This window comes from Podarcis gaigeae (genome assembly GCF_964106915.1).
Source record: "Podarcis gaigeae genome assembly, chromosome: 2".
Lineage (NCBI taxonomy): Eukaryota > Metazoa > Chordata > Lepidosauria > Squamata > Lacertidae > Podarcis > Podarcis gaigeae.
This window is the reverse complement of record NC_139679.1, coordinates 80,823,210-80,895,298: the sequence shown is the minus strand read 5'-3', so window position 1 is coordinate 80,895,298 and position 72,089 is coordinate 80,823,210. Positions and strand designations below refer to the sequence as shown.

Genomic DNA, 72,089 nt, shown 5'->3' with positions numbered 1-72,089 from the left:
GCATAAAATAGAAGTGCAACCTGATGCCTGGAAGTCTTAGGTGGCACAATAATTACATTACAATTACTCAGTGTAAGCCTAATTACCTTGTTGATTGTAGTGAAACACTGTAATGGTATGATGGCTAAACACTATAATGACTTGTAAGTTAAACTGCATAGTAATTGCTGTGCTGACTTTGAGAGTGGCATTAAGAGTGGTAATAGGAGGCCTAGAGAGTAAAGGCAGTCCTATCTGTGAGCATATCCAAGAGGTTGCAGCTGGTAGAGAATATTTTGTCTGGACTGTTTTGTTTAGTAAAGTGGAAGGAGGTGTGGACCTTATAAAACAAGAGCATGAACACTGCTTTAAATTGCTCCCCATGGCATCTTGCACAATCAGGACATAAATCATGTGTTCGAACTCAATATGCATTGGGTCATCTTCTCCATGCCATCACTGATCTTTCTTTGCAATCCTGTAAATAGCATGAGGACAATCCATGAATGGAAACAGATGCCATTTTCATTTTATTTATTACATTTATATACCACCTTCTCTCTCCCAAGAACCTCAAGGGAGGTGTACATTGTTCTCCTCCTCTCCATTTCATCCTGACAACAACCTATAAGGTAAGTTAAGCTGAGAGATGGCAACTGGCCCAAGTGTAAGCCAGTGAGCTTCATAACTGAGTGGGGATTTAAAACCTGGCCTCCCCAATCATAGTTCAACACTCTACTATACCACACTGGTGTAACTTCCATGCAATAGACGTGTGGCCTTAGAGTGCCTTAAAAGGAACAGAATAATGACTTCCTCTTCCTACAATCTGATCTACTTAAGTAAGTCCTGAATTCCATAGGCAAATGCTGAATTATACAGGAAGGAATATTTAATATTGTTCTCCACAGATGTTGTCTGTCCTATTAAATGCTCAGTTCAGTAACCTTGAATTAGATCCTTCTAACAGTATTGCTCTAACTAAAAGCTAGTTTCCATATCTAAAGGTTGCCATATTTCAAAAAGTGAAAAACCAGACACAAGCTTTTTTTTTTTTTTTTTGGCAAGTTTGTTGATTTTAAAAATCAAAACAAAATAAAGAAATTCCTTCCAGTAGCACCTTAGAGACCAACTAAGTTTGTTATTGGTATGAGCTTTCATGTGCATGCACACTTCTTCAGATACACTTCAGACACACTTCTTCAACACGGCTACCTACTTGTAACTAAGAAATTGAAGTTATTGAGCTATTTTTAGGAGGTTTGCCAAACAATCAATACTTCAGATTTGGGTTGCCATATGCCCGGGTTTTCCTGGAGATTTTAGCCAATTTTCGGAAATTCTGCCCAGAAGCTATTTTCGACAGATGAATCCCAGATATATCTGGGAGATTCCAGATGTATGGCAGCGCTAAGAAAGACAATGTGTTTCAAGACACTGTGACTTTACCACAATACTGGCAGGAGGGAGGATGTGTTCACAAGAACATTTCACCATGTGGATATTCAGGGTGGGATAATCCCTTGGTGGTGAGTTTTTCAGCCCAAAGCTGGTCATGTGAAAATGTCTGTTAATCACAGTTGCTTCTGACTTCCAGCATGAGTAAATTTCTAAACATGAAACATGCCTCTTAGGTAGCTGTAGAATGAATTATTTCAGGACTATCTCACCTGATTCAAAGCTGTTACACTAGATAACTAGGTGGGTCACCCTTTTCTTCTACCCTAAGTATGTGCAATGTAATAAATTAACCACAGAGGAACATGATTCCCATAATGATGGGGAGGAGCACCAAGCATAATCAAGTGTTTTTTTAAATGTACGTTCCGATATAAGAAACAGGTAGGGTCTGGTCTAAGAATAACAAACAGCACAATGGACAGACTGAGAGGGTGGCCCAGGTGGAACTGCATAGAGTCAAGCACTGCTGTTGGACTCTAAGATGCCAAGAAGTCAGCTTCTAGTGCTGAGGTTGCCCCACGTTGGTTCCAGTTCTTGGAGCATAAAGAGGAACCCGCCATAAGCTCCACTGAGAGGAAGAACTGCAAAAGTGAGCAGGTGAGGAAGGCGGCAGGATGGGAAAGAGGCAAAGGTGAGAACAGCTCAGACCCCAGATTGCTCCAGATGGCGATGGGGCAACCCTGGCAGAAGAGGGGAGCTGCTCCTTTGAGGAATCATTTCACAGAGTTGGAGGCACTTTCCTCTGTTGGTCATCATGTGGATAAGGGATGCCCTGTGTAAGAGACAGGGTGCATACAGTGGAAGAGCTGATTGGGCTCCCTTGGGTCCTTTTGTGATGGTCACCCAGGTGGGAGGTGGGTGAGCATATGGTGGTGGAGATGCCCTAGTTCAGGGGTGGCCAACTCCCAAGAGACTGCGATCTACTCACAGAGTTAAAAACTGGCAGTGATCAAAGAAGTTGTTGAGCTTTTTTTAGGGGAGCCACAGTTGTTGTTCAGCTTCTTTGGGGGGAGCCAATGATCTACCAGTGATCTACCTGTTGAACATGCCTGCCCTAGTTAGATGATTAACTTCAGCAGATTGACTCATTTGCTGTCCTGCTATTAATTGGCTGAAACAGTGCTCAGAATTAAATATATTTTACAGAGACTGCATGCCAGAAACAGAGCCTATTCTTTTTAAAACTTCAGCACCATAACTACTGAGCATGGCCACCGACCTGCCAAAAGAATCTGTCTAAAGAATATTGTGACCAGACTGTAACGTTTGCAGTTAAAATGAGAAACCTGAGTCTTCTTTTAATTGACTCCATTAACAACATGATTCCAGCAGAGCTTAAGTGTTATTTAGAATGTCCTCCCCAGTCAATGACCACGATTATAACAATGATGTTATCGTTGAACTTAACGTGTTTTATTTGGACTCTGTCTTACATTTAAGGTTGTTAATGTTGACATGGGAATAGGGGCTCAGTAAAGCAATTCACAAAGGATTCAATCTGTTTAGCAGGCCAGCCTCACATATGGATTTAATTTAACAGGAAGTATCTACAAAACATGGGCAGAAGATACTCGAGTTATTATTGTTACAATTTAGGAAGGCATCTATCTTACTTGAATCCAGCATGAGCCTATGTATGCGGTGAACTTTAGGATTACAGCTGAGGTGAGATAAGACGCAGTCATTCTGGGGGAAAATGGCAGAATCTATTTTGTTATTTAATAACTTAGGCTTATACACGGGGTGCAAAATTTAAGTGAGCTGGAGAACAAAGTTGTCCCCCTAAAGGTGTCCAGGGACACCAATCATAATTTTGGGGGGGAGAAATATTACTTTTCGGTTTTATAGACATCAGTTCTACAGACTTTGGTTACTGGTACCAATCACCAGATACAAGTGTTTCCCATTCTAGAGCTTATCCCAGGTAGGGGAAACAGTTGGCTTTAAAATATGATTTATTGGTTATTTTGATCGATTCTTTCATTTCTATACCGCTTAATATATTTAAAATACAGTGGTACCTCGGGTTATATACGCTTCAGGTTACATATGCTTTAGGTTACAAACTCTGCTAACCCAGAAATAGTGCTTCAGGTTAAGAACTTTGCTTCAGGATAAGAACAGAAATCAGGCTCCGGCAGCACAGCAGCAGCAGGAGGCCCCATTTGCTAAAGTGGTCTTCAGGTTAAGAACAGTTTCAGGTTAAGAACGGACCTCCAGAATGAATTAAGTACTTAATCCGAGGTACCACTGTATCTCTTAAGTGGTATACAGATAAGAAAAGCAACAATGGACAAAAATATTACAAAAATACAATTACATATAAAAATGCTACATTAATACAAATATATAAAAATCAATGTCATTTTTTCCCCTTCTAGCACACCTTCTATAGAACTGGTTTTATTTTGCTGAAGACTTTTTTCATAATGTTTTTATTATGAAGAAAAACTTGTTTAAATGATATAACAAAGTGTGTGGGTGTGGGTATACAGTGAAATGTATGTAAATAATAGGACAATGTTAATCCAATCAGATGCTTAGGTTGGGATTATATGCATATTTACTTGAGAGTAAATAAGCTCCAGTTAAGTCAATCTAAAACAGTACGTTAGGGACGCGGGTGGCGCTGTGGGTAAAACCTCAGCACCTAGGACTTGCCGATCGCATGGTCGGCGGTTCGAATCCCCGTGGCGGGGTGAGCTCCCGTCGTTCGGTCCCAGCGCCTGCCAACCTAGCAGTTCGAAAGCACCCCGGGCGCAAGTAGATAAATGGGGACCGCTTACCAGCGGGAAGGTAAACGGCGTTCTGTGTGCTGTGCTGGCTCGCCAGATGCAGCTTGTCACCCTGGCCACGTGATCCGGATGTGTCTGCGGACAGCGCTGGCTCCCGGCCTCTAGAGTGAGATGAGCGCACAACCCTAGAGTCTGTCAAGACTGGCCCGTACGGGCAGGGGTACCTTTGCCTTTACCTTTAAAACAGTACGTTCCCTGCCTCTGATCCACAAATTAAAGGCTGCTAAGAATCCACCTTTTATTTGTAGCCACATCCCTTAATCAGTTAATTAATGCATCTAGAAAAACCCCTTACTTTAATTTGCCTGCCAGCAAGTTAACTTTTTAGCTCCCTCTGCTGGATCTCTGTATATTCAGAGCTCACTTTTCATTGTACGGAGCTCTCTGAAGCCTTAGCAACAAATTTAGAAAGAATTTCGGAGCCTGAATAGCAAATAGCAAGCAACACTTTTATATAGGAAGGAGGGGTGCCTTAATTAATTGAGTTTTCAGCAAAAACGTAGATGCCGGAGTCCAAGATTTCAAACAATGTAAAATTATTATTTCCAGCGCAGTCCTATCTGTATCTGCTTGGTAGTAAATAATGCCCACTCCAACAGGGCTTGCTCTTCTGTGTATTGGATTGCAGCCTCAGAGTTCCTGTGCCCGGGCGGCATGACATTTGATAATCACAAAGAGCATGATTCTGATTTTGTTCAGCACAAGATACTGTATACAGGGCTACAAAGGGAATGTGAATTTCACATGTCAGCTTGCAAAAGTGCTCACAATGTGACAGTACTTTTTCAGAAGAAGTGGTTATTCTAGGATTCATGGTAAGAGAAAAGGTCTTCAAAAGAAGCCCAGAGAAACTGCTGTATATAAACACAGGATGGAAAAGGTTATTCTGTTGTTGCCAACTGTCTTAATACACTAGCCTAAATGATTAATGTTGATAATTCCTCTCCAGCGGACTCATTAAATCTGGACTTATTTTTATTACAGGCCTTTGACATTTCCTACTTTCTTAATATCAGAGGTAATGACAGTGGTGTGATTATATACTTATTCCTTTCCACCTTCAAGCAGTTTTCTTTGGCAACAGTTACCTTTTTCTCTCTTTTTCCCCCCTTACTGAAAACTTGCACACGGGGACTCATTCTTTCCTGAAAACTGTTAAAGCTCCATTAGCAAAACTAAATGGCAGTTGTTTTTTAGATGAATGCACAACAGCCCCCTTACTTCACACAACCTTCAGGGATAAAAGATTAAAATAGTAAAGGCACCATAAGAAAGACATTTACATAGAGGTATAATTTATAACGAGGGTTGTTGTTTTTTATCTACTTAAAAAAAGGGAAGGGGGAAAAACCCTGTCAAAAAATGTCCAAGCTAAACAAAGGAGAAATTACAGAATGGATCTGGAGCTCAGCCTTGAAGAATAAGGTTTCAGTCTAATTGAGATCATACGCCGCATGTGCAGTTTTGGCACATAAGCCATATTAATCAGAAACTCTTTAATCGTGGATAATTTCTCCTGTGTGTGCCAGATTGGGCATTCTGCTGCCGGGCCAGCTTTAGAGTCTATTTAAGAGAGCACCTTTGACTTCATAAACACCCGCTTACAAAATTGGGGTCAACTTCCTTCTAGGAAGGCATGCTGGGCTGGCTTTGCAGAAACTTTCCCTAATGATTAAATTGCATCTCAGATGGAAATCTACAAACTGCAGATTCCATTGGAGTGACTCTTCCTCATGATTGCAATTTGCTTTGAAAGTAGTCCTTGGGCTTCGAGCGCCCAGAGATGGAGCAGTGATCGGAAGATGATCCCACACTGCTGCCGTGTCAATTTTACAGTGATTGAACTGAGCATCGTTCAAACTACTGTTGTTACATTTCTGCAGAAAGAAAGAAAAAACCCTGCCGACTAGGGATAAATCAGACACAAGATGTGTTTTGTCTGCTGAAGTTTCTTTCAGGTTTTATGAGACTGTAGTGACATACCAGAGAAGTTATGTCTCAGAATCACAGTTAGAAGGGACCATGAAGATCATCTAGTCCAATGTCCTGCAGGAATCATTTGCCCAATGTAGGGCCCCTGAGATTAAGTCTCAAGCTCTACCAAGTGAGCTATCCCACCCGTTTAGGCAGGTCTCTGTACCCTGTCTTGTCATTTACAAATCCATAAATGAATTTTAGTGAGAGAGGGAAAAAGTGAATTAGAGGGCAGGAAAATGTGGAGAAGTGGAAGGATTCAAAAAAAGTCTGTGCTTTGCTAAGACCACTTTTTCTGTGCTTGATTTTTAAATTTTATTTTCTTGCTTGTCTCCCAGTTTGCTAAACAGATGTTTGCCTGTTCTGGGGTCTTTCAGACAAGCCTTTTTGCCTTGTGCCTGTTCAAGTTTGAAGTAGTTTGTGGCCATTTTTCTCTGAACTACTCCTTTGGGGATGCAACTTTAGCTCATGAACAATTTTCAACAAACTGAGCTTTTGCAGTATGTTTGTGTGTGATAGTTTTTGTTTTGTATCTTTACCTATTCAGAATCAGGATTTCATTTTATTTGTTTTACTTTTCCATTTTCCTCTGGATTCTTCTGGATCCTAATCTTTGGATCCTAAAATTCACCTCTCAGCTTTCAAATGAGCCCAGAAACCCCTGTACCTTTGAATTTCTCTTTGGATATGTAGCTTTATATTTTTCTCTTTTCTTAATATTTAGGATAGGCTGCTATATAATTGTAATGTAGCAAAGCCTTTAATTAGTCTGGGCTGGTGGAAGTTCTGGGAGGCAAATTGAAGTAGAAATAATTGCTAACTTCATATGCCATAAGTTTTGCTTGTAATAATTGTATTTAATGCGTCAATATTTTCTTCTAGAGTTAAATTTTATATGCTAGTTAATTTTTCCATATAATCAGTTATTTTGTACCTTGCATATTTCCCCTTTCTCAAGATTCATTTATGCTAATATTTTTTATTAAACTGAAATGCATTCACTGGTTTTCTGCTAATATATTTGCAATAAATATTGTAATCTAAGTTCAGCCTCTGGGCATATCTGGTCACAGCCATTTGACCCACTTTTCATGTTTTTCTATGGAATCACAGGCCATATTTTTTCTTCCATTTGCTAAAAAGAATGAAGAGGAGGAGGATGTTTCTCATGTCAGATACTAAGGCCAACCGCAGTTTTCCAGAATATGATTCAAACAGAATGAAATTTTGGAGGAATCTTCTGTGGGCAGAAGAGAATATGATACATTTTGGCTTGCTAAATGATAGGGGGTTCAGAAATGCATTTTTTTTAGCTACTTTGCATCATAAGGCATGGTTCAGTTTTAACTCCAGTCAATGGATGGACTCTCACTAGATTAGAATCCAGTAGCACATGCATGGCTCTGATATATATTTATAAGGCAGTCAGAGCATTTTAAAACTGTGTGAAAGGTTTTGCATAGCTACTATCTTTTTTGGTGAACAAAGTAAGAATGAGACTGAAGCCTGTCTCTTTCATCTGTAGGTTTTGTTTCTTGGTCACAGTAGAGGGTGACACAATGGGAACTGACATGTTAATAGGTGCCTTTTAAACTCCAAATGGCTTTGGGCCTGTACACCTGAAGAAATCTACCTGTATACTACAATCTTAGGAGACCTCTTCCAGGTGGCCCTGCCACCTAAGGAAAGGTGAATAGTAATGGGGGGAAAGCCCCATTTCCCCAAAGAAAAGCAGTTATGACCCCAACACTGAGGTGTGTGTGTGTGTGTGTATTTAATACCAGATAAATCCCCTTTTATTATCCCAGACATTTTCATTCTTAATTCATTACATGCCTTTATATGCTGTGTCCTGGTTTTGTTGTGGTTTTTTCATGAATTTTATTTTGTAATTTTATTTGCAAGATGCCCTAGAAATAGTTCTATCAAAGTTAATCATATACTTCTTTACAACTAAAAATACAACAAAATTGCCTCCGAGGGTTGCCACTTCTTTTTTCAGCTGGCTTCACTCCTGCGCCTTGAACGCTGGGCCAACACATAGAAATTTACCATCCATTTATCTCCATGCCAGGAAAACATTTCACCTGCTAAATTTATGTTCTCAGGCTGCCGTTGAAACACAGGAATGAGGCCAGTAAAATAACAGCAGGAACCCTTTCTCTACTACATGTGCATCATGGATTACAATAGGTGATTCATATTACATTAAACTGAATCCCCGCACATTATTTTTAAAAAAAATCGGGATCAGGATCAAGTTCAAAGTATGGACAGAATTCAAAGGCATGGGCTTGTCTGGATTTTTTCATACTATCTAGCTCCTCTTGCCTAGCCTGTGTTTTCTCCCATCCAAGAGGGCACCATACAGAGCCCTTGAAATAGATGTGGTTAGGCTTGTCTTCAAAAATAACAATTTAGTTTAATGACGATTCCCTACATTGTAAGCCAACTGTACTGAAAAGCCAAAAACTTTTTTATTTATTTATTTCAAAAGCTGGGTATGTTTGCAAAATTTCAACCAGATATCATATCACTTATGAAATGCAGCCCACTTTAAAGGAAGAAAGCAGTTAAAAGCACCACAAGTATTGTGCCGGCCGCACAGATGATACATGTTATAATCAAATGTAAAGGAAATGACTACTTCATCACACATAACAATTTTCACTCTGGTATATAAGTTGCATCAGAGGTTGGGTTTGCTATTTGGTTTCATGTTTATTCCACCGCCTGCTTAAAGACTGTATTTAGGGGAACACTATTAAATTTAAACCTACATAGCCAGTGTGGCAGAGTGGTTAGAAGAGTGTTGGACTAGGACCCAGGGAGAGCCAGGTTCAAATCATCACTTAGTCATGAAGCTCCCTGGGTGTCCCCCGGACCAAACACTATCTCTTACCAGAACTACCTCACAGAGTTCTGAAAGATAAAGAGTGGCTGGGGGCAAACCATGAGTTATGTTCAATGTAGTACCATGTAACACTTTGCACAAAGAAACGACTTCTACTTGTGCAAGAGGGCTTTCCCCCATCTCCTTCCTCAAGAGTGCCATATATCTGTGCCGTTTTCAACTCAGGGGTCCTCCTAGCAGAACGCTATGCAAGGACACCGTCCACTGCTGCAGTGGGTTCTCCCACCCCCCATCCCCCCACTTTACTCCCATGCTCACCCCCAAATTGGCTTGAAGAACGTCCAAATCAGTGTACAGAAGGAGGAGAGGGGAGATCATCTCATCAGGCAAGCAGAAATGACTGCAATGACAGGGTAATCTCCTCAGCGGTATGTTGAATTGCTCCTTTTCTTCTGGGGGGAGTTTTGGGGATGGCGTGGGGCACATATGGGGGGAGGAGAGGGTGGAGAGTGCCATTGCACAAGCCAAAGTTGTTTCGCTTGTGCAGTTTTTTTAGCTAAATACAGCCCAGTTTATGTTCCTTAGATGTTCTTGGAGGAAAGGTGAGGCATACAATAATTCGAATTAAAAAATACATATGAACAGCAATCCATGATAGAATTAAACACACCTAAACCCATTGAAATCAATAGTTAAATGTCTCTAAGTATGTGATGGATTATGGCACTGATTATATAGCTATCTGTAGAATTCACAACAAATGGTTCCTTGACAGCTGCTATATAGCTTACATCCCCAATCCAAAGCATATGTAGAAAGTAAGTCCCATGGAAATTTGCGGGGGTGAGGCATTGACATCTTAATATAATGGAGTAAAAAGTACCAATACAGATTTAGGTGGGAATGCCATTTTTCAATGTTTCCCTAGATGTAAAAAGCTCTCTACCAGAAGAAATCTAGCAGAGCAGAAAAAGGTCCTGCAAGTTTTCTACCTGATGCAAACATTTACATGGTGAAGCAATAAGAAGAAATATATTTACAGGTCTCCTATCTTATTTCTATAAATCAATGTGGACTGGTGTATCAGGCAATACCAGGCCAGATTCTTGAACTGGATAGAGGAGTGTTAATATCCAGATATATTTAGGTGATCCTACTCTGGGATATTCTGTATAGGAAAACTCATCATGTTGGTGTAATCTGAGTGCCTGAGTGAAAAGGAAGAATAAAAACTACAGGCTGAGGCAAAGAGAAAGAGACACTGAAAGAAATGCAGAGAGAACATCAGGTGAGTTTGGGGGAGGGAGTTCTATAAGCAACAAGCACGAGGGGGTGCTTCCCTCACTGATGCAGGACAGTGATTCAGGATGATTGTTGAAGTATTTAAAACATAAATACTTTAAGCTGCATCTCTAGCTATGCTCAACCTGCATATCTGTAAATAAACTCAAATGTTGTTAGTGCAGGAGAAAAATAGGTATAAAATAAAATTCCTGGATACCAAGATCCAAGTTTTGAGGAAGTACCAGTATAAAAATCACAAAACATGCAGTAAAGTAAAACATGGAAATTTAGGCTGTTAGACCATTAAAATATGTGCCCTTTAAAGTGAGTTCCAAAGCTTCCTCTTCACACATTTGATGAGTTCCTTTACTTAGGAACTCTCAAAAGGTCAGATCCATGTGCTTTTCCATGCAGCAAAGGTTGCACAGGCAGTAAAACTTGGCTTAGTTACAAAGTGGTTCCTAAATTATTGGTATAGGAACAAATCATTTAAATTATTGGTATAAGGTAAAGGGACCCCTGACCAGTCGTGACCGACTCTGGGGTTGCACGCTCATCTCGCTTTATTGGCCGAGGAAGCCGGCGTACAGCTTCTGGGTCATGTGGCCAGCATCACTAAGCCACTTCTGGAGAACCAGAGCAGCACACGGAAACGCCGTTTACCTTCCCGCCAGAGCGGTACCTATTTATCTACTTGCACTTTGACGTGCTTTCAAACTGGTAGGTTGGCAGGAGCAGGGACCAGGCAACGGGAGCTCACCCCGTCATGGGGATTCGAACCGCTGACCTTCTGATCAGCAAGTCCTAGGCTCTGTGGTTTAACCCACAGCGCCACCCACGTATAGTATCCAATAAAAGCCATGTAGACCTTCTCACACATTGAACTCTCCAGCTGGCTGAAAGAAGAACAAAGGCTTGATTACCTAGTCCCTCCCAAGGTGAGCTAAGACTGGCAGGGCAGCTTACTCTATGGTATTAGCCCCTACATGCATTGATAAGACTTAAGCATGTTGATTATCCCACAAATATGACAAAAGATCAGTAATTCCCCAGTGACATCTTTCATCACAGTAGGTGTTGCACCTCTGAAATGTTTCACTGATCACACTAAAGACTGTAACAATATTTCCCACCTGCCATCTGAAATAACACCTTCCATTCTGCCATCTCACTCTGCTGTATAGATATAGCCTTCGTTCCAATCAAATAGGATTGGCAGGAAACTTTAAATTTGGCTCATTCACTGACCACTTATACATGTCCTGGTTTTAACAGAATTACTTCTTCATAAGTGATGGTATTTTCCATAATGCTAATTGCATTTACATGAGAGTAAGCTACTAATTCAGTAGAAATTAGTGTCAAATAAGGATGAAAAGGACAATATTAAACCTTACCTTTTCTTGGTCAGTCAAAGCTTCTGGTTTGTTTGTTGTTGTTTTTAACCTACATTTCTATTCCCCTTTAGTATCTCAAAAAGGAACCTTTCTCGGAGTTTCAGTACTATGCAAACCTATTTAACAAATTATCAAATCATCAGTTGTAAAGCAGATTATTAGCCAACTAAACAAATTTCCATTGGTTAACAGCCTTAATCTAAAGTCAACAAACTTGATCCCAAGTCATGTGTTATGCTAGACTTTAACTAGGATACCAGTTGCTCAGCACCCTCTGGGAATATGCCCAATAATATCACTGACATATTAATGGGCTTGTACAACCTAAGGGCTAGTCATACATTAAAAAACAATTACAGTTTTAACATACTTTTGAATACAGGAGAAATAATGTCTCAGTAGATCAAGGTATGGCAGACTTAAGAGAACTTGACTGTATTTAACTTGGAGCAATTTGCAACTTTACCGAGTGGATGCTTATTATGAAAAATAATTATGTTGCACTCCCTTTTCCAGTGACATCAAACAACCACAGCTATGCAGTGTCCCAACATCCAATGCACACTGTAGCCCTTATTGCCAGGGGAAATATTGTTCATAGTAACAGAGACCAACAGAATTCCTTCATCTCATCACCATGGCTTTCTGGCACAGGAACAAGCAGCAGAGATCCTGTGACTGATGCAAATTATTTGCTCGTTAGGCAGTTGTAGTTTAAACGTAAAGTTCACATCCTCTGAGCACAATCATTTTATGCAGGTTAAGGGAGCTAACAAAAAGTTTGATTCCTTAAGGCATTTCCTGCATAAAAGGGGAAATAGAATATGAGAGAGAGAGGAGCTTCAAATTTGGTATCATTGAAAAGGCAAATTATTTGAAAGAGCAGGGCAAGGGAAGTTAAGCTATATTTTTATTCTACAAACATCCTTGGGAAAACATCAGGCTTTTCAACATACAGTATTGATTTTGGAGGCCATTCAACAATGTGTGTGTGTGTGTGTGTAGTATAATATAATATAATAACAAAACATTTCCTCTTCAGTTTTTCTTAGCAATTGTATATTTTAGGTGGCAAAAAAAAAAAAATCTGCTATACATGACATTTAGAGAGAGAACCATTTAGTGTGTATTTTCATGATTAAGGTACTATTATAGAATAAAACTGCTGCTGGAGAGGTGGTAGGTGTTAATGCAGGGCTTAAGCCAGGAGGCCAAGGATCAGCCATAGAGCACTTCCAGGCTGTTGCTATTTTGAGGTAGAATTCAGTCACATTCTGGCAAATTCAAGCTGCACAATTAAAAGTGTTTTGTCACTCTTGCACAACAAACCCCCTCCCACCTCCCAAACTGGACTTTTTGCAATATGCAAAGTGATGCAAAGAAGGTAAATGCAAGCAAGCTCAGTTGAACTCAGTGGGACTTACTTTTAATGAGACATATTTCTAACTAGATCCCTTGTAAGCATGCAAACAACCTATAATCCTCCAGGTTTGAAATGTCCTGTGATATGAGGCAGCCAATGCAGTGCTGCTAAAGAGTTTAAATACTCTTAAACTTCCTGACTGCTTTGGTCTAATCTAAAATCAGAATTCCAACTAAACACCAGGAAGAACTTTCTGACAGCAAGAGCTGCTCAACAGTGGAACAGACTCCCCCAGAAGGTGGTGGACTCTCCTTCACAGGAGGTTTTTAAGCAGAAGCTGGATGGCCATCTGCCTTGGACGCTTTAGCTAAGATTCCTGTGTTGCAGGGGGTTGGACTAGATGACCCTTGGTGTCCCTTCCAACTCCACAATTCTATGATTCTAAGTATTCCTATTTGCTTTCTTGCAACCAAAATAAATTATCCTAACCTCTACAATTATCCTAACATGCTGTAGGGGTGAAATAATAGACAGAGGTGAGCTTAGGCAGACAACACTGAATATTTCTTGAAGAAAACAGAAGTTCAGATCTCTTTCATCTCATAATAAATTAACATATATTACTATAATAATATGATTGTTATCTCTGAAGATTGGCGTTCACAATTTCATAACATTCAATGGCTAATTCAAGTAACTGACCCAAGTAAAGACGTGTACTAAAACATTCTGTAAATCCCTTTATTTCATTTAAATAACATTTTTGAAAAAGATATTTCTGGTTTTTGTACAGGCCACAAGTCTCATTTCTCCACATCAGCGAGGAACAATAACCTCAGCATTTTCTAAAATTGAGACTTTTTTACTCTCAACACATGCCACTGGATTCTGTATGAGATATGCTAAGTATAATTTTTGTATTTTGAATTCTGGGTTTAAAGTAGAATGTGAATTGAAATGTTACAAAACTGCCAAGTTTTCTCTCTTCCAGGAAGAGTAATGAAAAATAAATATTCCTTTTCACTTTCTACAACATATGAATAAAGAGTATGTATTCATTATATTTCTGGATGTTTCTCAAGACTGTTTCAGATATCAGATCATATGACACTATAAAGTGTCTTCTACCTCTGCCTACAATCATAAACAAGAAACAAGCTTGCACATGAACAAGGTCCATGCCATGCTTGCCAAATGGGACTAGATTGCTCTGAAACTGATCCAAAAATGTCAGACTTTTCCTATAGTCTACATATCTATCAAGAAATACCATTAATGAAAAATAGTTACTGTCCAATAAACAAATTTTCTGTAAGAGCATAACACTGAATGTTTCAGAGGTGGGGAAGCCTCTTCTAGTTTGGTTACATTAGATGTAAAGCATTCATCTGTAAGGGGGCAGTCAGGGGGGAAGATGGCTTCTCTCTCATGGTTGCCAAATACATTCTCGGTTGTATATGCACTGATAGTTTGCTTCATGCAACCTTTTGGTAGTCATAGAAGAGCCTAACTGAAGCTAATTGGATAGAAACAATTATCTGTGAATGCCCCAAAATCCAACTATCCAACTATTCTGGACAACAATCATACAAGAAATATACAAAATAACTAAGCAAGTATTAGACGTCACCCCAGAACTGGCCCTACTAAACATCTTCCAAGATAATGATGCCCACTCACATCATAAAGAGCTCATAACCCACCTACTCTCAGCAGCCAGAAATATCATAACCAGACACTGGAGAGACCTGTCAGGAGTAAGCATGTATATTTCTTGGTATCAAATAGTATGGGAAACAGCCTTACTAGAAAAACTAACCAGTAACTGAAACTGACAAGGGGACAAATAGAAGAAGACACCTTCACCTCAGTATGGCTCCCCTTTATCACGTACACAGCCCAAGAAGACAACAACAAGAATCCACCAACAGCATCCAAATCAATATGGCTAACCTGATACAAAAACACCCACCTACCTGACTCACACATAAAAGCAAAGTTCACCACAGCCAATCACAAAGAAACAACCACACCCTAGGCCAACCCCAACCTCTCTCACCACCAAAGCAACACAAGTGAATAGTAAAGAGAACCCGCACAAGCGACGCTGACACAAAATCCCACACATACACTAAGTAAAATAGAAACATCGCCACTTGACCCTACCCCCACTCACCATGCCCCCCTCCACCTCTTCCCCCCTTTTCTTCCTAATGTAACACTAATGTCTCAACACATGAAACTGATCTGTAGAAAATGTAACTTGAAAAAAGAGACATTGCACATACTTTCGTAAAGCAATAAATCTTTAATAAAAAATATGTTCTTTAAAAAAGAAACAATTATCTCAGATTCTTCTGGCTCTTGAAATCCAGTCTTTCATTTTCCCAGACAGTTGCTGTTCTCACAATAGCTTTGGCCCAGGTCAAGCAGCTGGTCTCTTTCCACATCTAGCATCCCCATCAAGTCTACTGGGTACCAGTCACTACAGGGTGGGCCTATTTTTACAGTGTAGGACAGGGGTCAGCAAACTTTTTCAGCAGGGGGGCGGTCCACTGTCCCTCAGACCTTGTGGGGGGCCGGACTATATTTTTTTGGGGGGTAGTGCAAGAGCACCACGAGCCCCAGTGGCTGCTTACCAGTGTCTTGCGAGCAGCAGGGGCTAGCGGCGGGATGATGAGCGGCGCACGAAAGAGCTTCAGAGAGGGGCTGCTTTAAATGGCAGCCACTCAAATGCTGCTGCTGCTGCTGCTGCTGGGACCAACAAAGCCCAGCCCCCTACCTCCTCTAGGCAGGGCAGGGAGAAGCCAGGAGGAGGGAGGGAGAGAGGAGGAGGTGGCGGTGCCGTGTGAGGGAGAGAGAGGGAGAGGGAAAGAACGCACACGCTGGTGACCCATGCAGCAATTCCCGGACTGTCCGTGGGCTGGATCCAGAAGGCAATTGGGCCTGATCCAGCCCACGGACCTTAGCTTGCCGACCCATAGTGTAGGACGTGAGGATGAGGGACAGTAATTGGCTCAAAAGGTGCCAGTATGTTTATGTAAAAACAAGGATGTGGTGCCAGGTCCAAGAAGGGCTAGAGATTGCTTTACAATGAACCAGTTCTTGTTCACAATACTTTGGCTAGAGACACATTCTGAGATGCATCGAAAGATGTCAGGACTAGACTGTAAACCCCAAGCCCTGATCTTGGTTTGGCTGGAAGATTTGAACTACAAACAAACTCCACACAAAAGCTAAATCAAAGCAGTCTGGGACAGTTTGGTTTCTGATTTCAAACCCTTACGTTCTCAAGTCCTTGGATCTGGAAGTTTTGGTGTGTGGTTTGGGCCTTTCCCCCATAAATTACCTCCTCTTGGCAATGCTAGCTTTTGCTTACCGAGTTCACAGTGATATATCAAAAGAGCATTTACTCATTGTCTTTTTTAAAATAGGAAGCTTACAGAGATTAAAATACTTTTGGAAATCAAATGGAAGCTGCAGTTCTGATCAAGAGTGGGTTACAAATAAACACGTATATTATATGACCAAGCTATATGGTTCCCTAAAAGATAATATTGAAAAGAGAAATATTGGAAAGAGAACAGTAGCATTTATGCCATTTCAAAGCAGCCCCAAATATCTGATAGACTGACTCCTTCCCTACAGACTCCTTTCAGTATTATAAATAAAGAATTACTTTTTAAATTATTGTGTGTTTGTTTGGTTGGTTGGTTTGTCAAGCTGAAGCCATTACAAAAGATAAAATACATAAAGCAGAATAAAAAGAGAATAAAATGCATTACACAATTATTAAAATCAGACATACTGGCCGATAAGAGTTTGTTCCCCTGAAGAATTTAACTTATCAATCCCACAAACATTTCTGCTCGAGTCCCTGCAAATAGGCACAATTTGGCTTGGTCAAATTCTTACAACCCTAATTCTTACGTTATTATGTGATATTCATCTTGAGAGCAGAGAGCTTCTTGTAAAATAGAAATAGAAAGGAAGGATAGAGATGCTCCAAATTAGTGATGGGAAATCTGTGGCACTCCAGTTATTTCTGGGCTCCAACTCCCACCAGCCCCACCCAGTATAACCATTGGCCATGAATGATTGAAGTTAGAGTCTACCAACATCCAGATGACCATAGGTTCACCATTCCTGTTCAAAATAAATATATTTCATAAGCATGAGATATTTCATGCACAGTATGTAAAAGAGAGTATGCTGCTGAACCTTAAAGAAAGATGTAGAAGACAATACTGTATTTGGGACATGTATGGCTGGTAAAACTCCTTCTTCATAACTATGAAAAGTAGTGAAGCAGAGACCCTTCTTGGCCATTCCTCCTTCTAGTGTAGTACTTCTATATTCTACATTTCCACAAGATCAGGATGTCAGATGATTGTAAATGGCAAATCCATGTAGCGGTTATGTAAGGAGCAATGCTTCCAGAAATCCAACAGAAAACAATTGCCCTAAGCAAGGAGCATTCTGTTATCTTGGCTATATTCTTCCATGTCTAGTATTTTACACACAAATTGCAAAGTCTTAAACTAGAAAAAAAATATTTTTCCTACCTATTGCAAATTAGTACTTAATTTGGCTCTTATGGGATACTTCAAGATGTTTTATTACCACAATTGTTAATTGCTCCGGCTAGAGAACAACATTCTCTTTCCAGTGCATCCTAATTTCCAATTGCCCCGAGAACCTTGAGTAAGTGCCATATTTCTCCTCGTTTCCACAAAGTCTAATCATTACTGTGCATACAAAGCTGGGATTGTTTGGTAGGCCAGCTTATTTCATTTCACTTTGCCAGAGCCAAGCTAAACACCAGTTTTATTCACACAAAGTTGAAATAGTGGCACCAATGAATGAGGAAGAAAAATAGTTTCACTCACTTGGTTTTACACTTTGCATGAGGTTTACATATTCGCAGCTCTCTGTGTGCTTTGCCGCAATTTTGCTTTCAATTCGACAGTCTGGGTTGCATTTGAAATGAAAAATGTCAACCTTCTAAAGAAAATGTCTGAGTTTGAGCAACAGGAGAACAGGTTTTAAAATCATTTGGTTAATGTGTTTGAGAAACGCAGCACCCTTGTGGGTTCCTCTGAACGCAGAGCTGCTCTGAAAACCTGCTAGGATGCCCCAGGTCATATAGAGTACAGATAGAAAGTGGAAAGTCACTAAGTTGAATTCACTGGCACTTAATACTTTTTCCTAGACTTGCTCCTGCAGCTGAAACAGCAGATGAGACAAAGGGAACAGCTGAGAGAAATGAAACCATAACCAGCAGCCATCCAATGGCCATGGAGAGGTTTTATTTATTCATTGCATTTATATACCACACCTCCAAGGAGCTCCTGGTAGTGTAAATGGTTCTCTGCCTCCACATTTAATCCCCACAACAGCCCCCTGAGGTAGGTTAGACTGAGAGGCAGTGACTGGCCCAAGGTCACCAGGTGAGCTTCATGACCAAGTGGGGACTGAACTGTGCTCTCCCAGGTCCTAGTTTAACACTCTAACCATTACACCACACTGACAGAAGAGCCACAGGCAGAAGAATGGTCATCACCTGACTCTCCATAGCCACTACCAAGTATGAGTGACACCCACTTAAGGTATGGAAGAAAATTCAAACCCAAAGAGTGGAAGGACTATATCACACAGAAGAAGCAATAAATTAGCCTGGTTCCTGCCTCTCCACTGGAAACATCCAGGGATATTTTCATTTAATACTTACTGGTGGAGATAATAAAATATACACGACCCCTTTAAGGGAAACAGCTGTGACCCAGGAGAGGTGTGGTCTGACTGGAATAAGTTATTACTACTCTCTGCAGGGCTCCCAGACCTCATCAAAAATAGTGTTTTGTTCTACCATTCACTCAGCTGGTAGTGAGTTTCTATGTGGACGGCAGATGATCATACAGTAACTAACACAGTCAGCCTGGGTTTCCTGGGTTTCCTGATGGTAGTGTGAGCAGGACCTGCCCACTCATGAGGCAAAGAGAGGTGACTGCCTCAGGTGGCAGAATCTACAGGGGAAGCAGATCCAACCTCCAAGGAATGCAGCTGCAGTGCACTCCTTGGAGGCTGGATCTTCCACTTCCTCAGCCCCCCACTATACTAGCTGCCTTACCAGCACCCTCTCAGTGAATAGGGGGCATTGCTGGTCTCCTATTTGATATTGATCTTTAGTCCCTCCTGCCTTGCTCCTGATGCAGATCTTCGCTCCCCTCTTCGCTGGTAGAGGCAGGGCACCATTTTGTGGTTCACCTCAGGTGCTAAAATGTATTGGGCCAGCCCTGCATGTGAAAAACTAAAAATGGAGGGGTTCCTCTTCAGTTTCTCTCTGGGTGATGAAGTTAAACAGAGCAACTAGTCCCTGGAACTCCACTTACCTCTCCCAAACTGAAGGATTTGGAACAATACCAGTCCAACCTGAAGCATAGCCAATATGGCGCACAGAGAAGAACCTTGACAAGGGCCAGTTCTTCAGAAAGTATTGCTGCACCATTCAGAAATTTATGTGATCCTCTGTCCCACCATAGTACCACTGGAAACTGATGGCTTCACCCTTCTTGACTGTTCAACAGTATTACCTACTCTGGCATCCCTATTTTTCTGGTGCTGGGCTTCTCAAGTAAGTGGCTCCTGTCTTTTTCTTCCATGTTTTCTTAAATATTCTCCACGTTTATAAGGTGTAGTTGTTGTTTTTTTAAAAAATGAAATCTAAACCTCAGGATTCCAGCAAGAGTCTTCATAAGAAAAACACTTTGGGGATTATGTGCGGCTTATTTCTTCCCACCACTCATGCAATCTAAACACCAATTAATAACTCTGCTTTCCAGGTTCATTTATTTAATAGTTTATAGGGAAAGGCAGAAATATTATATAGTGAATTTTACCCCAGAGATCTCCATGCTTACAAGACTCGCCTCCTTATGCAGCTGCATAGTATTTTGCCTCAGAATGGGACCATAGGTGCATGATCCTGGGGGCTATGGCACTTTGTCCCATCCCCCCGGTGCTTTTTTTGAGGGAGGCATGCCCTCTCAATGTTCAGAGGGCATTTGGCTTTGCCCCCAGCTCCTTGTGACATTGCATTTGCAACATCAGGACATCACATCAGGCCCTCTCAATCATCTTGAGAAGTTGGCACCTCTGAATGGGACTCTTACAGAATTGGCATCTTCTTGCCAGGCTGATGAGACCTAAAGCTACCAGCCTTAACTGGAACCTCTCCCTGACCAAATACAGTTTTTACAACAAGATTTGACCCTTTTTATATCTTATATAATTATATTTATTGTCCTGCTTTGTCCTTGACCATATTCAACACTTAACCATATTTTCTGGAGGTCAACTGACTGGGTCTCAAGAGGGTCCTGTGAGTTCCTTGACCACTTGCTTCACCATATGTTCCACCTATAGGATCACTATCTGTATGACTGCATTACCAGTACTTGGAAAATTCAGTTTTAAAAGAAAGTAACTCCAGTTTCGGTTCACCCACACCAAAAAGGAATTATTTCCCATTCTAGTTCACCTGTTCCAGAAAGGAATTAGTTCCTATTCAAGTTCTTCCCATCAAAAAAGGAACTAATTGCATTCCAATTCAATTCACAATTCATTCACCTGGTCCTCAGCATGTTGTTTTTTTTCAGCTTTCAGAATTTTACAATCTGCTCTGCTGAAGTATAAAATATATTTAAGAAGAAAGAAAGCATCAAAACAAAACACACAGCGTAATGTGGACAATAGTTTTATTTATTTTTCACAACAAGTATGATCTTTAAGCTTAAACAGCATCAATTTTCAGATGGGTAAAAATTGTAAATGCAGTGGCCACAATCAAACACAGAGTTAAGTTCAATTAAACTTCTTTGTATATATGTAAATTGTTAAATAAAAATGGAATGGAATTTTTAAAAATCAAGTTCCACCGCAAAAGGAGTTTAGTTCACATGCTGTTCACCTGGAAATTATAAGAACTACTTGCAGGTGTAATTCATACATTTATAATTAATCCAAGGAATTAGTTAATCTGAGTTAGTTCATTCTAATCACTGTGCATTACACATAGTGGGGAGTAGGTTGAATTCCATTCCCAATCAAAGTCAGCTCATAAATGAAAATGATTGCCATATTTACAAATACTACTAAAATGCAGCAAAACAGATTTCCTTTGGACTCCTTGAAATAAAATGCAACTCATTTCCACTGACATATAGACATTTGTATTGCCACTGAACCATTTCTGTAGCTGGAGGGATATTTATTTATCAAGCATGTCAGAAATGATATTTAAAGGAAAGATTTGTTTCCATAAATAGTGATCATCTTGATGTTTTAATAGCCCCATGAAACATTCTTTAAATTGGAGTATGGAGAAACTGTGGAAAGATGGTTGTGATTTGTATCATTTCAAAAAGCAAATCATTCTTCAGCAAATAACGGTTTCTTATAAGTGCCAACCCATCGTCTGAAATGGATGAAAGAGATTTATTTGAATTAATATGTTTTCATTCAGGCCCTGGAAGAACAAGGCTCATATGCATAAATGTTTCAATGGATGCTTCTTCAGCAAAATGCTGAAACCACATGTTTCCCTTTAAATTGTGTGACCCAAATTCAGTGTGTAACGTTGCTCACCACCTGGGAGAACAAATTTTTATTTGACGCCTACAGTGGCATACTACAAACTCTTGCAGAGGCCTATTCTTGCTTTTTCCACAGGGTCAAGTTATTTCATACTCCAGACAGGAAGGTGAACTCTAGAACTGGATGAAGAGGGTATATGATACCTTTGTGATCCATTTACTTCTCATGAACTATGTTGCTGGTACAAGTGGTCTTGGTTTATCAGGTCTAGCTTACCATGCTTATACCCAGTATTTGCAGTGCTTATTGGGTCTCCTTTTTTATTTTGGTAAGTTTTCGAAGGATCCCTCCCTCAAATCAATATGAGTAGCTCGCAGAAAGTACTATTTGGTTCAATTCATTCCTTGGACAGTCCCTTCTCCCCACTACTGCTCTTTGTTATGATAATATTGACATGACCCACCAGTGCCAGATTTACGTATAAGCTAAATAAGCTATAGCTTAGGGCCCTCTCTCTTGGGGCCCCCAAAACATTTAAAAGGATTTTAAAAAATCTGCATGTACTGTACATTTCCAAAATATAAAATAAAACATAAAAAATAAAACCTACATACAGCAACAGTGTTTTGTGCTGTGTAGGCTCCTATTTGTTATGTGCAAATGGCTTTAGATACCTATCAGGTCCATAAATTACCATATAGCATATATTCAACAAACAAAAAATAACCAGTGACAATTTGTTGCTGACAAAGGACAGCTGGACATATAAAGGGCCCCATTACCTTCAGTAGTTTAGGGCCTCATCAAACCTAAATCCGGTCCAGGATTAAATTTGACGAAATGGCATTCTGTGTGAGTTTACTATTTTCTGACTTACTTATTTATACCTCACTTAAGCACTCAAGCAGCTTACAAAAATTAAGACAAAATAAATATATATAAAAGCAGCTGCCTAAAAACTCATCAAACAATTGCAATAGCATTCACATTGTCTTATATTTAAAGTATTTATCAAATGCTGGGGTCAGGCTTGGGGCGGGAAGGTATCTAAAAAATGCTGCCTCCAACTCACCTTTTCCCGCCACTTCTTGTTTTGCCATTGCAGCCATCTTCCTGCCAGCCATTATGCAGCTCCTCTCAGTGGCTGCCAGCCATTTTGTTTTCGGCTATAAGTTCCTTCAGAATTGTTATGTGAGGCAGTGGTCGGGGGAAGGCGTGTAGCCGCCATGAGAGAATTGCTGCTGTCAATAGATCTGGTCAAATTTCATCTCCACCCCTCCACCCCAAAATTGTTAACCATTTTTACCATCTGTGAATGGGAAAACGAAATTGGTGGGTACATTTCAGCTCAGCCTTAGCATGAGTGAACACAGCAGACTTTTCCTGGTGCTTAAAGCACAGTAATGATAGTATCAGGCAACTTTTCCTGAGGAGAAAATTCCACAGCAGAGACTCCATCACTAAAACATCCCTTTCACTGATTGCTACCACCACCTGTTCCCATCACAAACCCATCATCAGTCTAGTATTCTTTCCTCGAAGAAAAAGGGGCTATCCTAGAACTTCCTAGCATTTAGGGAAATAAGAAACACAAAATAAAGGATTTGATGTTCATGAAACATTCAGTCTGAAAGATCAGTAGCAATTTTTCCCGCTCCATACTAAAACATTTCAAAATCAGACATCCAGGCAGAAAGAGGGTCAGCCTCTGCCTTCATCTGAAATAGCAACTTAAACAAATATCAGGCACACAGGAAGCAGAGGAGGGCAGCCCAGAACAGCTGACCCAGCCTCCCAGTTGCACTTTTGCCACAAGAAAAGGTTAAAAACCATACCCACTTGGCTGTTATACAAATAACTTTGTTTCAACACAGTATGTAGGTGAATAAAAGGGACTGTGTATGCATGGGGAAAATAAATGTGATGTTAATTATTAATTTTGACAAGTCTATATTTCTTCATAATTTTTTTTTCAGGGCTAAAGTTTCAGGAGGGAGGAGGAGGAGAAAGCTTGAAGCTGAATGAGTCCCACTTGTGGCTTGGACTCTCACTGCTCAGCATACAATAAAATGGGTTGTGTTATGAAAATAGGTTGTGACAGACCATGGTGAAACCATGGTGAGTGTGGTCTCGTTTGTGTAATAAAGGGGTTTGCAAATGTGGTATTAAAACGGGGAATCTATAAATGCAAAGTAAGCTAGGGAGGATATTATCTAAAGGTTTCTGTATGTTAACTAGCTTCAAAGGCACCAAGACATTTTCAGCTGCTACACCAGTTGTGGTAAAAGTGTGACAGAATGTCATGAGGTTTGCCATTCAAGATGAAACCCATGGTTTATTTTTGACAACCACAAACCTTTTTGTCAAAACCAGCATGAAACACACACAAATGCTGCTTCATTCTGTGGCTCCTTCCCTTGGGGAAGAGCATTTGAGGACCCAACTCGATGCCTAGATCTCTCATCTCTTTAAACGTTGGCAAACAGCAGCTGAAGGAGGGCCCAATCTGGACCAGGACTGTGCCACTGAGGAATTTACTCTTTCCACGTGCACCATTTTTTGAATGAGAAACATCCCCCTGATATTTGGCCTTATTAGGAGGAAAGGGTGTTATACAAAATGGTAGGCAGAGGATGTGATGGGGAACACGTTCTGCAGCAATTCCTTCCCCCCCCCCATGCTTTCAGGGTCAGAGTAGGGACCTGGAAGGCCACTTGGCCTGAGCTTCACTCTCAGAGGAGTTCTCAAATTTAGGCACTTGTTGATTTAGGGGCATGTGATAAGTTTCACAACTTGTTCCTATGTCCATCAGACCAAAATGTGACACACATCTTAGAGCTGCACATTCAAGCAAATAAGATCATTAGGAAAGGGGTGGGAAATATATTTCCCAGTATCTAATTCTCATATCTATGGTGCTTGGAATACTGTGTGCAGTTCTGGTTCCTCATCTCAAAAATAATGGGAGCAACTCACTTTCTATCCACATTCTCCACTCATCACTCATATTTGTCTGACCACAGAAAGCAAAACACCTTTAAAGCTTTTGCAACCTATTAGTTTATCATCAAAACACACTCTTTCTGGTATCCCAACTATGGGAAGCTTTAAAGCAGGCAGCACTTGTAAATAGATTAGTAGATACAAAGAACAAGGTAAGTTTTGCACAAATTCTCTTGAATGGACTGATACATAGCTACTGAAGTATCCATGAAGTTGGCCCTTGTTTATCCAGTGGTGTGTCATCCTAATTTCTTCTATAGTAGCTGAAAAGCATTGTATATCCTTGGGAGATTCAGACAGTCTGAACTAAAAGCTTACAGACTCATTAGAAACATTTTAAACTGAACCAAGAAATGTTTGAAGTCATTTTGTGGCCAATATCTTCTTATGATAGTTAGATCTGTGGGTTTTTCAACTTAATCCCTCAAATCCCTGCTACCCCAGAAGTCATCTTCCATATATGCGCCAGCTTTTCTATGCCCTACCACAGCTTCCCACAAATCCCAGTTATCTTTTATAGAAAGGAATTTGTTGTGAGTGTTTGCGTGTGCATTCTATTAAGGGCAACTGCCAATTAAAAAAAATAAATTGTAGTTAGCGAGAATCCCTAGCAATTATTAATTAGAATTTGATTTCTCTCTCCCCACACACACATTTTTGATCATAGTAATAACACAGTCCCAGTCCCATCTGTGAAAAATATATTATAAATGAACTAAACGCATGTTCATCTTTGCTGAACAATGCAACATTCTTCTGATGTTTTCAATCATGCTTCAAACATGGTGTGGGGGTGGGGAAAGCTGCTCACTCCATAAAATAAGCATGATTTTCTCTTTAAATATATTACATAAAGAAAGAGAAAAATGAAATCACAGGGGCCTGTGTGGTATGCATTAAGTGACTCATATTCAATTGAATTACATCCCACACATGAGGAAAAATGGTCTCCACTTGTACATATGAGCCACAGCTCACAATATTGCAAATACTGCTTCAGATGGTAGATAAATGTGTTATCCATTACCATGACATATAGTGCTGTTGCCATAGCATCATATGGGCTGCGACTCTCTCCTTACACTGTGGTGGCTTTTAGGTCTTTATGACATTGTGTATTTTATTGTTTGTTAAAATTGTTGCGTTTTAGTGCCTTTTGCATCTTTTAAATTTGTGTGACTCCCCTTGGGACTATTTTTGTGTATGTTGTGTGCTGAATTAAATTAAAGAAATAATAAAATGCAATAATATCACCTCTACTCCCTGTCTGGCATCCTGGTGGCTTGTGCTCTTTTGCTTCACTGCTTCAATTCCACTTCTCAGTTTATTGTTTTGGTTCCTCAGTTGCTGGAAACTTTGTCTGAGAAACGCCCTCAGAATAGTGGAATTAAGTAAGGAAGAACCGAGATAGAACCCTTCCACTTCTCTGGTTGGTGCTTGGCCACTCTTCAGAATTCCCAGCTCCCTCTCCAGGTTCTAAATCAGTACCCATTTACAGGTGGGCTGCAGATGGCATAGCAGTTAAGTGCGGCTCCTTGTGTATACCTTATACAGGTGTTTCATTTTGTTCTGCAGTTGTGCAGCCGGAAATCCAATACTGGAAAGAGCATCTCATTCTCTTTGAAAGCGAGGAGAAGGTTTGCTGATTCTCTTCTCGTTTATCTCTTTCTCTCCCCTCTTCAGTTCTACTTGCAGCCTGCTCTGTAGGAAAAGCTTGGTCTTTATTAAAAATGGGCAAGGTGCACAAGACATAAAATCCAAATTAAAATAGGAAGAATGGACAACTGTGGAAGTTCCACATCCTTTCTTAAATGTGGCCAACCTCTCTGGAATTCGCACAAGAGTGATGATATCCAGTGATTTGTCTCCAGGGAAAGTAGGAAAGCTAGGTGGTGGTTAGAAGAGTCTCATCCAGGTTCCTCCTCTAGCCAAAGGGATAACGCAAAAGAACAATCGGCTGCAGTTCAAGTGAGATGGCAAAAGACAGGCAGCTGAGTTTACCCCCTCTAAGCATCTTAGGGTGCCAACTGTGTCCAAAAAGCTGGTGTGGGAGCCCTGGACTTTGGCATGTTTGGCGAGTTTGCGTGTGTGAGCTGTGTCACCACCTATGTATATTTATAAATAAATGCAAGTCTTACCAAATGCTAATCAAATTCTGGTGGTCTCCTTCTGAAGGAAACCAAACCAGACTGCACCCCTGGATCTTTTCATCATGGGGAAAAACAGGGAGTGAGCCAACATAACAAGACTTACTCCTTGCTATGCAAAGATGTGAATGACACAAAGAAGTACCAAGACGTCACAGTCCAACAAAGACATCTCTGTCTTTACACTGCACCTAGTTCTTTTGCTACCCATGCATGGCTGCTCCAAATAGATGATAGAGATAGATGATAGATGATAGATAGATATAGATAGATAGATGACAGATAGATAGATAGATAGATAGATAGATAGATAGATAGATTAGATAGATGATAGATAGATAGATGATAGATAGATAGATAGATAGATAGATAGATAGATAGATAGATGATAGATAGATAGATAGATGATAGATAGATAGATAGATAGATAGATAGATAGATGATAGATAGATAGATAGATAGATGATAGATGATAGAGCAAACTGATGTGCATGTGAAGCAAATTTGACCCATTCACTGATCAATATAATGTTGTTGTTGTTTAGTCGTGTCCAACTCTTCATGACCCCATGGACCAGAGCATGCCAGGCACTCTTGTCTTCATGTATATTTATAAATAAATGCAAGTATTACCAAATATAATAGTGGGCCACAAATACAGCGCTGTGCCATTCGCATTTCCATTCCACCTGTCTTCCAAAGGCTCCTGGGGATCATCAACACACTTGCACAGTGTAAGAACATTACCAATTGTCTTGCAGGATCAGGCCAAGATCTGCCTTCTCCGGTAATCTGTTTTTATTCACTCAACCAGCCAGCAGGTTGCAGTTGTGACTGGTGCCCATGGAGCCAGAGAGAGCAGAAGGCAGGGGGCCTAAACAGAAACCAGAGCCAACGGATTTGCCTCCCTCCCTCCTTGCTGAGTTCTTAAGAGCGACATGGAGACTGAGAAGGAGGAAGCTGACAGGCAGCACCATCCCCTTGACTGGTTGCAAGTAAGAAGGCAGGCGGGGGAGGGGATGACTGGATGAGGGCCGTGCCCCCTTTGTGCTAATGGGCCAGCCTCCACTGTCAGGTTGTGAAGGTGCTGGTCTGGTGGTCTTCCCCATTATACTGCCTCTGTACATGGACTTTCCATTTAGCTGTTGTGATGTTGTTGTTATTTATTTATTTATTTATTTATTTATTTATTTATTTATTTCCTGCCCTCCCCAGTCGAAGCCAGGCTCAGAGCAGCTAACAACATTAAAAGTAACACAGTTTACATAAAATCACAACCAATTAATTGAAATACATTCTAAAATCAATTCAGAATCAAATCAAATTAATGGCAACCATTGGGCTAGAGTTCTATGAGGATTACCAAAGGAGGGGGTCAGATTGTGCCTTGGCCAAAGGCCTTGGTGGAACAGCTCTGTCAAGTCCCGCAGGGCCCTAGTCTCTTGTGACAGAGCATTCCACCAAATTGGGGCCACAGCCGAAAAAGCCCTGGCTCTGGTTGAGGCCAGCCTAACCTCTCTGTGGACTTCCAAGATGTTTTTGTTTGAAGACCATAAGGTCCTCTGTGGGACATACCAGGAGAGGCGGGCCCGTAGGTACGAGGGTCCTAGGCTGTATAGGGCTTTAAAGGTTAAAACCAGCACCTTGAACCTGATCCTGTACTCCACTGGGAGCCAGTGCAATTGGTATAGCACCAGCTGAATGTGATCCCGCAGCGAGGACCCCGTAAGGAGTCTCGCTACGGCATTCTGCACCCACTGGAGTTTCTGGGTCAGTCTCAAGGGCAGCCCCACATAGAATGAGCTATCCATAGGCCCACCCTCCAAGGAAGTGCTTGGTTCTTTTTCCAAGCCATCTAAACTTGCTCATAAACAGCTTCCAGGACTTCTTTAACTCCAAGGTGTGTACATTGAAGCTGCCCGTTTCAAGGGAGAGACGAGATAAATGCTACTGTGGTTCCTTGTGCTTATAAACGGGCCATCATCTGGTGAAAGAAAGACACAGCCAAATGCAAGGTTTGTTGTGAGGGAAGAGGCTGGATTTCATGTGGCTGGATTTCACTACATGTGGGTGCATTTATAAAAATGAGTCACCCTACGAGAATTGCAGGAGATAATGGAATATACTTATGCTACCACAGCAATAGCATTCTTGTTCCAGGGCCAAGGAGGCAACCTTTCTCCACAGGGGTCTCTGAATCCATCACCTTTTATAAACAGTGAACGCAATTTAAAAATAATGGCAATAAAGCAAATTTAAATAATTGGCATGCTGTTATGTCCTCTCCAGCTGTATCATGAAGCCTGGAAGCTTGATGTGCTTTTCATTGGCAGAATTTGCAAACAAGCTACAATTATTTGCTTACTATAGTGGGAAGAAATCAGATTTTCCAAAAGCTAATATGTTGCCTGATGCAAAACAGAGTCCTCTTCCACAATGACTTCGCCAGCCGTCACTTTAGTCTCACGAGTAGAGCTTGTTTCCACATTGCTTTGTTTATATTGACTTGCATTTATGATGCTTCAGAAGTTGCCAGTAAAATATTTATTTAGCAGTTAAAGCATTCTGCAAATGATTTTTCTGTCTCATAAGATAAATATGCCCAGGCTGCTCAAATGAGACATTAGCGTGCTTGTTGAGGAAATTGCAGTTTGATAAAATCCTCTTGAATTACAAATAGCCGTTTCTTTGTATTTGAAGTGGCAACATTCATTTGGAGAGATACTATTTATAATCAAAAGTTGCTCTAAGCTTAGAAACATTATGTATACTGCTAAATATACAGTCACAAAATCAAGCATAACAAAGGATTATGGAACCAGTCTGTAAAAGGAAATGTTTAGCCACAGTGGGCATGATGAATGGAGCAGTAGGTAATGACTTTATTACAATACCTTTTTCATAAAATGGCCTAGTTGAGTTTTTGCTTAGTTGTAGCATTGTGGGGCTGTGAAGCTGTAGAAGTGGGGCTGTGACCAGCATCAAAGATGGGGATGTAGGAACGCAACTAGCCATGTTGCAAAAGATCTGTGATCAGGATCTCCCCAATCTCAAAAGGAATTAGTATCAGCCACAGGAGAATTAGATCAGCACCATGGTGCTAGGGAAGGACAGAAACCGTTCCTCAACACTTTTCTCCCCATGGGAGAAAGCACTATGTTCCTGTAGTAGTAGTAGTAGTAATAGTAGTAGTAGTAGTAGTAATAATTTTATTATTTATAACCCACCCATCTGGCTGGGTTTCCCTAGCCACTCTGGGTGACTTACAGCATATATAAAACAAAGTAAAATATTCAAATTCCAGATACAGGGAAGTATCCAGTTCACCAAGATGTTTTCTGTGTTTCCCCACCCCCAAGATCACAAAAATTGTTTCCCCCCCCCTAAATATACTTAAACACACACACACACACACACAACAATGGACAGCACCTTTGGGTTCCCCACTTGGAGGCCATTATAAAATAATGTCAGGAGAGCATTTTGATTTGGAAAGACAGCATGGAGGCTAATCTTCCCTTATCTCCACCCCTCACCACATCACCATCCTGATCCAATTCCCCCCCCCCCCCTTGCAGCTTTGACCTAGTTTTAAATGCAAGATATCCTGACTGTGGATCTTTCATGTCATGTCTAGTTTGGTTCCAAGGACAAAATTCCATTTGCCCAACGTCAAGCTTGTTCTCCTCACAGGAACAACAAAACATTAGCCCATTAAAAAGAATGTTCAAAGACTGTGACATAAGCATGATAATTATTTTCTCTTTTTATGCTTAAGTTCATTAGTTTTGACCTCAGAATCACTCTGTCCCGACAGTAGTTTGAATGCACATGATTTTGGCCACATGGGGAAAACCTACTAATATCTCATGTATCCCTTGGAGAAAGAAGTGTGATCGCTCTCCATATGAATGTGCGGTCAAATTCAGTCTTCACTACAGTGAAATAATGTGGTAAGATCATTTTGATAGGGTAACAACAACCTTGGCAGCAGACATAATTTTCTGCTGTCCAGAGCTTTGCCATGTACTTTCAAGTTCCTTTTTTGCCCTCCCTTCCTTCTCCCTGCACACCACCCCCTGTCCCACATCACTGTCCTTATCTGTCGCTGCCCCCCACAAAAAAATGGTTTCCTTCAAGTTGGCACCTCTGAATGGGGGTGCTGCTGTGGTGGCAGCGCTACTGGAATGGAGGAAGGGGAGCCAGGCCTTTTCCACATCCTACTCTGCTCTGGTGTCTGAAGTGGGTGAGGAGGAGGCAGAGAGGGAAGATGGAAGCTCTTTTGCAAATCTTTGCCAAAGAACTTGTGGGGTTTCACCATTTGCTCGTCAATGCAAGCATTGCAAGCTACTGAGATTCATATATTGAAGCCAGGAAATATGAAATGTAATGACATCACCAGCCTTAAATCCAAGACTGTGAGACTTATGCTGCTTGATAAAGGCAAGCATATCCCTTGAATATTGCCGTTTTGATTACTGGCAGCTGAATCTGCGGACCCGGCTCTTTTGAAAAGCACTGCTGTTTAAGGCGAAGTGAGAAGTTCTATTTCTGGAGTTCTGCATTGCCTGCTTCACATTGCCTGATAGGTGCTGCAGTCATCAAGTGAAAGTATGAGCTGGTCCTGAAACAAGCAGAGTTTTGTTTGTGCTGAGCTGAAAACATTCTCCTTCAGAAGAAAACAACTTCTTCTGAATGCCCCTCCCTCATAATTTACCCCAGAAATGCAACAAATAATAATTTATAGCTCGGCTCTGGTTACTTAGGCACAAAATTCCTTTGGCAATGGTGAGAAATTTTACATGAATAAGGATTTTTCAGTCTGATCCATAGTCCGTTCCCAAGAAATCTAGCGTCCTATTCCTAGCTCATATTTCAAATGTGACCCTTTGTATTTTGTGCTGATTTTTCAGCACATTTTTATGGCGTGCTTCTCACACTGAAGCTTTCCCCTAAACTGAATATTATCTGATCGACTGTATAGTGGAGGGAGACTCTGTAGGACAGTCAAGGTCATGTTTACCAAAAGCACACTAATAAAAATATCACTGGGAAAAGTGAGATATGTAAACAAAGGGTCAGAGAAGGGAATCCTTGTGGGTTTTGCATGCCTGAGCCCAAGAAAAACAGCGTCGGGCATTTTAAAAGGAAGGAAACAGAGCATCGTGCCAAAGTCTTTGGTGCAAAATTGGTAGCCTCCAATTACAGGATCTCTGGTTTAAAGGGAATTTTTATTTTAACCCAGCCCTTGCATAGCTAATGAAAAGTAAAATGCCGATAATATCTCTGCGGAAGCCTTCTTCTCCAGATATATGAAAGCATTAGGGAGAGAATTCATGTTTTATTTGAATGAAATATCTTGATCTGACTATTTGGCTTTTGCAGCTCTCCACTAATGAAGCGAATTGAGTGACATTGCAGGTTAATAGGGAAAATGTGTTTCAGAATTACCATGCTAGTTACATCACTTCGTTCTGATGTGATTCTGGCACTTATTGGATATAGAGTCTTTGATTGTCTACACCATGTCTGCTTCTGAATTTGTTCCACACCTGTGAAATATTTGCAGGAGCACTTTTCCCCATCTGTGCCAACCTGGCCATTGAGTTCTGCAGAGGGGACTCCACTTGTGGTTCCATTATTGGATGATGCCCAAACAGCTGTAACCCAAAACAGGACATTTTCCATCCCAACACCCTACCTGTGGGACTCCCTGCCTCTGGAGGCATCTGCAGTAGCTAAGTTCTGATTGAGTTCTCCTTTGCTTTTGGAACCTACTAAGACCATATGGCCAAGAAGTCGATGCTCTGTTCTGCTGTTCTGCTGTTATATGATCATTTGTTTTATCCCCTCCTACATTGTGTAGTTTGCATTTTGACTATTTCTGCATTTTATGTAGATTTTAATTGCAGCTCTTAATCAGCTCTTTTCATTGTACTGGAGTGTTTTTCCTCATATAATTTTTATTGGACTTTTAAAATTATAAGGAAAGGAAAACATTACAGAAGGAAAACTAAGAAATAAAAGAGAAGTTTGCAGAAAACAAAAAACAAAGCATTGTGCAGTCCCAATGCAGACATGGAACGTGAGTAGAGCAAAATATTGTAGAGATTTAACAAGTACTTCTACATATTTGAAAAAGAAAACACTACAGTAATTACCAATATGTTGAACTCGAGGTGAATGAAACAAAATATTAATATTAATTCCCTTGCTTTCTTATCATGTGTGCACCATATGAATAGATATTTAATAAGGGTAAAATATGATAAAATAAAAAAGGCATGAGGTTCATAAACTCATACTTTAGACAGGAGAAACCATTCATCCATCGCCCTCCTTATTCATAAATGATATTAAATCAGGCCACGCAGCAAAATCCCTCTACAGACTTATAGTTTATGAGATTTTTTCCCCTAACAACACTATCTGCCAGACCCTCGAGTACCAGTAATCCAAACTAACAAGCTCAAACATTTTACAAAACCTCTGAGATTTCTGTGAAGTGGAATACAAGTGAAAATATTTATTTATTTTACAACTAGTGCTACCTGTAAACTTGATTGCTCCCAACTGAAAAGTATTGCTTAACCTGATGATACCTAAGTTCTGCCTGTAGTGTTTTCAATTGGTGGTACACAAATGACTCACTTGATGTTGTATTATTCATTCATTCATTTGAATTTATATCATATCCCTTCCTCCCAAAGGCAGCCATCAAGTATTGCCATGCATATAGAAGTTCATTTCTGAGTTCCATTCCCTTGTGGGTCTCTGTGCACATTTGTTTGTTTGTTGTAATACGCCGCTTCCCCACTCAAAGTTGCCGATAAGGCTTGCATAAAAGATAAAGGTAAAGGACCCCTGACAGTTAAGTCCAGTCATGAACAACTCTGGGGTTGCAGCGCTCATCTCACCTAACTGGCCGAGAGAGCCAACGTTTGTCTGCACACAGTTTTTCTGGGTCATGTGGCCAGCATGACTTAGCCGCTTCTGGCGAAACCAGAGCAGCTCACGGAAATGCCATTTACCTTCCTGCCAGAGCGGTACCTATTTATCTATTTGCACTTTGACGTGCTTTTGAACTGCTAGGTTGACAGGAGCATGGACCGAGCAATGGGAGCTCACCCTGTTGCGGGTATTTGAACCGCCAGCCTTCCAATCAGCAAGCCCTAGGCTCAGTGGTTTAGACCACAGCGCCACCCACGTCCCAGAGAAGGCTTCCATAGCTGTCTCTTATTATTATGCTGGCCATCTGGGCTGCCGGTAATTGGCAAGGCTGTTCACAGGTGAAAATTATGGCTGTGGGGCATAGCTTTGCATTGTTGTTAACTAACTGCCTCTAGTGGCCCATGCGAAGGGATTCTAGATAGTCAACAGACATGTGTTTCTGTGCTGCTAAGCTTCTTCCCTTGTCATCTCAGATATCTCCTCCCACTTCAGACTTGATCATCATTCTATAGCAGGCATGGGCAATTCTTATCAGTGAACAGTCTCACCAGCCACTGAGGATTCTGGCTTTCTGCTTGGAACAGTGAATAAAGACCATGTAACAGTCCCTTATCTTCTGGACCCCCCACAAAAGGTTTTCCATATATATTGGCCCCATGTGTGACATTAAGCTGATTCCTGCTTATCATACAAGGCTCTTCTTCATGTTGGTGGTGCAGAATTTTTAGCAAATTATTTTTAAAAATTAATTAGCACATGCAGATTGTATTCAAATTGATAGCACGAACTACTGGGTGAATTACTGACTCAGTTCCTTTTGATACAATTTGCAGAGGCAGAAGGCAGGCTGGGGTGTGCAAGCAACTTGTAGCTTTTTTGTCTGCTTTCTTTAAAAATATGAAAATCTGGTAAACTGCTCCTTCAAAGTACAGAAGTAAGAACAGAGTGATCAGGATGTCTATAAAACTGTGGGAGATGTTTCAAAGCAACCTGATACTCCAAAAACTCATTTATTGGCAGGTCTGAAGGATCAATAACCCTTGGATGTCTGGTGTCTGGATGTGTTGAATCCACAGGCCTTATTTGTGGGGTTAGCAGGCAAAGGGGGAAATATAAGGTCAAACTGAATGGGCAACTTTGAACTTGCATAGCTTTCTCCAAATGAATTAGAAGTTTGGAGACTGGAGAAGATAAGTAGTTTCTTTACTGTCTGATTCAACCCTATTTTTCATCTTTTCTGACCCTGCCTGAAGATTTATATGCAGCCTGCATAACAGTTGCACATCTATAGATGTGTATTATTGGGGAGACTGAAGACTTTGAAAGACATAATTCATGCAAGAAGGTTGCGGTCATGAAAGCATTCATTTAAATTGTGAGGCATTTGGGAATACATGTTACGTGCCTGGAAGAAAGAAGAAAACCTAGAGGTTTAATGAAGCATTCTAATAGAGTGACTCATTGACTACTTACAATGGTGTAGGTCTATGTAAATCAATGGGACTATGCTGGAACTCATAGTTAGTGAATGAGCCTAGATTTTCTGTGTGTGATTTTTTTTAACTTTGCGAATAAGTATTAGTCATCTGAACTTTCCTTGATCAGCTTTGTTTACTTTTGTTTCTTTTTATCTTGGCAGAATTTGTATGAGGTTTGGGACGCTCCACCAAGCATATTTTAGACCTGGTGTGTAGTCAGAATGGAAACAATTTGGAGAGAAATTAATTTTTGACATTGAATCCATAATTCTTCTCATAAGTGGTGCTTAGAAATCCCTTGGGATGGGGAAAAGAGAGGAAAGACCAAGATAAACTTACACATTTCTGCTCCAGACATCCCTAACGTTATCTGTTACAGACTTTTCCAGTGGCATTCCCCAACATAATCTTCAGTATAAATCAATGAACTTCTTTAAACAGCTTTCCAGATTGCAGCATTGTGGAGCAGCCTTGTACAATAAATGCTCCACAGCAAAATATTGTAGGGGTGTGTAGGGCTGACACATTTCTGTGGCTGATGGGGTTGGGAAAACAAACATTTGCATCCAAGACAGGATTCCCTGCTCTAACTTAATGTGCAAAAGGTGTTTCAGTTTTTGAATATTTAAAAGTCCAACCCATCTGCACTCAAGTCAATCTAGCGGGAGAAGCAACAAGAGTTAGCAATGTAAGGAGGTCGTACTCACCTGACCAATCACCAGTTTCCTTGTGGCTTACCAAGAGGGGCAAGACACAAGCAGGTTGGCTCAGTGCAAACGCACCAGCAGGAGCACAAGACTGGCTCTGCCAAATATATTTTTGTTTCCTTGTGCTCCAGCACGATATCACATGCACAGCCCAACAAGACAACAAGAAGAATCCCCCAACAGCATACAAATCAATCTGGCTAACCTGATTCAAAAATACACACTCACACCCTGCTCACACACAAAAACAATTCTCACTACAGCCAACCAAAGACAACCAACCACACCCTAAGCCACCTTCAACCTCTCTCACCACCAAGGAAACGTAACAAGTGAATAGCAAGAGAACCCTTACAAGTAACGCTGATACAACCCCCCCCCCCAAGTAGAATAAAAGAAGCATAACCACCCGACCCCCATCCCACCCACCACTCTCCCTCCTCCTCCTCCTCCTCTTCTTCTTCTTCTTCCTAATTGTTTAAACCAATTCATAAACCAAGAACTTATACATTGACCACTAATAATGAAACATATGTTTCCCCACATTTATTATGCTATTTTTGTGATATACAAATAACATGAGATAACTTGGTATACTTGTTTGTATAACATTCTTGTTTATAAAACCCAATAAAAATAACTATATATTATACTGTTAAATCTGTTTTAATAATGTTCATGTGATTTTATTATTGTATTTTTTACTTTGGTTGTAAACGGTTTGAGGACCTTTTCAGTGCAAAATACCAGTAATATATTTAAGAAACCCTATAATTTTATAGAACTTGTAAACCACTCTATGATCTTTGGATGACTATATAAATTATTATTATTATTATTATTATTATTATTATTATTATTATGTTCGTCAGAGACTATACACACTTACTTGGGAGCATTGAACTCAATAAAGCATACTTCTGAGTAGACCTGTATAGAAATGCACTATAAAAATGTCATTGTGCTCCCGTAAACACCCACAAACACCTACACCTTTTGGGTTCAAACTATATCAATGTTCCTTCATGTAAGCTAGAAAGAAGTTTGAAAATCCAGCACTTCATCTGGCCAAGGCAGTGTTGACATTCCCGCTCAAAATGGTTTCTGTTGGTTTTACAGATGGATTTAATGTATTCTTATTTAGCTTTGCATTTTGTTGGTATTTGCTTTTTCTTTGCTTTTTTACGCTGCCAGGGCGTTTTTAAGTGGTGGGCAGTTGATAGATTATTTAAGCAAACCAAACAACAAACTCGGAGCAACAGCAACAAGGAACCCCGCCCGGCCTGGCGGAGACGTCAAGTGAGAGAAGGAGGGCGCCGCCCGGTCGCGCCAGGTGAGTCCAGGCTGGGCCACCTTGTGCCAGCAGGTACCTCTCTGCGGGATCTCCCTGGCTCGTTTCTGCAGGATCTTTCTGCAGAATTGAAGACCTCCGCAAACCGCCTCCCTCCCCGACCCCGCAGGCCTCCGTCCCGGGAGCTCACCTGCGGGACAGGTGGCTTTACGCAAGGGAAAAAACTGGCCTTCAAAGACATCCCATGGCAAGCGGTGTTAGAATGAGAAGGAGAAAGCGCCTCCTCCGCAGCTAGAGAATCCCCATCCTAAACCTGCGCTCGCACACATTACACGAGGCGGCCAAGGAAGGTCCTGAGTGAGAAAAACTGGGATGTAACGAGATGGTCCAAGCAGAGAGCAGCGCATCTTCCAGAGCAGGCAGGTCCCCCAAATTAAAGCTGCTCCAATCTGATCTCAGCTGGGGAGGAAAGGACCTTTGGAAAGAGCCTTTTGTGGTGCCAGTGAGCAGCTTGGGCAAGAAGGTCTCGTGTTTATTTAGGTCTCCTTATTGTTTTTCCATCTTCCAACGTCGCTACTCTTTCCTATAAAAACATACCAGAGGCAGCAACCTTTGGGGTTGACAGTCCTCTAAATGTAATTAGGCTCCTTCCATCCCAGGCCCCAGTGGATGATGGGAGTTGTAGTCCAGCGACATCGGCAGCCTTGGGTATGTTTTTAATAAAAATGAGAGCTATGGGGGCGGGGTGTAAAATAACGATCGTGAGGCATCCGTTGTTTAAGCAGCTCATCGGCATTGCAAATGCCTCTGCGCGCCAGCAAAGATCAGACTGTCAACATCGTTAACTTTTTGCAAGACCCTCTCTGCGTTAAAGGAAGCTCAATCCTACGATTTTCTTCGGTCCAGTGGCTTCAACTGGACTTTCTCTCAGGTTCAGTGTGTATGTGTGGATTACAGCCTTAAACCTGAAAACAAAAAACGAAAGCGGGTGGGGAGGAAGGGAGGGAGAAGGAGCCTCCTCCAGCCGACCTCTCTGGCTTTGTTTTTGCTTTTTTGGCAGGGAGGAAACATGGCAAGAGAAGGTGCGCTTTTGCTTCGCTTCTGTTCCTTTGGTGAGGCCATAACAGGAACCACCAGAACATTCTGCGTTGATTATTCCCAGGGCCGCGAGTGGCTACTGGGATTTGTTGTAGCCCTGTCGCTGAAACCAAGAGAAGGAGAGGCAGCTGTTAATTTTGGTGGGAAGAGTTCGTGGGATTTCAAAGCTACTTCGGCAATGAAAGCGCCTGCGGAAGGGCCGCGCTTCCCCGAGGAACCACGAGGAAGGGGCTTTTCATTATTCAGCATCACTCCTGCAGCTTCGGTCAGGAAACTTAAAAACTCTCCACCCACTATTGCAAGTCCTAAAAATGGTCCAATGTATATTAGATGTTCGACAGTATCTATCAGTAACAAATGACAGGCGTCTTCCTTATGCACGCTCCCTCCCAGGCACTTAATATTACTGACATTATTCCTATTACTGTTGTTTTTATTATATCCCCCCCTTTTTTCCCTTATGGGAAGCAAGGCGGCTTACACATGGAACAGAAACGGCTAAGAACACAGTGCAATACAAATCTGAGGTTCTGCCCTCCCTCAACCAAAATCCTGGCTACGCCCATGATCATTACAATAAAAACAGCAGGGCACCAGCCCTTTCATTAAAAGCAGCCAATTCACCAGACAGCAAAAGCAAAATCCCTGGGGTGGAGAATGTGCGCCTTAAAGCAGCGATCCCGCTATGCCTGCTTACGCGAAGATGAGCTTCTCGCGGAGCACAATGGAGCGGAACTCGCGCGTAAACAGAAACACCCGCAATCCTGGGAAGTAAAGAATCACTGAACTCCGGGAGTCTTGCTGCTGCGATTGGGCTGCATTGGGTGAACCCCAATAAGTCCTACTGAAGTCACTGAGAAATACTCCCCTGTACATTTGCGCGGGATTGTGCTGCACTAATTTTCAGAAGAAACAGGGAGGAGGGAGGGAGAAAAGGCAGACAGTTTCATTCGTCCCTTTCCGGTATCCAGAAGAGAAGGGAAGCCGTTTTGAGCTTCCCTCGCCCACTCGCTCTTCCCAAATGAGTGGATTTCTGTTCTATTTTTGTTTTTGTTTCTTCCTCGAACAAGGAATGTAATTGCCTGCTTCCTCAGACACTCGGTAATTTGATATGGGAACAGAAGTGGTGGAGGGAGAAAAGTAACACAAGTCCACACACAGAAACGCACCAAAAAGTCAACGTTGGAATACCTTCGTGGACAGCTGGAGATTTCGTCGGCAACCGGAGGGTGAAGACAATCAGTTTCGTGTGTTTGTTTTGGAAAGGAAGGAAGGAAAAGGAAGGGTTTGCATGTTAAAGGAGTCCTGTGCCACCTACCTTGCAATGCTCATTTCTTATGTATTTTATATTGTCCGCCCCTCCGCGCCTGATCAAATTGTGCACCTTTCTGAAACACTCCAAATAACAAAAACAACCAACTTGCGTTCCCTTTTTGACCAGACCCCTCGGCAGGGATGTGCTTGAACTCTGGGCGACAAAGCCGGCCTGTGGGGGAGTTTTTTTGCGAGTGGGGCCTGGGAGGAAACGCAGCGAAACGAGCATCGCGCGCAAAGGAGCGCGAGCGCGCAGAGAGCCCTTCGGTTCTAGCCTGAGAAGTTGGAGAAGATCTCTCTGCGCAAATGAATTCTTGGATGTAAGCAAATTAATTATTATTATTAATGGTAAATAAAACAGCCACCAGCCAAGGCTGACTGAACTCCTGGTGCGCCTGGCGGTCATGACTTGGAAGGCAACTCCACTGATACCACCACCGAGAAACCCCTGCATATTATGGAGGAAGTGCAAATCGGATCAATCTGGGTGGCGGATTAGGCAGACGGAAATAATACAGGCGCGTTGATAGCTCCAGTATGCAAGTCCAGATTGTCAAGGATGGGACAGGCCTGCATTCTGGCGCGGAACTCCACTGTGGAGATGAAGCGGAAATCAATCCCAAAGCAAAGCCACCTTCCCTCCCTCCCTTCCTTCCTTGCCAACCTACTGTGCTCAGGAAGGCGGAAGTCTCTCCTAGGGGACCATTGGCGAGGTTGGCTGGGGCTGATGGGAGATGGAGTCTAACTGCATTTGGAGGGTCAGAGGTCTCTCTCTCCCCCGTGTCTCGTTCAGGAGGACGCCGGGCTTGGCACACGAAGAATAAGCGCCAGTCTCTCCTCTTGCCTACTACACGCACCCATCATAGGCCTCAATCCTCTGACCTGAAAGTTGGGACGAGGATGAGGGTACTGTACTCAGCTGCGGGGGAATCAGTTCACACGTTCCAGGAATGGACGCTGGTCCGTATAGGAGGTCCTCTGCAGTTTACAGCAACTTAAGGTAAAGGTAAAGGGACCCCTGACCATTAGTTCCAGTCGTGACTGACTCTGGGGTTGCGGGGCTCATCTCGCTTTATTGGCCGAGGGAGCCGGCGTACAGCTTCCGGGTCATGTGGCCAGCATGACTATGCCGCTTCTGGCGAACCAGAGCAGCGCACGGAAACGCCATTTACCTTCCCGCCAGAGCAGTACCTATTTATCTACTTGCACTTTGATGTGCTTTCAAACTGCTAGGTTGGCAGGAGCTGGGACCGAGCAAGGGAGCTCACCCCATTGCGGCAATTCGAATCACGACCTTCTGATCGGCAAGCCCTAGGCTCTGTGGTTTAACCCACAGCGCCACCCGCGTCCCTTACAGCAACCCTAAACCAGATAAGACCTATTGGAATCAATGGGGCTTGCTCCCAGAGAAGTGGGGTTAGCCTGTACTACTCACTTATCAGGGAGCAACCCCCGTTGAGCTCAGAGGACCTAACTTCCTAGCAGACACGGTTAAGATCTTGCTGTTCATTTATTTTTGAGTTCCAAGGTTTTAAAGCGACTTCTGATGCCTCTGTTTGTTGTTCTAAGGGAAAAGCTAGAACAGGATGAATAATAAAAAGCAAGGCAAATAAAACCGAGCTTTGAAATAATGGGTTGGCTCTTCCTCGCCTCCTTTCCTTTGCATTTTTTCCCCTGGGAGTTGAGACTTCCTTCGCTGTTTAGTTTTATCAAAAGTTCGGTCTTGCTCTCCTTTTTCATTACTTTTCCAGCTCATCCGAAAGCAAAACTCAAGTCCAGGCACCGAGCCGACCTGGTTTCTTGGATGGCACGTGTGAAAAGGGAAGTTCATGGGTTGGGAAAGAATTTCACCATTAAAAAAGAACTTCCAGGCAGAGTAGGGACTTAGCTTTATACTTCAGCCACGACCCTGGTGTGGAAGGTGATTTGAGACAGTCAAAAAAAAAAATGCTGCCTACCAACGCGCAGCCGCAGTGAATTTCAGTGGAAGCCAACCAGACTTCCAGTAAACGGGTTTCGGTCCGGGTGCCAAAATATACCTAATAGACCTGCAGCCCGAATCTGTCAACAGCTGGTGCAAATATTCCACTGAGTTCATGGAAGAGTTCGTTGAAATAGCCTTGAAAAAAAATGTGCGGCTCACTGGCGCTTTTCCCCCAAAGTGGTTTGAACAATCGAGGAAATGCTTAGAGGACCTCACGCCAACTCCATGACTGTGGGGCGCCTCTCTCCAAAGACACCCCCAGCGCAATCCGAAAGAAGCCCTCCTTGACTTCCCTGAAATCCGCTCCTTCTATCTAGGACTGCGACTTGAACCACTTTTTTTCTGCTCCAGGTGAAAAAGAGGCACTAAATCGTTGAAATGGATTTGGAGATGAGCAAACGGCCGAGATATAGTGGATTCGAGGAGTGGCAGTCTTTGCAGCGCAGGAATAAGTCCTGAGCACATAAGCGGTTGTTTTGAATGGAGTGGCCGGGAGAAAATGCTTGGAAAGAAGTCGTCTGTGGAACGACCCGCCACTGCGTACTCGCCCAGCCTCTCCGCCTGAAGTCCTATCCCTCAGGGAAAGACTGCGTGCCCGCGCACAACAGGTCACGTTATTTTTATTCCTTTTTCAACAGGGAAGACGTGTCGTTCCCAAAGCGAAGGCTAGTTAGGTTCCTCCTCCTCCCAAATACAGCTGAGTATGGTAGGCAGGTTAAAGTGTTAGGGCTCCCTAATCCGTGCTAAGTACGAACCTTGAGTGGACACCCTCACAGTTAAAGGCCTGGACACTCCGAAGAACTCCAGGGAGATTCTTTCTACTTCCCCCACAGAGTTTTTCAGCAGTCCTGTCTCAAGACCCAAAAGCAGAAGCAATCTATTGGTCCATTCACAACAAAATAAGCGTCAACGGCATCTCAGTGCTTTGCCAAGGCCTGGCTTAATTTCAAAAGTTTCCCGTTTCACAGAATTCTTCCTTAGGCTGGACAAAAATGAGGAAGAGTTCTGTCAAACTAGCACTTGTGAACTGCAAGTAAGTACTTTGGATCACAAGCAAGGTATTATTGCTTATGTTACTCTTCGGGTTTTACACACACCCGTCCAAGGACCAACACTGCACTTTTGTCTCCATTCCTTTGGAGAACAGAGCCACGCAAAAGGGGACCCCAAAACTGGAAGATTTGCTTTCTACCATCTAACGTGAGGTCTTTGCCTAAGAAGAAAACAAAATCTCCAAACAGCGGGTCAGCTGTGGCCAACCCCTGATTCAGCCCACCAGACTCCCCGCCCCAACAAAGCCCACCGATTTGGGCGGTGGCGGCTACAATATTTTTGTTTTTAAGCGAGCATAGTGGCGAGGCGCACATCGTCCCCTTCGCTTCGGTCGGATGGCCACTCGGAGAAGCGGAATGTGGGAGATAACAACCTCTCTTCTTACTTGATCTCCGCCGATCAACAGACGCGTCTCCCTCTCTCTCTTAAAAGAAAAAGATAGCCACCGCTGCGCTACTTATGACTACCACTCCCTTGGACTTCTACTGACTCTATCCCAGATTTTTAACGTTTCTGTTAAACTCTGCTCGGTGCCTCGCTGCGCAATGCTAAAAAGACAGATCAATCGCATAGAACGGAGGGACTTGGACCCCTTTTTGCGCTGGGCACAAACTAACTTAATGAACCCGCAAGACACTTCCCGGATCACATTATAGGACCTAACATATTACAGGCAAGGCCTCACCGGGCTCTTCACCTTTGTCTTCTTCTCCACCATCAGCTGCTTTTGGGTGGTGGTTCAATGTCCAGTTTTGACGAAGAGATCTGTGAAACTCGAAAACACTGCTCCCTAATTTTCCGTTGGTTCCAAAAAAGCGGTTATATTACTGCCGCTGTTCGATTTTTATTCTTTACGAAATCCGCGAGATCCAACCTGAGCTCCACCACTGCTTTCACCTGTTCTGATCAGGTTGGCATCTTTTTTGAAAGCCATCACCAACTCTCCTCAGAAGACGATGCTGTCTGACATGACAGGAGCCGGCCCTGGTTTTTCACCTTCTCCTTCCAAGGGCCACGAATCAAGGCTGGTGGCCCCATTCAAACCAAAGAATGTCCTCGCATTCAGCTCGGATTCCATCACATTTTAAAGCGGCGGAATCCTCCTGCTGTAATCAGCTGCTGGCAGCATTTAGTTTCCCCAAAAATATGCGCTGGATTGGGGCACTAGTTTTAATTAAAATCCAGATGTGCTGATTTTAGAAGTATTTATTTCTCTAGAAGAGCTTAATCTTCCGAAGCGCCCTTTCCGCTGAACTAAATGGGACTTCCGAGTAAAATATGCTGGAGGAATTGGGGTGTAGAGTCGCGGAATTGCGGTTTCCCATTCAGCACGGGAAGCCTCGCCTATGTAAAAGTCGCCTAAAGAGGAGCACTAATCTGACCTATGCACACTTCCCTAGTAGTAAGTCCCATTAAACTCTGCGGAACTTAGTGCTGTCGGGGCAAACTATTTTGGCAGCTGGTTTTAAATGTCTTCCGGTGTTCTTATTGTTCTTAACGAGTTTGTTTTTCTCATTCTGTATTTTACAACGACGTTTTTAAATGTTGTAAGCCGCCTTGAATCCCAACTTGGGAGAAAGGCGGGATATAAATATACTAAATACACGAATCATAAAATTGCAGAGGGAAAGGCATCGTCAGGCTGTGACTGATCCCAATGGAAACTCCCGAATAGTCACGAATACGAGGGCCAGGAGCGACTGCCGCAGTCCTAGACACCTGTACTTTTAATTTATAACCAGGGACTTCAGGAGTCAAGGCTGAAGTCATGAGATGAACAGAGCATTGATGGCGAGTGGGGCTGCAGCAGTAGTGAGGCGGGGCGGGTCTTAATTACTTTTATATCTCCACCGACCACTCTGATCAAAAGTCCTGGCTTTAAGTCACTCTTGTGCCTGAAGTACTTCTCCTTCCGGGTGTGCCTGAAGGCTAGGCTCCTATGAACAAGTCTATTCCGACACACTTACCATGAATGCTGAGGCGAAGGGCAATACCACCCTCCCCCATCCGCGCCCACCCCACACTGGCACGGAAATCTTCCTGTGGGGCAGGAGGCCAGCTCGAGGAGAAGCAGGGCAGGCAGGTTGCGAGGCATACCGCTCCGCCCTCCAGCATTTTTCTGCAGTTCACCTAAGGCCGCTCCCTCCCTCTGCCCAATGACAGGGCCGGGCAGCCCAGCGCCGATCAGTCTCAATCCTACTAGGCACGCTTCCTTGGGAATAAGCCTCGCCAAACACCAACCGGCTTCCGAATAAACACGTATGTGCAGGGTGGCCACCGCCACCCAGTTTCATTTGGCTGACAAGATTTAACTGCAGGCCAGCCTGAATCCCACATGCGCTCGGTTGGCAGCGCCCTATTGAGATGGCGGCGGCTGGCATCTGAGCTTTGGGTTCAGGCTGTTAGGGAGAAGCAGCGGAGTGGTTAGATCAGAGATAGGAAAGATCCAGATTCAAATCCCTCCTCAACCATAAAACTCACTGAGCCATTCTTTCGGGCTAGCCTACCTCGCAGGGTGGTCCTAAAGATAACCTGAGGGGAGGAGGCACTCCTTGGAGGAAATATTGTTTACAAGTAGAATTAAAAACGGGCACTAAAAGTAGTACAGCTCTGAGCAGCCCGATCCTGTACACGGATAACTGGGCTCACTCTCAGGAAAGAGGTTTTTTTTAAGGATCGCAGCCTCTGTTTCCCCCGCCCGCAGCCCGCCTTTAGCTGCGAGAAGTCCCGATGTACTTCAGAACTGGATTAGGGCCCCTCTCCACAGAGCTCGGCTTCCAGCAGGTGGGAACAAGCGACGGGGAAAGCGGCTCATCCTGCAACTCCATACACGCCCTGCCAGCCAGCCTCCAGTCCTAAGGCAGCTGGCTGCTGTTGGAAAACGCGGCTCGGATTGCGCACCGGCCTCCATCCTCCGCTGGATCCGACAGCCGGAGCAGCCCGTAGCAGTGGCGTAGCGTGGGGGATGCAGGGGGGGCGGCCGCACCGGCGCAACATCTGGGGGTTAGGGTTAGGGGGCGCAAATCCACGGGTTAGCGGGCGCAAATCCATGGGTTAGAGGGCGCAAATTACTTGCCTTGCCCCGGGTGCTGACAACCCACGCTACGCCACTGGCCCGTAGCGCCACATAGCTGGCGGGCAACTCGAAACCTACGTCAGTTTCCAAACCTGCGTAGACTACTTTGGGAGAAGCTCTGAGGTGACAGTCCTACAGAGCTTAAAGTGTGTGCAAGCTAGAGCGGATAATTCTTTAAGCAGGGGCAGCAGTTGTCACGCTGGCCCGGTGATCCTACACGCACCACATTTCCTGGGGCAATAAGCTCCACGTAGCCCCAGTCAAAACTAGGACAAGGTAACATAAAATCATAGAATAGTAGAGTCGGAAGGGACCGCAAGGAAGGATCATTTAGTCCAACCCCCTGCAATGCAGGAATAACACAGAGAGCATTAAGCGCCTTTAAATAATGACTAGCAGTGCAAGATCAAATTTTAGCCAAAGTTCAGCACATGGCAGTACCGCAGAGTTCAACCCGCGAGTGTCCAGCGGGTGCTTAATTTGCGCTCACTTGAGAAGTTCTGCAAGATTTGGTGCACAGATTTCTGTGAACAGAAGTTCACAGAGCATGCTTCAGACATGCCTGATTAAGACCATAGCCTAAAGTGTCAGCTATTAAATGGTAGCTTTGACTGGGCCCTCTCGTTTCTTGGTGTCAAAGTATGCCAGCTTCAGGGTATCACAGAAGCCTGCGGCAAGCGGATGGAGACACCTGTGTGCCTTAAAGGTTTGCATACTGTTGCCTTGAAGGAAAAGCCCAAGAAAATGCTTCGCTTTATAAGGGATCTTGGCTCTCTATATTTAGTCAAGCTTACGCTTCGCTTGATACCACAGAAGGTCAAAAACTACGCAACGAGCCTTTCTAGCTGGGAAGCTGCGCTGACAAGGAAGGGAAAAGAGGAGCAATAACTCATTCGAAGAGGGCAGCCCCACTAGTCTGTCTTGCCGCAAGAGAGCAACGAAGAGCCATGTGGCACCTTAAGGACTAACGCATTTATTGCGGCGTACTTTCCTAGACTCCGGTCCACTTCACCAGATGCATGAAGTGTGGGGTCCTGATCGTAAATCCTGAGATCTAAGCGAAAGGAAATGCAGAAAGCACAGTGAGTGGCAATTAACATTACAGTATTAACAATGGGAGGTTTGTATTCTTGCGAAAACTGATCTACGAACACTGTTAAGAATTTGACTGTCTTTCCTGCGGCTGATTGCCTCGAATTAGTGGCCTGAGAGTTGCTCCCAGGAAATCTGCCTTTGCGCAGGTCCCTGGGAGTTAGTCCCATTGAACAGGGAGAGGATTACTCTCGGGGGAACGTGAGTTGTCCATTGAATCTCCGGAATCCTCCTATTAGGCTAGCCCCATTGTTGCTGGAATCCAACTCCCACGCTTTCTGGGGTTGCTGGGAAATTTAAGTTGCGCAACATCTGGTGGGGGGGCGGCAGGGGCATGGGTGTAGCCAAGGGGGGCAGGGGGCAGCTGCTTCCAATCAATCAATCAATCATCCCATCAAATTATGTTCTTCCCCCCCTTAACAAAAGCCTGCCCCCCAACCAAAAATTCTGGTCATACCCATGGGCCAACTAGAATTAAATATTTGGGGGCCCAGGTAAGCCCCGCCCCGCATAATCAATCACATGTGGTCACGCACACCACTTGAATTGAAATGTCCATCAACGTGGCGCAGGACCCCTCAAATATTTTATGGGGGTGAAGCCCCATTGACTCCTATGGGGGGGCGGGGAGGCGCCTAGGTTTCCCATTCCTGGCCTCGACGGTTCTGAGGAAATGAACGCATGACATTGCTCAGGCCAGTCGTCCATAAAATACTTTATTGAAATAAAATCAATATCTTCATGTTAATGAAAACCGATTGTAAGAGGCGTCTGTCTGTCGAATAATTTGCGGGACCCCCCAACCCCACCCCACCCCGTGTCTGAGACAGCGAAAGAAGAAAAAGAGCCCCCCTTCTGCCCAAATCCTTCTCACCCAACGCCCACCCAGCGCGAAGGCGACGTTTTCCTTACGTGTGTACAACAGGGACGGAGGCGGGGGCAGTTCAAACGCGCAGTAAATACAACGGATTCAACTGAGAATAATAGTCCACTAACCATTTTGCCACCCATCTTCTTCCACTCTGCAGCTTCTGAAAAACAAAGTCAGTAGCGCGCCCCTCGTCTGTTTTGTGCGCCTACTCCTCTTTACGCATCAGGCAATCCACTTGGTTTTTAAAGAAACCACGTACGCGCAAGCGAGCGCCTCAGCGAGGACTAGTCGATTGGCAAGGCGCACAAGCCTGCAGTTCAAGCCGTAATGGCTGGAGGTTCCAACATGGCGCGCGCGGATGCGAGAGGGAGGATTTCGAAGGTGTCGCGGATCCAGCCTCTTAGGCCACTCAATGGAGGAGCAAGGCGCTTCGGCCGCGGCCGCCTTTGCAGTACCGTAAGTCTCTGTGTTGCAAGGCACTCCCGCCGAGAGGCCTCAGCCTGCGGCGCGCCGTTATTCCTCTTGGCTGACTTGGCAGGGGGAGCCCAGGCTTTCCGCTTGTTTCTCTGCTTCCTTCGCTCGCTCTTGCTCGGTCAGCTGCTCGCTGGTAGGAATGGAGTTTTTCTTCGGGCGGCCTTTAGGCTTCGTGGGAGATTCGAGCCCTCCGCCTTGCAGAACCTGCAAAAAAGAAAAAAAAGGGGGGGGAAATCGGGAGAAGAAAGCAAGAAGGCCCAGAGAATTTAATCAGCTGGGGGGCGGGGAATTACAGGCTTATAAGGAACCCGTCCTTTTTATTTTTTTAAAAAAGGGAAATTCAAAGTAAAAAAAAAAAAAAGCTCCTGATTTCTAATAAGCATCGGTTCCCCAGGATTTTTACACCGACCCTGACCCTCCACCTGGCTTGCGCGATCCAGTGGGTCCACTAGGACTGTCTGGGTTTGGTTTTTTCCTGCAGAAATCCTGCGCTTTTGACAGAATCCTGGCAGGCAGAAATCCAGCGGGAGAGCCTTTCTCCAGCAAGTTGTTCTCCACGCAGAAGATCGTTGGGTTTCTACCTTGCGCAGCTGTTAAAGAAGCACCAGTCTTGTCCGAAACCGGTGGCCATCTTCAGGCAGCAAGTAAGGGTCACTATCCTGCTGCAGAGGAGCGAGGTTAACAGAGAGGATCGCCTTGGCTGCTGGATCTGTGCCCTCACTCAGAGCACCAGTTCCTAACCAGGAAAGATCCGTGCTGGTTTGTTTTATAGGAGTACTTCTGCTTACAATTGGAGCTTCTCCAGGAGTTTAGATCAGGGGTGCCTAACCTGTGGCCCTCCGCATCACATTCCTAGGTATGCCTGCTCTAAAATAAGCCCCGGGTGAACAGGCACAGGATTTCCGCCTAAAGGACGCTGCAAAACGCCCCCCTGTTTTTGCCAGATGATGTCTGACGGATGCTGGAGGCCACGACAAGAGACCCTCACTCCGTAAAAGACAACTGCACTGCAATCCTGTACAGGATCCACAGGATTTCTTCCCAGTAGAATTTCCGGGATGGTGGACATGTGGCTTTCCAGAGGTCGCTGGACTACGATTCCCATCATTCCTGGCCATTGGCCATGCTGACGGGGGCTGATGGGAGTTGGAGTCCTATGAGCTCTGGAAGGCGTACAAGGCTGCCGCTTTCTTCTTAACTACTGCGCGCAAATGCAATTGCAATGTGCACTGCCAGTACTAACTGTGTTTGAGCATATCAGCCATGTTAGTTTGGTGCTGCTTTTCCATACTATGGTTTAAGTTCTGCACTGTCCGGGTGTTTAGACTACTTTGGGTTCCTTTGGGAGGAAAGAGTGGGATTAATATTTATTTAATTGACTGATTTGATTTAAAGGTCAGGTTTTTCTAAAACGCTCCGCGTTGCCCTGCGCTCTTTCAGTAGGAAGGGCAGTATGCAAACACAATAAATTATTATTATTATTATTATTATTCCTTTACACTTGCCTCTCCAGCTTTTCCTTTCCTCTGGGTGTCTCCCCAAGTTGTCTAATGTTCCTTTGTAGTGCTCCGTGCACACCGATGGAATAAGACTAATAATAAATCACCGTGAATGTGTGTCAGGCCCCACTTACTTCAATGAGTTTGTTTCCCACATTCCTGTTGTGAGAATCGGGGTGTAAGTAAGATCGATCAACTATCTATCTGGACTTTAAAGTTGCGGTCAGGAACAGAGTAGGAGAGACTGGTTTTAAACAGCCCAAATTCAATCTGACATCATCTCGTTCAAATTGCACGTGAGGAACAGGACAGCCTCTCCGTCCCTTGAATATCCCAGGCAAGGTCTTGTTCTGGGATAACAGCAGGTTGAAGGCATCGGTGTGGACAAAGCTGCACCGATTACCATCCCATTAGAACGCCACATTGAAATCCACGAGTAATCCATGGGTCTATCAATCCCACAGATCACCAGTGTCAGGCTTTCTGCCAGCAATGGGAGGGGGCGCAGTGAGGAGGATCAGCTTTGAATCCTGAGTCCTTCTTATACATCATGGGACCGTGGAAGTGGGGTCGACTGGCTCTTCCCTGCCAAGAGTACGTTTTGCCCGGGGAAGCCCTGAAGGTTTGAGTCGGGTTGGAGCAATGGCAAAGGTACAATCTTTGACTGTGCCACAGTCCAATGAGATGGGCCCTATCGCTTTCCGTAGTGCTTGTTCCGGGCGCTGTATACTGCAGTCCGAGTTGGACTACAACTCGCATCATTCCTGATCATTAGCCATGCTGCCTGGAACTGATAGGAGTTGTGGTCTAAAACGTCTGGTGGATCGAGGTTCTCCACCCTTGGAAGGAGCCCTTTCTGTTCGCAGCCTTAGGAAATCTGTGGGTTGGGGGGGGGGGGGCGTATTACTTTTCCTACAGAGGAAAGGGTTGCAAATGACTAGCATTTTCTTTCCTTTGCGCCTGGGGTGGATGCGTCCAGGTGACACCGGTACTTGGAGACAGGCAGGAGGAGAGAAAACAAACATCTGCCATTATATTCCAGGCGCCTTCTTTCTCCCTTTCCTAGGAGGTCAAGAAAAGCCATTTGGCTGGGACAGTGTGTTTTTCAGCGGTTGCCTATCTAAGTACATGGGGTGAAAGGGGGGGACACACCGATTTAAATGGTTGAACTTCCAGAAAGCACACTTACTATTTTCTTCCATTTCATTCGCCTATTTTGGTACCAAGTTTTCACCTGTAGTTGACTCAGGCCCAGGGATTCCGCCAAATCTATCCTACAGGGAAGAGAAGAGAGGGCGCACGTGGCTCGAGATCTCTATCTCCAGATCCTCCTTCCCTTGCGCGCAAACTGCGGCGCTTTCCACTCACCATCCCTTCCCCTCTACGCCCACCATCCACCCTCTTTAATAGGGCCAGGACCTCTAGTTCTGGGAGCGCAGCATTTTCGTATATAAAGTGAGCAAATATGACGACCCTGAGAGGTTGGCTCGCTAAAGAAAAGAAATAAATAAGCAATTTATCAGGTCCGTCCAGGGAGCTTCATGAATGATTAGTTATGTTGTCCTTTTCAGAAAGAAAGGTTATATATACCTATCTAGTATTCCACACTGCAATGTCTGGTGCATCACCAATAAGCAAACCCAAAATGCAAGCTGGGGGCCTCAGTACCCTCCTGCGCACACAATTAAATCTTGCAGTGATGTGGGAAACCACCCTCGGTGCTGTCCTGCTGGATAAACGGCGGCCAAAGGAAGAATGGACTCATTCCGGGTTTGGACCCCCATCCCCATTGTGGGGAAGAAGGGTTCAGCGGGGGTCGGAGGCTTGCCCAGGTGGGGTCGTTCGCGGAGGGCCTGCCTTTGCGGACTTTGAGCTCTGGTGGGGACTGGGGGAACTGATCCTGACACCTGTAAGAATCCGCGGGGAAGATTTCCCGAGCTGGCTTTCTCAACGTGCGCTCTCCCTCTCTCTTTTGACAGGAAGGCAAGCCGATAGGATTCCTCTCACCCACCCCACAACGATCCCTACTACCGTGTACTGTCCGGGGGGGGGGCCCTCTAACTCCCACTCCCAGGGCTCCCGTTTCCCCCCTCTCCCTGGGCGAGGGCCCACCTGTCGGGCGTGGAGAGGTATTTCTGCTTCTCGAAGCGCTTCTCCAGGCCCATCAGCTGCAGCTCGGTGAAGACGGTGCGGCTCCGACGGCCTTTCTTGGCTTTTCCTCCCGCCTCCGGAGTCCCCGGCTCCAACTTCCCGCGGAGGTGCAGCTCGAGGGGCAGGTGAGGAGGCCCCGAGCCGCCCTGGAGCCCGGAGCCCGCCGCTAGCAGCGCCGAGCTCAGGCCTGAGCAGCCCAGAGGCGCCAGCGGGAACTTGAAAACCGCCGCCTGCTCAGCCTTCAGCACCGCTGAAAACAAAAAGAGAGAGATTGAGAGTCAACAGCCGGGTGGGGGGAGAGAATCCTCGACGACCAGCCAAGCTCTAGCACCCTTGCCCGCTCCCCACTTCCGAGATAGCTGCGTTTGGAAGCAGGAAAGCGTCAGGACAAAGATCCCGGGGAAGAAAGCTTGCTGTCGCGCCTGGCAGATTCATCGGCTCGGTACTCTCCGGCCACTCTTCAGGGGATTTTTCCTTACCCACAGACAAAAGAAGCCTTGTGGCGCTTTAAAGGGGAGCAGATTAATTATGGCTTCCCGTGGCGCGATGGCACACAGAGGTATTGTCACAGGAAGAGCCCTGCCGGATCAGGCCCAAGGCCCAGATAGTGCAGCTAGCATCCTGTACCCAGAGTCGCCTTAACCAGCGAGCGCACGAGCAGGACGTGAGTACAGCACTCGCCCCGCTTGGGACGCCCAGAAACTGGTATTCGGGCATACCACTTGGATCACTATAAATCTGCTCTCCACAAAGATCTTTACTGCAGGGATTGCGCTGGGGCAGACAGTGCCCTTCTAAGACCTCGCTAGGTTACAACTCCCATCATGTGGCTGGCAGATTATTAATAGAGTCCTAAAACAGAGGTAAGGTCTCTCCAGGCCTCTAAGGTGGTAAAGAAGCTAAGAACCCTCTGAGATCTCGAATCGCTTGATTTATATCTGTATTTCCTTTATTTGCATGTCAGCTTTTCTCAAGGGAGCTCTGGGTGACCTGCGCGGCAGGTAGGTCCCGCATTTCATCTCCCCACCCAGGTGAGGTAGAATATTAGAGTCACTGCCTCCAGATCACCGAGGAAGCCTCGGGGAGGAGCGGGACCTGCACTCAGAACCTTGAGGTCTACGGTTGCGCTCCTGCTGCTCCCCCTTCAACTCAATCTGGCAGGACGAAGCTGGATGTGAAACGGGGAGTCTCTTGGCTAGGAGGTGTCCGAGTGCCAGCCAGGAGGAGGCAGTGGGTGGAAATAGGAGCAGCTGGGGTTTATAATAATGAACGTATTTACTTGGCAGTTAAGACGCATTTAACTAAACTGCATTACTTCCGAGTAAACGAGGTTGGGATTAGACTGCAGGAGCGCGGGAAATCGTTCAGCGCGATCTTTTCCTTCCAGGCTGATTTAGGATTAAGTCTAAGCGTGTCTGATTCTGGCTTAAGGGTGAATAGGGGCAGGTTGCACGATTTCTCGCGCACTGGCTAGCGATACTCCCGCAGCCCAATCCAGCCACTCGGAGGTTTACTGGAGGGCGCTGGGAAGGAGAGCCGAGTAATGAGAGCGCCTCTTAAAGTGCGCCTAGATCCAAAGCGATTGGGTATCGAAAGTGGAGGTGGGGGGTGAGAGCAGGAGAGATCGACAGGGAAGGATTCCTTTCCTGTAAGTCCCATCAGCCATCCTGCCAATTTTCCATAACTAAACTGGTTTAACTTTCGATCCTCAGCTGCTGTATTTATCCGAAAGCTATTTCCAAGGAAACTAGCGCCCTGGTGATTTCAGTGGTTTTGCCATTTCAATCGTAAACAAATTAAATCGAAACTTCCATTGATTATGACGAAGGTGAATTAGGCGCTTCCTGTGCTGTAAATAGACGTCGATGACGTCAGTCGAATTTAGGTAACGTCCTATTTGGTAATACTTCGATTATGGGACTTACTCGCAAGTTGCGCTTGTTTGCATGTTTTTAGGATGGCACTACCACTGTAAAGCTTTAAGACAGCGGCAGAAATTGACTTCTTTGAAAATTTTGCCGTTTTATTCAGCAGCTTGTGTATCTAGCATTCTGCTCCCAGTGATCATATTTTATATTTAGTTTTCCCTGAAGAGCAGTAGAACATATTCTATCGTTTGGAAAGAAAGGAAAAATTGCTGCTGCTAAAATATTTACAGTATTTTCGAATCATATGAGCACCAGGAATAGTTTTTTTAAAATAAATAAATAAATAACATTGGAAGCACAATATTAGACAAAACAAGTCCCTTCGATTTTACCGAAATTTACTTTCAAGCAATGCGTCTAGCAAACGGGTGAAAACCTTTTCTTAAAAGAATTCAAGACACTACATGCAGTCTGTATATACTGTTGCTCAAAAACTATTTCCATGTTTGTGGAAATCTATTTAGTGAAGCAGTAACTCAGTATTTCCCATAAAACAGGTGATAAATAGAGATTGATATATAGCCTACTGCTCTGATTTTGGAAAGTCTTTTGTCTAGCAGCTTATGAATAGGATTTAAAATGGAATCTAAATTTATTCCACTTTCATAGGCCGATTCTCAAGGCAATGGAAATGTAACCCGATATTTAGATTAAAGCTAGATTCTCAAAACACACTTATCTAGGAGTAAATGCTATTGACGTCAATGGAACTTACGTCTGAGTAGACATGTGTAGGACTGAGCTGTACATAACATACACATTAATTTGCATGCAAATACATTAAAGGGCGTGTCAATCAAGCTTCTAAGACAATGTCAGCATTTTCCTCCATAATGAAAAAGTGAAAATAGAATAATGAAAAGATGTAAACAACTTTTCCTAGATTTGAGACAGCCATTGTTTAATGCAAAAACATCATAGCTTACACCCCCCCTCAAAAAAAAACCACCCAAACTAAACCAAACCAGGGACAGGATCCAAACATAATTAAGCACTGAGTGGAGAGAATTCAACATATGCTTAAATCTTCACCCATTAAAAGTAATGGAATGCAGTGTTCCACTCACCGCATCCATCTATATCTGTACAGCACCTTCCTATGCACGTTTACTCAGAAGCAGCCCCCATTGAGTTCAATGAAACTACCTTCCCTATCAAGCATGCAGAAGAGACCTGCCGCCTTCAGTGATTTCCTCGCAAAAACGTGGAGGAATTTTTATTCGCTCCATCCAGGCAGGAGGTCATTTTTGGGGTACTTTTTCATCTTGCTGAGCAAACTCTAAAGGCGGCGGTACATTTGCATCCGCCTGAGAGTTACAAATTCATCCGCACTCCGCATACTTTGGGGCGGGGAGGGGAAAGGTGCTGGCAGCGCTCGAGAGCCAATGCATACAGGCTACGGGGGAGAGGGATCAGTTAAAAATAGACTAAGACGCAAATCGTTTATAATTTCAGATTTCTTTCCTTGGTAGAGTAGAAAGAGGCTCCCCAATGAGTGCCATGTGAGCAGCTCTCTTCGACCCACGGGCCCCTCTCCGCGCTCCTATTTTCTTCAGCCTGCGATCCTGAAAGGTGTCAAGAGTGTGGCGCTTCACTCTAAAGGGCGAGTCCGTAGCGCGCGCTCCGAGTCCTGGCGCGGAAGCGAGAGAATACTCGCGTGTCTCTTTTGGAACATCCACGACGTTTCTCTCCAAAAGGGACTCTCGGACCCACCCTACTTCGGCTTAAATCAAGGCGCAGCGGCTTCCTGCTTGGCAAACCGAACCCATTCCGCCGCCTTTGTTGGTAGGTCGAAGAAGGGCCTTGAAGGCAAGCGGATCACCCCGCAGGGAGCACGAGCAGATCGAAACGCGCCTGCTGCCACCACTGGCTTGTTAGGCGTTTGCGCGCAGCGTTTACAAGGATCTAGTCCCCGCGGAAGAGGCCCCAAAATAAACAGCCGACGTGGGCTCAAATGCTTTACCGGGCCAGCACGTCCGACTGGGTCTTTTGGTTTTGTTTTAGAAAGCCCATCCTGGGCTGCTTTCTCTAACGGTGGGACCATTTGCTCCTACAGAGTCGGAGAAAGAGCTACCCCTAGGCAAAAAAACTCCAACCGCAGATGACCCTCTGATGGCCCGGGGGGGCTGTATCGGATCCGAATTCCACTCCTGACATAAAATGAGACCTAAATGATAATTTCTGAGGCCAGTGTTTGAAGACAGACATATTCAAATAGAAAAGGGGAGGGCGTGTGAATTCAGCGCGCAGAACACTTATGTAAACTTTTCTTTTTGGCAATTCCGTTGCTATCTCCTTACTCTGTTTTGAAGATCCGTTGGCGATCGTGTTATGCTTGTCTTAATCGTAGGCCTCGTGCGAAGCACTACCCGGCTAAGAGAAAATAGCTGGATTTATAAGGCTATGATCCTTTGCATATAAGCCCCGCTGGGCTGATGTACTCTGTAAATGTGCAGAGGGTTATGCTGTTAATCTGCTTTTTCTGCGCCCTCGGATCCTCATTAACATTTTGTGGCCTATCCCTTCCCCTTCCCTGAAGTCATGGGAAATACAGATAAGATATATTATACATTTTCCCACCGATCGCTCTGCTATTGCATGTCAAGTCAGGATTTTTTAAAAAAGCAAAAGAGGTTCGGCCAAACGCAGCCCCATGAAAGGCCTTTGAAATCGATGGGCTTGGTCCCGCGTCAGCTCAGCGCTCGCGGGGGGATGCAAATTTGATCTGCGCTGGAGTCCGAAAAGGGAACCGTTTTGCACTGAAGAGGGAAAGGAAAGACTCTCTCGGAATCCTTCCGGCTTGAGAGCCTGGTCTGTGCAGGCCTCTCTCTCACACACAGAGCTCCGCCAATAAACTGTAAGGTTTACGCGTCTAGCCCCACCTGGTTTCCAAGCAGATTGCAAAAGGAGAGTAAGTTTGGTTCTAGAAGGCCCGGGTGGGGGAACCAGGGGCAAGAAAACCCGTCCTCGGATGAAAAGGGATCTTCTACAGAGAAATATCACACACACGTTTGTCATGGAGGCGCCATTTCAAGTTTGGGGGCACAGCAAAGAGATACCGGAAGGCGAGAGCAAGACTGCGAGGTCCAAAGGCCCGCTCTACAAGACGGAATGGCACGCAAAGGAAACATTTTACGCATTTGGATACGGTTACTTTGAAAACAAAACAAAAGAAAGCAATACCACTCGTAGAAACATGGGCGGTTGATCTAATGCTGCTGAGGAGAGCGGGGTGGGAGGTTGGGGTGGGCCTGAAGCGGCTCTCCCTCGCAAGAAGGGCCGTTTCACTCCCCACTTGCATTGTAGGGGGTTCAGGCTCGCTCTCTTAGGGAGCAGTGCGCTGCCACGCGAGGACCCCATTTTTGGAAGAATCCTTCCCAGTTTTTGGTGCTCTGGAGGTTGACGACTGAGCCGTCCTGCATCGAAAGCTTGGGGTTGGTCCAATCGGGCGTGAAGCGAAGCGGAGCACCCACCCCAGCGCCCAAACTGGCTCCCTCCGCCGGTTACCCGGGAGGAAGAGGTCCTAGACCACAAGGGAGTTAGTTCGGAGCAACTAGAGTTCAATACCTTTCCCCTTCGCCCCTCGCGTCCAGGCCGCGGCTCTCGCGGTGCAAGCCTCGACTCTTTCCCTCCATGCCATTCCGCAGGATCTTGGGATCTTTTTATTGCAAGACCCACCCATAACACCGGCTCTGCTATCTCTGCCAGCAGTAGATTCATCTGGACACAAGGGAGGGGGCGGGGGTGTCAAAGAGAGGCCGGATCTCGTCCCAGTTTACTCCGAAGTAAGTGTCACCGACCTCAACGGGCCTTCATAAACCAAAACGCGTGTCCTCCCCCCTGCACCCCACAGCCCCAAAAGCTCAGGGAACACAAGACTGCTGCCTTAAATCCATTCCCTTTCCTTTGATGTCATGCCAGTGGAAACAACTGCTTGCCTAAAGGCATCAAATTAAATGGGTTGTGGATCGGGTTGTTTCCTTTCGCCTTGCCTGGACCCAGCACACGCGCGCACGCCAAAACTCTGAACTTACTTATTCAAACCGATCTACATGGATCGGAATAGGAATCTTCCGAATTGTGTTATTTACGGGTATGGGTGGCGGGACACGCTGACCCTCTCAAAGACAACAAACTTGCATCTCCGTTTCTGGGGGAAAGTTAATTAAGTAAAACGTATCAGCACCACGAAGCTTACGGGAGATTACTCCCTAGTTTAGTGTATCAAGGACGGCAGTTGTTATGTGTTACTGTAGTCTTACTCGGGAAAAATCCCCACTAACGTAAGACTTTGCTGTGCCACAGGCCCGTCCATTTCTTGAGCTACAGCTCTGGCGTGCCAGCCCTTTGGGGAGCGGGTCCCCTAGATTTCCACGGAACGAAAGGCGCGCGTGTCTTTGGGGATCGCAGCCAAAGATTACCCGAGGCCCTGATCCGTGAAGCCTTAGCCATGTTCGACGGAGATCTGCTCCCTTTGAAAGAGGTGGGACTTGCCTCGACTTCTCCATACTGGGGGGGGGGGCGGGGTCGGAGTGCTGAAACTACCCCGAGAGCAGAGTTTCACTGTCCCTCGCGCGCCAGCTCCCTGCCCCCAAGGCACCCGCCGCCCCCTCGGCCAAAGATGGAAGGAGAAGCAGATCGGTGGAGCTTCCAGGCGGGGAGAGTTGACCTTGAACAGGGAAAGGGGGAAAAGCAGCGTCCAAGCAGCTCTTTGCGCGCGGACAAAAGAAGGTCCACCTCTATTTATTTCCGTTTCAGTCCCCACCTTCCCTCTCCAGGGGGGCAGCCGAGCTCTCCCGCCCCCCCCCTCACGCCCCACAAACAGCTCGATCCGGGGAGGGACGGGATTCGGTTCACCCACCTGCCCACAGACCTACCTAGGGGGCTGTGGTAGGGCCGCGCCGAGAGCAGCGCTTTCACGCCGAACTTGAGCAGCTCTCCTGCCGGGGCAGAGCCCTTGGCGTCCGGGTGGTCCGTCAGGATCTCCTCGATCATAAAACTCCGGTAGCGGTGCGATCGGTGGTCGACGAAGGGGTCGGCGGGGAAATAGTGCGCGGCGGCGCCCAGCTCCAGCGGGTGCTGCATCGCTCTGCGCGGCCCCCGGGAGCCTGGTCCCTCCTCGGCCCGGCTCCGCGGCGCAACCCTCAGCGCGACCTCTCCCCGGACGCCTCTCCTTCCCGGACGCGCGCAGGCCTGGCGGAGGCAGAGACCATCCTGGCGGCCTCGGGGCGCCAAGCCCCTTCTTCGAATCCCCCTCGGAAGGAAGCAAGGCGGGGCGCGGCCGGTCTCCCCCGAGGGCCGCCCGCGCGTCTGGCCGCAGTCGCCACCGAGGACCTCCCTGCGGAGTGAGGCCAGGCAGCCGAGCGCGCCGCGTCCGCTTGCTCGAAGGCGCGGCCTCCTCCGAGGAGCCCCTTCTCCTTTCTCCGCCCCAGCGCCGCTGCAGACAACAGCCTATTATAGGGCTGACGCGGGCTGGAGCGCGGAGGGGAGGGGAGAGAGAGAGATGCCCGAGATGAGGAGGGGCGGGTACCTGGGAAGGAGCGCTGGATCCTGCGCCAATGCAAGCAAATTAGTCTCCACGCTGGACGGCTGGAGAAATCCAAGCCGTCCTCCCGCCCCCTCCCTGTGCAGCCACGAGAAAAGGTGCATCTGCCCTACTTTGGGGGCCAACTCCGCCCGAAGTGGAAACGATTCTCTCTCTCTCTCTCTCTCTCTGTGTGTGTGTGTGTGTGTGTGCGTAACAAACACACCCCTATTCTGGGAGCACGCTGGACCCAAGGCTGCCTCGCAGTGGTATCTTCACAGTGGCTGGGAGCATGGTTACTGGCAGGCATTTGATCCAGGACCGCAGCCTGCGCAGGGCAGCAAAGCCGGACAAGGCGGCGACGGTCCCTGTCCAACGCTTTTGCCTTTATGGAGCTAAGGCATCGGTTCTCAAAGGGTGTGGCAGGAGGGGCTGGCAAATGTGGAGGGGAGATTTAAAAAAAAGAAAACTGCAGAATATGGATAGAGAGACATGTATTTTCAAAATTAAGCACTGCTAGAAGGTGTTTCTCCCACCCACCCAAGGTATTTTTCCTCAATTAAAAATTTGGTGTGGCGCCAGCAAATTTTCATTCTGAAAGTGTGGCCCAGAGAGAAAAGTTTGAGAGCCACTGAGCTAAAGCATTTTCCAGGTTCCCACCTGAGGACCAAAGGGTATAGGAATAAAGGAAATAAAGCATCTACAATAACCCTGAAGCCAGCAAGCAGCCCATCCTCATTCCCACTCATTATCAGACACAGAAAAGGCGTTTGCTTTTGGGTCTTGTTGCAATGGTTTCTTCTTGATTCCGTATCTGGGTCGATATATGTAGGCTGCTGCCGGCCTTGTACTGCATTTGCCTGGGCGTAAACGTCATTCAGCTCGGCGGGATTTGCTCTTCTGAAGACACCTGGCTAGGATTACACTGCAGAAGAATTGTCATCCCAATAAAGGAGATTTTAACGACAGCTTCAATCAAAATAGCAACCAGAGCCCTTTGCTGAGTCTCTGATTCTGAAAGAAACACAAAGCAAGGCGTATATGTGGCTCTCGAAAATGCTGGGCTCACACATAATGATTTAGGCCTTTATTCTTTCTGTAAATAGGAATTATAGGACCTCAGTACGTGCTGCTGGAAGAGTGATCAACTTAATACAGATCTCATGTACCGAATGTATTAAAGTTCACTTACAAGCAATCCATTTTCTGTATTCCTTAGCAATAGGCCGCTTAGGTAACTGCCCGTGCAATTTTATGCGTGCCTATCCTAGAAGCAAAAGCAGCATCTGATTAAGTGGACTGCTCGTGCCCTCGGAAATGGGTTAATGCTTAGGATGCTACGTGACTCTTTGCTCATTCGCTGCTGCAGCAGCAGCAACAAACTGACACAGCTAACCCACTGGAAATCGTTACTCGGGTGAAGACAGTGTGGAGCTGCAGTCCTTAGAATGACTTGCCTCGGAGCAGACGGGCTTAGGAATTGCGAAACTGCAGTCTTGGGCTCACTTGTCCGGGAGAAAGTTCCATTTCTCTCAGTGGGGGTTGACTTCTCAGTAGGCGCTAGAAGTTTGCACGGTCGAGTCTTGCAAAAAAGCAAAACTGAGTAGGCCCCCATAATTAAATGCGTCCAAAGGCCGTAGCTCAGTAGAAAAGCATCTCCAAGCACCGCAGGGAATAGTCGCTGTCTATAACCCTGGAGAGCCGCTGCCAGTCAGTACAGACGATACTGAATTCCATGGACCAATGATCTGACTCAGCAGAAGACCGTTTCCTGAGTTTGCCGGGAGAATTCCGCAGATGAGGCCGACCAAGCCCCTCTCCAGTTGCAGCAATGGCGGAATCATCCGCCCTTGAAAGAAATCCCAAAGGAATTCATTCGGCCTTACTTCGGAGTAATCGGAGCAGGATGAGCCAGTGCTTCGTTTAGACGAGACGTGCCAAATAAGAATATCACGTTCATATCTATAAAACACTTGACTGTATATCTTTACTGTTTGTTGCCTTATTGGAACGACCTTTAGTCAACTGAGCGATTAAGAGAGTTTACCAAGAGTCTGCAGACGTTTTCTAAATACAGCCGTGGAAAATCGAAGTGACCCCCTCTGTGGCTTGGGCTTCCAACGTGATTTGGAACCGGCACCGAAAACCGTCGAGAGCCCCTGGACCTTGTGAACGGATGGGGAATTGCAGCTGGCCGGATATACAGTATATCTGAACTCCAATGACTCCGGTTCGACAGCGTCCAGGTTAATAGGCGGCTGTGTCCCGCTAAAATAAGCACGACGTCTAATAGCTTTGCAAAAGAAAATAGGATACTTAAGGCATTGCCCAGCAACAACTGGCTGATTTAAAGTTCTGGCCATTTTAACGGGGGAATTTCAGCAAGTGCTCAAAGCGGCCATGCGTACTTGGGATAACGCCCTGTTGACCTGTCAGGGGACTTACTTCTAAATCTCTCCAGGAACGCTTCAAAAAAGTGTTTAATATTGGTTGGATCATGTCCTTATTTCGCAGGTGGAGTAGGACTTTACTGGGTTTTTTCCGCCTTTCCTATTTTGGGGGAGGCGGGTAGTTTTGTTTGTGGCTGTTGTGCGTAGTGAAACTTAAAAAGTCAATAAAGAATAATAACACTAGCGAAAATGAACCAGGACGTAATGCCGATTCGTCTCTGTTTCCTTATCGGTACTGAATGGCACCAAGCTGTCCAACCAGTGGCCTCTGTTTGATTGGCAAGGGCGCTCGTGGGCGCCTCTCCTTGAACTTGGGAAAAGGAGGATGACCAGATTTGTATTCCTACCTCATCCAAGTTATGGGAAACCAACCCTACGAGTGACCTGGGGCCGGTTCATACAGATGTGCTCCTTACCTGGTGTCAAGGACACAAGGACCTGCCTTCTTACAGAGGTTTTGTTTTGTTTACACAACCAGGAGGTGTATGTATTTAGTCAAATTAGCCCACTGTTGTCTGCACTGTCTGGCAGCGACTGGCCACGCTCTCTGCTAGCCCAGAGATGCTGGGGGTCGAACCTATGACCTGAGCCAGGGCCCTTCCCCTCTGAAGGGGCCGTCGCAGATGCAACACCGCAGACAGACCTTCCACAGGGCAGTCAGATGCAGTTTCCTTCCTCGTCGCCATCAGTTCATACGCTGCCTTGGCCAAAACATTAGTTCATCTCACGCAGCTCTACATCAAGGGTAACCAACGCGGTGCTTTCCAGATGTGGTCTCCAGATATGCTCTCCTCTTCCCATCAACCCCTGGGTCAGCACTGCCAATGTTTAGGGGTGATGGGAGCTGGCAGAGGAAGGGGCATAACTCTTCGGGGCCTTAAGCATGAAAGACAATGACGCTCAATAATTTGGGTGGTGTGTGTGTGCTCACCGGCGTTAGGCCTGATGGAGAAGAGGGAATAGTGGTGGATATAGGGAAACATTGTGGATATAGCTATAGATATAGATACAGGTATAGATATTACGATTTCCTCTTTCTGGCACTGCAGCTTCGTCCCCTCATATGTAGATCGCATTTGAAGGGACTCCGTTTACCTCTGACTCTCCTCTAGGCTTGCAGACATTACACTGCAATCTTATGCATATCTACTGAGCAGTAAGTCCCACGGAGTTCAATGGATCTTGACGTCCGGAAAGTGTGCATAAGACTGCAGTTTTGCACTCAAGGGAATGGCTTTTTGGAACTGCCACTCGTGAGCTACCACGCTCCAAAGGCAGCGTTTCCTGGCTTGGTCCAATAACTCGAATGCGACTACTTCGGAGTAAAACGGTCATGGATGGCAGCCAGGTCTAGAAGTCCATAGCAGTACAATCAACATAGCGAAGATTTGGGGTGGATCCAGACGACCGTTTTACCTGGTGATGATATATGGTCGTCTGGATTCACCCTGAACTTCAGAAGGGTTGGGGAGTCAGATGTGAGCTACGAATATGCCTTTTGTAGGAATGGATATAGCTAAATAATAGATACTCTCCTAGTGCCTAAATACATTCCTACACCTGTAACATCGGCTTCTCGGGATTCCTGCACCTCCAAGGCGGCCTCGAGGAGGACCTGCCCGACTCATCGGACAACAAAGGAGGCTCCTTGCTTCAGAACTGTCGTTTGGTATGACGCGCAAACGCAATCGACCCCTCGAATCATACAATTAAAGAATCGACTACTATTTCTTAAATAGGAAGACGACAACATTATGCACATCCCCCCCACCCCCACGCAGTGAGATGTAGCGGGTGTACAAAGCAAACGCGGCGTGGATAGGAAGCACTGGGGAGAGGAAACCGAATTAAGGAAGGCTCCGAGGCTTCCCAGTGGAGTCGTAAGGTCTCGGGGCCGACGCAAGTCCGCCTCAAACTGTTCCACACCAGCAGAGGGGAACACACTCTTGACTTGGAAACTCCTTAGGATAGGGAACCCAACGCTTTTCCCAGCGCAAAGAAGCCGCTGTTCCCACAGGGCGGACCATGAGCGGAGGCAGTCCCATTGGCACCAAGAGTTCACCGGCGAGGAGGACAGACATCAGTTTCAACCGAGTCGATGCATGTTTAGTTCGACGGAATTTAAGCGAGTGCCATTCCCAAAACTTCGGTTCTGTTGGCCTGGATACCTCGGCTCGCCCGTTGTTCACATATCTAGAAAGACAGAATATGGTTGGGCAGATATTTGGAGCAAGGTGCATACAGACATGAATTGCGATTAGAATTACTCTAGATTCCACTTTTTTGGGGGGGGGGAACTCTTCCGCTATCGACTAGTGTGTGAACCAAACTGGGAGAGGGGGAGGCATAACTGACGCTTGCCTGTGGCAGGACTGAGACCCACAGTCGCTTTGGAAAGAGAGAGATTATTTCACAGATCCTTCATCTCCATCTATTTATCTGACTTCATGTTTATCTTGGGCTTTAGCCACGTCCTCTAGGCGCTTCGCGGATTAAAATCAATAACATGTAAATACAATGAACCATCAACTCAAACAACCCAGGCAGAAGCACCATTTAGAACCAGTTTCGTTTCGTAATCAAAATAGGCCGGTGAGAAACTTCGCTTTGCTTTACGCACATTATATATATAAAACAACAACACCTTCCGAGAATATCCACAGCGGGACGGGATATAAAGAATCTCAGATTTATTACAAATGGAATTTCCGGAGATATTTCCTCCCTCCTGAGTCACAAACCACAGCCAGAGAACTTGGGGGACTAGGCAGAAGCGACTGCAGATTCGCCACAGATTTCCTCTGGGAGTCGTGGCCACGCCACCTCCCGGTACCTCCAGCAATGTCTAGACCAGGATTTGAGCAAGAAAAGTGGGCAGGGAGAGCAGAAAAGCGCCCGAGTACTATGTGGTTAACCTCGAAACCAGTCAAGGGAGAAATCCACCGATTTCAGTTTCCTAACCGAACCTACTTTCCATTAGCGGCGAGAGATTGTCATGCATATACAGTCTAGCAACTCGATCCTAAGCGCATTCCCTTGGAAACAGGGTCCACGGAAATCCCTGGCGCTTACTTCTTAGTAAACTGCACACTTTAGGAAGTGCGACTAAGCTTCGCCTTGAGATCTGCTGATCTGGGAAGGTTCATTGCAATTAACTTAACTCACTCTGGAGGATGTGAGTTGGGGATCGAGATTGTCAGAATGTCAAAGTTTAGTCTCGCCTTCAGTGGGAAGTAAGCCTCGCTAAACCTGGACTTACTCCTAACTCATCGCTCTTCATGGCCTCCTGAAGTTCTGATCAAATATCCAAGCACCCCGACGATCAACGAATGGACTTAGAAGTTACACTCCATTGGTTGTCATGAAATTTACTTTCGAGCGAGAGTGCTAAATATCACATCAACAGGGAATAGCAAACAACGCCGTCAGCCCCCAGGAAATTCTAGTCTTCTTCCCTTCCCTTCCTTTTTTCTTTTCTTCCTTTTTTTGTTGTTGTTGTTCATCTGAAATGAGATGCAGAGATAAATGATATTATCATTATCATTGGTATTAGTATTACAAAACTGCATCTTTTTTGTTGTTGTTGAGGACAACCTTAGGATTCACTCTCAGGGGCTGTGTGAGCACCTGATAAGGATAATTAACCACAATCTGATAACACAAAAAGGTTGTCCGAAGAACATTCGTGCGCTCATGGAGGACTATTGTTGTCTTTCACTTCCTCACAGTTATGTATTTATCCTGGTTTGGCAGTCGGCCGATCCCTCAGCTCTGTAGCTCAGCGGCAGAGGACCCGTTTGACATTCAGAAGGTCCCAGGTTCAGTCCCAGGCTTCTCCTGCCTCCTTCTCCAGCTGTCAGTCAGTGACAGTACTGAGCTAAATGGACCATTTTACTCGGCTTAAGGCGCTTTCCTATGTTCTCGTTGAAGATCAGCCGGGGAAATGGCAGGTTTTCTTTGGGGAGAGACACTTAGAGGAATGGAGGGCCGTAAATCAGGAATAAAACAACAGGCAAGGGCGCCAATAGGGCCGAAGAGCCTTACAAGCTGACCGTGGCGTTTCGTTATGCGCAGGCTTTTCTGGGAGAGGGTAAAGCGGGGCTTACTTCTAGGCGAGCATCCATAGCCGTCTATCTTGCGGCTTCGGGGGTCGAGAGTGGCCTCCAAGCCAGATCATCTCTTAGAATCATAGAATTGGAAGGGACCCTGCAGATCTCATCTAGTCCAATCCTCTGCAATGCAGGAATATATGCAGCTGTCCCACCCAGGGATCGAACCTGCGACCTTGGCATTATCAGCACCACGCTCTACCCAACTGAGCAACCTCAAGGAGGTGCCAAGGAAAGCACTGAAGGAAGCCAGGAAGAACTGTCGCTGTCTTCCGGGCCAGGGGCAGCCCAGGTGTCAGCCTTGCCAGATCTACTTCTCTCTGTGCGTGTTTTCTAAACTAAAAACCAAAGACTTACCAACCAGAGCCAGGTGGGGAAAAATACATACATTATATAATTAAAGGGGGGGGGGTCCCCTCTAAGCACATTCGAATCCTTGGGAATCTCAGGCTCCAAGGCAAATGTGGCCCTCCAAGGCTCCCTATCCGGCCCTCAGACCCTCTCCCTACAACACACCTCCCATCCCACAGGTAATACCTCTGATTGGCTCTCCTTCGCATCTCCCTTGAATGTTTTTGCGTGTTTGAAAATTGTGTTTGAACTCTGAGAATGCCTCTCCTTTGTCTGGCTGCCGGACAGAGGAGGCGGTGAGAGCGCTGGTGGAAACCAACCTCCCCTAGGAAAAGAGACATTTAATGTTCTTTGTTCTTCCTGCTTAAGTCTTCGGCCCCGCCCACCACGGGCATGTGGCCCCCGGAAGCTGCACAGAAGGAAATGCGGCCCTCGGACTGAGAAAGGTCCGTCCCCTCTGCTCTGTTTCCAAGAATTCGCCCACAGGACGGGAACTGAACCGAGTTCACAGCCCCAAAAACATTAACTTTATTAACTCCAGCAGCCTCATTTAAGCTGGGAAAGTTGTTTTATGGTCCTGAACTGGGAGTCAGAAACCCGCCTCGATCGACTGTACTCACCCAGAGATCTATCAGTAGGCCCCGATCCACCTTCTGCCCACCCTTTGGGAGACACAGAGACACCCTGGAGGTGAAAAGGAGGGGGAAGCGTGTAAGAAACGGAAGCTTTAAAGGAGTAAGAGGAGTTCGGCGACACTTTTTGCACTTGGAAAAAGGAGATGGGCGAGGCGACCTAACTCCGTATGCTTAAAACTAGCCTTGGGCACCTTTTACTGGAAATCAGAGGGAATATTGAACTCCACTGAGAGTTCCAGTGCGTTGCAATGTTGACTGTGTTCAAGTAATCTATGTTTTGCATCGTTATTAACTATTATTATTATTATTTAATCGGCCCCTCTTCCACATAAGCCGCTTTGATAATTTTTTTTTTAAAGGAGAAAGCGTCGTCTAGCGACATGCCTACCCAGAAATAAGTCTCGCTGGGTCCCAGGCAGAAGCACAAATGACTGAGGCAGGAATGGGGTAAGATGAGTTTAAAAACAACAACTTAAGTTAAAAATAAAATAAAGAGTGAAAACTAAGTCTCTTGGGACACACTGAGACTTACTGCATGCTTGCTTAGGCTCTCAACTATTTCCTACCCATGTTTTCATCAGGCGTCATTCTCCTGTCCTACTCTCAAGGCAATTTGTACTGGCCACATGACCCGGAAGCTGTCTGCCGACAAACGCCGGCTCCCTCGGCCAGTAAAGCGAGATGAGCACGCAACTCCAGAGTCCTCCACGACTGGACCCAATGGTCAGGGGTCCCTTTACTTTACCTTTACAATTTTAGCAGCCTTTTAGCTGCGGAGCCTTTCAACACAGGGCGATTATTCCATCTCCTTCACAAACATCTAATTGCATTTTCTCCTTATGGTTTTTGGTTGTTGTTGTTTTTTTTTTGTTTTTTTACTGGTATTGCTGTTGCGTTAGAAAAAAGAAAATAAGAAGTATGTCTCTGAAAATAAAATAAAAGACAAATCATTTGGAGGTCTGACTAAACTAACCCATACTCTGTTGAACTCAGCGGATTTTCCATCCGAGTAAACGTGCATAAGATCTGGGTGCGCGTTTTTTCACGCACGCATAATCAGTGTGCAGACCGATCCTGAGGCATGCTTACTGTGTCAGAGTCAAGTCCTACTGTTTTATTGCTTTATGAGGGGCTTCATTTTGAGCACGCACATTTAGGATTGGGCCGTCCGGGAAGTAACGCAGCCAGGTTTTTCAGGGCATTCCTTTGGATGGAAACTCGTATCCAGCGAATAGCTCTAGGAACAGGGAGATGGAATGTGCTACTATCGATCCTCCCAGACAAAACCGGTTTGACTCCACTTGGCCGGCTGAAGTGCAAGAGCAACGTGCCCCAAAGCCGGTGATCGATAATAGAAGGCTAATTGAAATGACACACCCGAAACTTCCCTCGGCCCACGCCTCACTTTCTATCCTACGTCCTGTGCCCTCCGTGGCTGTAGGAGTTCAGGTCAGAAAAAGGCAAAAGTTAATCGGGAGACGTTTAATCTCCGTAAGGGTGAAAACCAGACATCTTTAACAGATATATTCCTTTCGAGAAAACACTTCCTTCCCGCTTCTCCGCTATTTTTCTTTGCTCCTCAAACCCAACGCTAGAATAAAATTCGACACGAGTTGTTTGTTTGTTTTGGTTTTTTTTAAGAGAAAAACAAGGAGCCTATTTCCACTTTTCACACCCATAAAGTTTCGAGCCCCCTTTAGGCAGGATTCTAATGCAAAGCAAAACCAGGCATTATCGAAGGCTGAAGTCCTGTGCGCACTCACTGTGCAGCGCAAGTCCTTCAGAGTAAATGCGCACAGGTTGGCGTTGCACAGTGCATGCAGAATCTTCTCTTTTCCCACTGGGGCTGTGAGTATGCAAATGAATTCCTTACAGAATGGGACCACGATCCCCTTTCTTTAATATATGTCACTTTTCTAGCCTTTTTACTAAGAACTCAGAAGTAACTACCTGAGCCTCGCCCCTTTTGCTGCCTCTGCTGAATTTTGGAACCGAAACGTGGGCTCGTATTTTTCTCCTTCCCTATTATCTGGATCTGTCCATTTCTTGCCAAGGAAGCGTGCCTGGTTTTCTCATCAGAAACCGCTCCACATCCTGCGATTTACTGTATCTGAAAAAAAGCACAAAGCGTAAGGCGAGAGCTGGAGCGCTGTTAAGTGGAACCGACCTAGGCTGCGCGCCGCTTTTCACTGCAGCTAAGAAACTCGAATTCCCGAGAGAGAGAGAGAGAGAGAGCGCTCAGGATCCGACCCTCCAGCCTTTGCAGAGAAGAGCGAGCTCAGCCTACTAGCAGTCCCTTGACGTCCTCGTCGATTTCACCCCAGCCGCTGCTGGAGAGGCGGGAGCTGCTAATCCGGACTCACTTCTTCCGCTGCTCCTTAACAGCCACAGAATCCGGCCGGACAATTGCGAGATTGCTTTCCACACACTCCCTCTTTTTCTCCTTCTTCTCCCAGAGGGCTGTTGTGCTGGGGACGCCTCCTCTGGATGACACACCCGTCTTTGGACTGGCCCCCAAACTGCTCCCCAACGACGCCCCGTGCGCTTGATGAAAATGGCCCATTTGGAACAAAAGGGAGCAATTTGCAGCCTTCCTGAAAATCCTTTGCAGATGCAAGGCAGGAGGAGCGTGCGCTGGTGAAGTCGGGCGCTGTTCCTGAGGAGGAGGAGGAGGTGGTAGTGATCCTGCGGGTGGCCAGCAGCCCCACTTCCTGGCAAGGGAGTCCTGGCTCCATGGAAACCAGGGGAAATTGCTTCCGAGTAATGAGTGCAGGATTGCGGGTACGGGTCTGGGGCTGAGGCTCGAAGGAGTCCAGACTGGGAGGAATTGCCCGACCAGATCTGGCCTCAAAGAAGAGGAATCTGCCCGGACTCGTTCAGTTCCAGCGAAGGTGATTGCGCCGGATTACTGTCGGGGAAAGACGGAGCAAGTGAGAAATGCGGGGCGGGGGTAGATGTCCTCACCTTCCGCACCAAGACAACCTCGCCGCCGCTCCTGGTGCATTTGGGCGAGGCGGAACCGGCCAGAATTAAGCCATTTCTAAACCCTGCTGGTTAACAAGATAGTTCACCATACTCAGCATTTAAATAGCTCAGGTCGAAAACAATGAGATTCTTTAAAGTGCTGGACTTTGGCTGGATCGTTGCCATTTTGTTACAGAAAAAGATGTAGCTCCTACCGAGCGCTTAGTTCCTTTCCCCGTTGCTTCTTCCGAGCTGCGCTTGCACCATTTAGCAACAGAGAGCTATCACACCACGCATCTGCACTCTTGATATTTTTATCTCTCCGATTATATCTAGTGTGTCCTCTTTTAAAAAAAACAAGCGGACACCCTGTTTCTTGCTGCTTTACATTATACAGACTTTTATAGAACTGGTCCCGTAGGAGATAAGGCAGGTCAGGTCTCGCCACGACGAGGAACTTTGTGCAACGATTCACAAGATCGTAATGTCGCGACAATTGACATAAACATTAGGCAGAGTTAATGGCCAAGGGGCCCTACAGAAGAATGATCTGCCTGTCTTATCCCCAGCTACCTCAGTGCTTAAAAAGACCGAGGAACCATGGTGTAGAACAATAGCAACGCACAATATTTTTTTTCCTATTTTATTTTATTATAAAACCACATTTGAAGGGTTGAAGGTGCTCCATTCTTAGTTATGCGCATTGAGAAGGAGTCTTTGCAGATTTCAGTGGGGACCTCACCGCAAACTGCAGCGCGTGCTTAAGACCCAGAAAGCCAGATCCGTTTTTCCCTCTCACGCGCGCGCGCTCCTTTACCCTTACTGCCCGCCTGTTCTGGCAGTGCTAACAGGGCGGATCCGTGCTCCTGATCTTTCAGGGCAACCTTGTAAATGGATGGGTGGCTCTTAAAACTGCGTACGTCAGCGTGACTAGGAAACTCAGACGTGTGCCTTACTCCGTATTCACTGAATCCGAATTGAGAGGATCCGAATTGAGTGATCACCTGAGCTAGCAGTCTAGAAAGCCACCAGATCACTAGCTGAACCCCACCCGCCCCCGTCCCTTCCTGCACCCTAGAGATTTCCAGAGAACAAAGAAATCAGGGCAGGAATAGGTCGACGTGCTCTGTAAGCTCGACGTCGCTCGATTAAAAGCTCAGCCTTGTCACTTGTACCCCTGACATCAGCTGGTTGCGGGAGAGGGGACCCCAAAGTGGACAAGAGTTGATAATCAAAGAATGTTTCCATTAACCTCTCACTTTTCCCAGCACAGAGCAAATGGCCAACTCCTGGGCCCTGGGAAGGAGGCGACAAAAGTTGCAGCCTGGACCATCTTTGCTTTGTAACCGGCCCTTCAGGGAGGAAACGGAGGGGCTGTCGAGCAGGGGTAAAAGATGGATAAGTGGACGGAATCTGCAACAGCAGCAACAGCAACAGCATTGTAGTTTTTCACCTCCTTTTTAATGTAAAGGATAAGGGAGCAGGATTGGCATCCCTGATCTTAACAGAAAGGAGATAAGTGCCGCTGAACCCTCATCTTTCTGCGAGTTTGACCGTCAAAGCTCCCATTGGACTTTTATATATGGGCCTCAATCTATGGTTAGCTGATACAAACCTGAAAGAGCCTTTATTTATTTGCTTATTTCTTACATCTCTACCCCACCTTTGCGCCTTGTCCTCCCCACCAGTAGCGTAGCGTGGGTTGTCAGCACCCGGGGCAAGGCAAGTAATTTGCGCCCCCTAACCTGTGGATTTGCACCCCTTTACCCTAACCCCCAGATATTGCGCCCGGTGCGGCCGGCCCCCCCTGCACCCCCCACGCTACGCCACTGCTCCCCACTCCATTTCATCCTTCCAACGGCAACCTTGTGAGCTAGGACAGGCTGAGAAACTGTGATTGGCCCCAGGTCATACAGTGAGATTCCTGGCCTAGTGGGGTCTAGAACCCTGAATCCAATGATATGTGGTGGTCTTGTAGTAAGGTTACAGCTTACTGGGAAGTGACATAATGAATTGAAAAAGATGTTTAAAAACACACACCACAAAACCTAAGAAGCTTTCCTTTTGGGAATTATAGGGGCAGAACTATCCAAACTGTCAGGGCCATCTTAAGGTTATCTAGCGCTGTGGTGCAAAGCTCCCCATTTCCCAGAGTTTTTTAGGGAGGACGGATCTGCTGGCAGGGTTGGGGGAGGCGGGCAGTGGCAGGAGGGCAGCTCCTCTGGCGGAGAAGAGGC

At 45.3% G+C, this 72,089-nt stretch overlaps 1 protein-coding gene and 1 long non-coding RNA gene across 2 annotated transcripts; both read right to left on the bottom strand.

The window, feature by feature from the left end:
- Positions 1–20,889: 20,889 nt before the first annotated feature.
- LOC310834339 lies at positions 20,890–22,893 on the bottom strand. The gene is made up of 3 exons (XR_014559203.1): positions 22,775–22,893; positions 21,801–21,881; positions 20,890–21,583 (listed from the first exon to the last, which is right to left on the bottom strand). It is a non-coding gene; the product is annotated as an uncharacterized lncRNA (long non-coding RNA).
- Positions 22,894–47,594: 24,701 nt separating this feature from the next.
- Positions 47,595–59,181, bottom strand: BARX1 (BARX homeobox 1). The gene is made up of 4 exons (XM_083727266.1): positions 58,697–59,181; positions 51,853–52,141; positions 50,930–51,014; positions 47,595–48,445 (listed from the first exon to the last, which is right to left on the bottom strand). The coding sequence occupies exons 1-4, from the start codon at positions 58,902–58,904 to the stop codon at positions 48,281–48,283; spliced, it is 747 nt and encodes a 248-aa protein (XP_083583392.1). The 5' UTR covers positions 58,905–59,181; the 3' UTR covers positions 47,595–48,280.
- Positions 59,182–72,089: the final 12,908 nt, after the last annotated feature.

What these genes read in the sequence shown, in the direction of transcription:
- BARX1 (XM_083727266.1), bottom strand. Translation starts at nt 58,904, where the DNA reads ATGCAGCACCCGCTGGAGCTGGGCGCCGCCGCGCACTATTTCCCCGCC. An exon ending in TACCTCTCCACGCCCGACAG is followed by an intron (nt 51,015 to 51,852) that starts GTGGGCCCTCGC and finishes TCTTCCCTGTAG; the next exon opens with GATAGATTTGGCGGAATCCC. An exon ending in GAATGAAATGGAAGAAAATA is followed by an intron (nt 48,446 to 50,929) that starts GTAAGTGTGCTT and finishes TCTTTTTTGCAG; the next exon opens with GTTCTGCAAGGCGGAGGGCT.